The 72,089-nt window shown below is 44.1% G+C and overlaps 1 long non-coding RNA gene across 1 annotated transcript; it reads left to right on the forward strand.

Moving 5' to 3' along the window:
* Window positions 1–14,755: 14,755 nt before the first annotated feature.
* Window positions 14,756–55,523, forward strand: LOC115093341. The gene is made up of 3 exons (XR_003857298.1): window positions 14,756–14,864; window positions 53,473–53,618; window positions 55,381–55,523. It is a non-coding gene; the product is annotated as an uncharacterized LOC115093341 (long non-coding RNA).
* Window positions 55,524–72,089: the final 16,566 nt, after the last annotated feature.

A 72,089-nucleotide genomic window follows, 5' to 3' on the forward strand; every position in this document is an offset into this window, starting at 1 on the left:
ACCACTGGAACTCCCTTTCTTCAGCATGAACTCTATTTACCACTACCTTCTGTCAAGTCACACAACCAATTTCTAATCGAATCAGCCACTTTAGGGTTGTTTATATATTGCCTATGTGGAACTGTGCCTAAGGTCTTGCTGAAATCCACGCATGATACATCTAGCATTATCTCCTGATCTAACAATCTAGTCACCTAATCAAAGAAACTGATTAACTACATCTGACATGATCTACCTCTGATAAAACCATGCTGCCTCTCAATTCTGTAATCTATTAGATTCCAGAAACTGCACTAGCCATTGGTTTAGCAATAATACCATTAATGCACTCACCACTGAGGTCAGACTATCCAGTCTGCAGTTTTCAGACTCCTTACTTCCACTTTTGTGATGAAGAGTTACTTCTGCCTGTTTCTAGTCTAGCGTTTACCAACCCTCTTTTGGAGGCACACCTAGCCAATCGGGTTTTCAGGACTGACACAATGAATACGCATGGGTCTCTAAATATGCAAATCTATCTCATGCATATTCATTATGGACATCCTGAAAACCTAACTGGTTAGGTGTGCCTCCAGGAGAGGGTTGGGAAACACTGCTCTAGTCCTTTGGAACCACACCTGACTCTAAAGAAGCATTGAAAAGATCAGACAGTGAAGCTGAATGAACTTCCCTAAGTTCCTTCAATACACTCAGATGTATCCCATCCAGCCCCATTGCTTTATCTACTTTTAGTTTTGCTAACTCTTCATGAACACATTCTCCTGGAAATTGTTCATTTCCATTCCTTTTTGTGGCAGTTTTCTGCCATCCTACTCCAAACCCTTTAGACTTATCTCTGAACAGAAATATATGTTTTTGCTTGTCAGCCTCTATAAATCCCTCCTCCTTCACCTTTCAGTCTACAATCCCATATTTGCACTTTCTCTTCTTACTAATACATCTGAAAGAAAGTCTTATCCACCTGTTTTACTGTATTAGCTATGACTTCTTCCATATACGCCTTCGCTCTCTTGACTAGTTTCCCAGATACTGTTACCTCATGTCTTCTTTTTACGATTTCTTGTAATTTATGAATGCTAATTTTTTCCATTACCTTTTCGGTCACTTCTCTAGGAAACCACGGTGTGGGTGGCTGTCTCTTGGGAGGACAGAACCCGAAGGAAGGGTGTCATTTCCCCTTCTGATAGGAATGTGGTTTTCTTATTTAATGGTTGGGATCATCACTTTCACTTTTAGGTGACTGAGTTGCCGAAATATGGGCCTATGTTGATGTTGAGAACGGTGTTTTTCATGTGCCCATGGGCTGCAGCCCGACCCAGACCTTCTGGACCGAGCCAAGGATTGATGGTGGCTCCGCATGGCTGAACAATCGTGCCCTCGGCCAGGCCGGCAAGCTCCCATGGCCAACATCCAAGGATGTTGGAAGGTGAATAGTCCTCCGACCATTCCGGGCCCTTTTGGACCTGCTGGGAGCAGCATGGAACAGCAGGCCTGGCCTGAGGTTGAGGGCAGATGGGCCTTGACACGAAGACACTGAGGTTGATGCAACGGCATCACATGGCATGAAGATACTTGGGCTGAAGACATGACACCAGGACTATGAATATGTGACACCAGGATCGATGCAGACGGCATCGCAGACGAGACACTTGGGATCGATGCGGATGGCATCGCAGATGAGACACTTGGGATCGATGCGGACGGCATCACAGATGAGACACTTGGAATCGATGCGGATGGCATCGCAGACGAGACACTTGGAATCGATGTGGATGGCATCGCAGACAAGACACTTGGGATCGATGCAGACGGCATTGCAGACGAGACACTTGGGATCCACATAGGCAACACAAGGCATGGACATTGGCACTGTCTCTCAAGGCGCCCTACTCAGGCCACCCGCGGGACTGAGTCGCGGACCACCCTGTCCCATTATGCGCCCTACACAGCCCCAAGAGGCTGGTCACGGACCACGACGGGAGCGGGACAGCACAGGAACAAACATCCGGGACATGGCGGCTCAGGAGCACAGGACAACCATCCACCAGCAGGCAAGTCCACTCAGGAGTACTGCATCTGAGGGACCCCCAGCCTACCGGACCAGAAGGCTCGAGAGCGTTGAAGACGAGGCATAGGAAGGAACATCAAGGAAGGCAGGAACACCAGGGCGTGGAAGATCAAGACACCAAGACACCTGGACGAGGACCTCAGGCACGGAGACATGACATGGCATGACGAGAAGACATCACGATGAGGAGCTCCATGAGACAAGAAGACCTTACACAGGCTCTGGCAGGCAGGAGCCTCCAGAGCGAAGACTCCACGACGATGCAAGGCCAGGAACAACAGATGGAGCAGCCCTATATAGGGCTGAAGCAGGAAACAGTCACCAAAGTGGGGCCAAGACACTTCCTGTGTCTGACCCTTTAAATCCTGAAGAGAGGCGCGCTGGCACCTAAGGTGAATGCAGGAGCTGTGCAGGACCGCGGACAGCGGCCTGCACCGACGTACAGCGTGTAGGGCGTAGGGCAGGGCCTGAGGAGCAGGCCCTGACGTCGGCAGCGGCTCCAGCCACTGCGGGGAGCCCCGGGGGCGGCTCCAGCCACCGGGCCAACCCGGGGATGTGGCCTTAGCGCCACGAAGAGGAAGATGATGTCGGCGGCGTTCCCGGGCCCTGTGGGAGAAGCAGAAAGTCCGCGGCTCCGGCCGCGGTGAAGAGGACGATGCAGAGCGGCCTCCAGGCCGCAGAAGAAACTTCAGTCCGCGGCTCCAGCCGCGTGGGAAGGCCGACGGCGGCGTCCTGCCGCATCGGCTGAAGATAACCAGCGTGGTAAGTGAGCCTGCTCGCGGGGAGACCCGCGGGCAGAGCGGTTCATGACAGTTGGGTAGTGATGTGAGGTGATGTGGCTTATTGAGAGCTGAGTACAGATGATACAACAGTTCTGATTTTTTTCATAAAACAACACACGTTAAGTATATTTAAGATTGTGAGGTGGGGTGTATAGTGATTATGCACAGTATTGAACAAATGAATGAAATTGATGGTGCTATGTCTTTCAGGCTGTTTGCAGCCCATTGCGTGGCAAGAGACAGTTTATTGACTTTTTTAGCACTGACCGCTGTGTTTGTTTATATTATAAAGTAGGAGATGTGAGTTAAGAGTAGTTTTTGCCTTCTTCGGCACTGGTTATAACAAGATTACAGGAAGCACGTCTGCTGAGTTTTTATACAATGACTATATAATCCCAGTCATAGTTCTCTGTGTACCTCATTTATTTATTTGATTTATTTTAAAATATTTTTTACCCGGCCTACCTAAATTCAGGGCAGGGTACAAAACAACATATATAATAAAGTTAATACATATATTAAAATATACAGAATCAAATCAAATCAATGTGCAGCAGACGTATTGTAGGCCTCAAGTATTGTGATGTATCAGATAAATCTCTGTGACCACCACTATATTCAAGTCAGCCTCTTCCATGTCTTCCCCTAGATCTGGTACTTTATTTCCCATCCTATATTAGCGTTAGTGCCCATACATTTTCACACGTTGCCCTTTCTCACATTTTTTTTTTTTATGTGTTTGAAGATTCACTCACCTGGGTACTTTTACTTAACTTAGGGCTTTGCCCAAGCATCTCTAAACAATCCTAATTTAAAAACCTCCTCAATAGGTTTTCCAGCCTATTTGAAAGGTGGCTCTCCCCCTTCTCTGGTCAATAATCCTTGAAACATCTTCCCATGATCCAGAAAGCCAAAAACATTCTCATCGACACCATCTCCAGAATGACATGAAATGCAGATGTTTGACCACATATTTTGTAATGAAAGTCACTAATTAGAAAGAAAAGGAATTTCTTCCACATATCCGAATCACCCCATTGTAAATGGAGTCTCTTTTTGTGACCAAACTGCTAATCACTTGCAACTCATTGGATCTCTTTCCTTAGAGCCGGCTTGTGCATTATAGTTTCATGCCTTAAGTTGAACATCACAAAATCTCCCCAAACTTTGGAAAGAAATGAAAAGACGGTAATAAAATAAGCAAGGAAAAGAAGTTTCCACTATTAGCAAAACATGCTGTCAAATAACAGATATAATTCTGCATCTCATAAATCATCAGATGAGGCAAAATAAGAAAATCCTTGTCATTCATCAGTTAATCATTACTATTAATCATGTTTTAATCAACATGGAGCAAAAATACCAACATTTCCCCCCAAAACCAGCCTTCATGTTCAAGGATTCCGAATTCATTTCAAAAATGCTAACAGCGTTCAAGCACACACTGATATATATTGCAGGAACAGAATAAACTTCACTTGTTCCAGTTAATCCTCGTCTAACTTACCCACATGCTAAGCAACCAGCTCTCCGAATGACTTTAGTAGCTTACAATTTAATAACCTCTAAACATTTGAAAAGCACTTTTTTTTTTTTTACTTTCCGAGTGAAACCTGAATTTACGTCTGATACAGATTTTGAATTGGTCTCCTGGATGACATGGAGGCGTGAGAAACCTGAATTTCCCAGTATGAAGTGATGGATTTTGGTTAACACTCTTTGCAACTGTTGGCTCCCCCATCAGGCTTCTGAATCTTTACTTTCCCCACCTTCCTAGAATCTTAGGACATGTACCCCGACGACATAGCCTCAGACTGTACTCAACATAGGCTGGAGGGGTGGGAGCCACTGCATGACTTATGAGCAAGGACTATCTTGATCTCTAGGCTCACTACAAGCAGAGGAGGATTTGTTACTTGAAAGGTATCACCTGAGGGTCAAGAATGGGTGAGCGTCAGCAGGAGAGAAAGGTTCAGAGGCCCATGGGGAGAGGGAGTAGGTGGAGGCGGAGATAAAGGAGAGTTCATAGATCAAGAGAAGGATTGGAGATTTGTATGGTGGCCAGGGATAGGACCTCTGCCAGCCTCAGATAAGTTCTCCGTGGCCAGGGATTGGACCTCTGCCAGCCTCAGATAAGTTCTCCGTTTCATAACAGTTTTCCTTTAAAGTTGGAGTTGATGTTATATACCTTCAATGGTTTGAAAAAATTTAACAAAAAAATTCAAAAAAAGCTTGTCCTGCTTTAAAGAGAAGCAGCAGTGTTTATAACGCAATTGAAAAGGGTTACCCCGTGATTAAAACCGAATGAGCAGCTACACTGACACAAGTGTATAAAAGTTAAAACGCTGTTTCAGCGGACGTGTACGTTAGCTCACTTATGAGGGTGTACCCAATTCAATAATTTGCGTTGAATATGTGTGACTTTCTATTGAGCTATTGATATTTCCGTCACATATTTCACCAGTTGTTTGTGATTGAGCCTCAAACGTTTGCCACCATAGGTACGGGCCTAGTAGTCCTGTGCATAAATCTAGGCATGCCAGTGTATGCACAGTTAAGCAATTATGCAAGCAGGAAATATGGATGTGTGGGATATGAGACAGGTATGGAGTGCAGAATGCTTAATTATGAGTCTTATTGTGATTCAAAAGTAATTATGCATTTTATCATTTATCATAGTTTTTGCACCTTTTGTTAATGTTATCAAATTGATTCTCCCATTTTTAAATGATACACCCAGAGCTAGCAATTTGCTACAGGCTTAGGAAACATAATCACATTGCAGCCTTACTGTTTTATGTTTCACTCTTAATTTTCAAATGGGGCTTCGTTTTATGATCCACATTTGGATGACTTCCAAGTGCAGAAAACTGCTGCAGCTACATACATCAATAAACACCAGTCATTAATATTTTATCATCCCATGTACACCAGAAGATTCTTTCCACTGCTGGCATAAGCACCATAATAACTTACCCTGTAAAATTTGCATAGACCTATGCTTGGCTCTGTAGTCATCTGCAAATTGGTCAGTGGTTTTGTATCTATCCAATCCAAACCTGCATAACCATGTAATTAGTCTTGTACCATATCACCTGTGTACTGCGGTTATTTGTCTCCAGTCCTGTAAACTGATTACGCATCCATGTTGCTGTCACTGCTGATTTAAAATCAACGGGGTTGTTTCTATTCCAGGATCTCAGCTCTTTTCTTTCTCTTCTCTGCAATTTCATAAATTGCCACCAGGGGCTGTCAATAGCCATTTATTCCATGTGAACAATTTATTCAGCATGCAAGTAATATGAGGGGAAAAGCACTGCAGAACAGCTTTGAAGGCTATACAGTATATATTCCTCATGTAAACTTGATTTATCGCTCATGGTTAGGGACCTTTGTTTTCTGTTTTTATTTTATTTTTCCTGGGAATTTCAATGTTATTAAAAAAAATTAGCAGTGAAAGATATGTTTTCAACTGAGTTTTCTCCTGTTTGTTATAACAACATCATTTTTCCACAGATTTTTTTTAGAACATGGAAATTCTCATGAAAAACTGAATAAAAACTGAAAATGAAGGTGCCTATTGTATATATTGTATAATTTTCAGTATGTGTGTGTGTGCATACTATAAATAGAAAGATAGATACTGTAGATTTTACAAGCAATCTCTTTCTTCTTCTGAATGGTAACTGGAGAAATGCTTTCGTTGTCATCAGACAACACGCAGATACTACCTAATCCCATGGCCCCGCACTCACAGGCACTGGTGTCCCCACCTTCTCTAGGCTTCCACGTGAGAAGCAGGGCCTGTCCGCATGGGTCTACAGGCTGTCAATCCCTGTGCGCCGTCTTGTGATAATAGCAGCACCAGAGTCAGACCAGAGCTATCTGGCTAACTTATCTGATTATAGTTAAAAATTGTCTGTTAGCCAGATAACTTCTCCTCTCCAAAATGTCCCTGAGCATGTCTTTTTTATCTGGCTAGATTTTAGTCAGAAGTGAATTTATCTGGCTAAAATCTAACCAGATAAAAGGCTCAATATTCAAAACCTTGTCATTCAGGCAGATAACGTGTGTTATCCATCTAAATGGCTTGAATATTGACCTTATGTACCTCTTTCCGATCTTGAACTATCTAATAATAATAATTTCATAATTTGGATGTATATCAATACCTTTCATCCAGAGATGATCTCAAAGGGTTTCACAACTGAATACTTCAGAAGTACATATACCAGTTTTAGTTCACCTACCAGCAATAGAAACTGGAAGAAGTCTCAGCTAGATCATAACGATTTAGCTAATTATAGGCCCATTTCTGCCCCTTTATGTTCTACTAAAATCATTGAATCTGCTGTATTACAGCAATTAAATGATTTTATCAAGGAGAATCAAATTCTGGACCAATTTCAGTTAGATTTCCAAAAGTCGTTGAGCACTGAGATTTTGCTTATGTCATATTTTGATGCCTTCAGAGGGGGCATTGACAATGGTCAGAGTTTTGTTTTGGTTTGTTTAGATATCTCCACAGCATTTGATACTTTGACCCATGCCATTTTGATATTTCGCCTTAAACAATTTAATATAAGTGGGAAGGTATTGGATTGGTTTACCTCTTCCCTGTCCAGTTGTACCTGTAGGGGGTCTGTTGCTGATGAGCGCTCGACCTTTCACCGCTTGAGATCATTGTCCCACACAGGGTTCTGCTCTTTCTGCTGCTTGTTTTAATCTGTACTTAAGTCCTCTTTGCAAGCTGCTTACTAGCCTAACTGTGGGATCCCAGCATTACGCGAATAATATTCAGTTTTTCGTTCCAGTAGAAGGCAGTTGGGCTACAACTTTTGAAAATGTTTCTATTTGACTTTTTTCCATTCAGAGATGGCTATTTCATAATAGGTTGGCTTTGAATGCTCAGAAAACTGAAGTCGGGGTAGTTCAGAGATTTATGAAATGCCCTATACCTGATTTCTATGGTTTTGAAGCCAGGTCAAGAGCTTAGGGGTTTTAGTTGACTCTAATGTATCGATTCAGTCACAGATTAGAGCTGTGGTGAGATCAGGTTATTTTAAACTTTGCTTAGTTAGACTTTGATGTCTTTTTTGAAACCATTTGTTTTTAGGCCTTCTGTTCAGGAATTATTGTTACCCATGCTGGATTATTGCAATATATTATTTATTAGACTGTCTAAGACCTTGCTACAAGCACTCCAAATTTTACAAAACCCTGCAGCATGACTGATTTCTAGTGTAGGAAGAAGACACCATATTTCTCCAGTGATAAAGGACCTGCACTGATTACCAATTGAAGAGAGAATCAGATATGTTAGCATTTCTCGTTCATAAGCTGTTAATAATTGATTCTCTTCCATGGGCTAATAAATTGCTACTCATTTATATTCCAACAACAACTTTAAAATCATCACGAATGGGACTGTTGGATATTCCATGGATACGTGTTGTAAAACTGGCCGAGTCCTGAGAGAGGATATTCTCTTTTGCAGGTCCTATCTTGTGGAGCTCTTTTCCTAGAGAGCTCCGACTGAATGTTCCATTGCTACTTGTGTTCACACTAGAAGGATTTCAGAGATCAAATTTCACATTAATCACATAGGAACTGATCCCACCTAAGGAGGTAGGTTCACTGTTGGACTAGCAATCACAGATGCCTTGTCTCCTCAGGCAAATAGCACACTACAGCAAGCATGGAGTTGTAAGTTTGAAGGGATTCCCTGAGGTGATGGCCTGATGATGTTGATGAAGAAGATGGCTCCTGGCCTTCTCATGTAGGCTGCACTTGTTGGGTGGTTATTCCTCTCCTGGTCTCACAAAAGCCTATTATATATGTGCCATGACCATCAAAAAGGCCATGGACATTCCCCAAGCAATTTTATCACTAGAAACAGTGGAGTTTGTGGTTAAAGCAACAAACAAAAACAGCAGTTGTCTAGTGAGGCAGAGGATCGAATATTGACTGACAGTGAGGAACTTTAAGATTACTATTTCCTCCGTGGAGTGAACAATGCTGTTTTAGAAGAAGAACGTGACAGTGGGAAACTTTTCGCTTTATCTAATCATTCTGAACATACAAGGAAATCTCATTACATCCATCAGTTCAATCTAAAATAGGAGTTATAAAACCAATTGTACTCTAAGGGCAATACTTATAACTTTTCAGTGTTTGACTGTATCCAATGAGAACATTTGTTACAAAATAAAAAAAATGATAAATATTTATGCAATCTACATATACTTGATGACTTCTACCACAGTGGTATAATGAAAATCAATGAACTATCACTAGAAAACTGTTCCCCCCCATCAGCTGTTTATGCCAATGGAAATAGGGTCATGAAAAACGCTAGTTTAGAAAAGTTTAATTAATATAAATGAATAAAATATCTGAAGCTGCAAGCTTGAAGTTGCTTTTCTAAGCTTTCTCCAGGGTTTTGGTTGTGCGTTAAGCAGTGTGAAGGTGTTAATGGGGAATGTATCACCTCATAGTCACAGCCACAGTGTGATGCTCACCCACTGCTGAAATGAGATATAAAGAGTATGCTTCCTCTCACAGTGTGAAAATCTGGGGGTTAAATATAACACAGAACCTGCCAGCATGAGACAGCTGAGCTGAATTCTGAATTTAGTGCTAGAGTCCTAACCTGGCAAACTGGGGCCCTGAGTTCCAGTGTTCCCTGTAATTTCTCTTCCTGAATGAGTATACAGTATGCATAACCATCCTCTAACCAGCATTTCACTGTGCTTCTGTCTTTTTGTTTAATATAGACAACACTGAGACCATAAACCAAAGCTGGAATCAGATTGAATGTCTGCTGGTAATAGTTATTGTTTAATGAGAAGTTCTGAGTAAAGTGCTCTCACCTCCAGACTAGAGTTCCTTACTCAGTATACTAGTAAAATAGGCCTAGCTTCATTATTAAAAGCAAGCATAGACATACAAAATCAGATTACATTTAACCCAAACTAAACCTTCCTCCCCACCCCTTGCTTTCCCAGCACCACCTCCAAAACCCCCATGGGGAATTTACTTGATTTGAATAATTCTAGCTGCAGCTGACTCTGACCCGATATTAGGGGTGTGCAGAGGAAAAAGTTGTATTTTGCTTTTGTAGGCAAGCCTCCTGGCTCTTCCTGACCATCTACCATCTTGTTTCCTCGGTCCTATTTTGCTTTTGTAGGGCACCTCCATTCAGTTCATTAGTTTCAAATGAAAAAAACATTGTTAATTGTTTTATTTGTTCATTTGCTTACAATTAAAGGGGTAGATTTTATAACATGCGTGTGTGGCCTACATGTGCGTGTGCTACCCGGTGCGCACACATGTACGCCTGATTTTATAACATGTGCACGCAGGCGCGCACATGTTATAAAATCCGGAGTCAGCGCGCGCAAGGGGGTGCACAATTGTGCAACTTGCGTGCGCCGGAGCCGCTCCGAGCCGCGCTGCCTTCTCCTGTTCCCTCCCAGGCCACTCCGAAATCGGAGCAGCCTCGGAAGGAACTTCCTTAACCCCCCCCCACCACCACCACCTTCCCTTCCCCAACCTCCCCCACCCTTTCCCCCTACCTTTGATGATTTCTTTTTTTTATTTCAAAACTTACTTCAACCCTGGGCCGGCGCGCGATCCCCAGCCCAGCGGCCATGCAGAGGCCTCTGGCCATGCCCCTGCCCCGCCCCCAGACCGCCCCCGGACCACCCCTTATGTAAAGCCCAGGGACTTACACGCGTCCCGGAGCTTTTCGCGCACCGCAGGGCCTTTCGAAATTAGGCCCGGCGCACGCAACCTTTGGAAAATCCGGCCCAAAGTCTATTAGGGAAGCACGGAAGCCTAATTTGGAATCCAGTTTTCTCATCAATTCTAATAAAAGTGGTAGGTAGACAACATCAGAGGTGTGAAGGCATGCTAACAATTCAAGACTGTGTCAGTGTGGCATGAATAGCCTAAGGCATTGGACAGGGGCACAGGGGTACCAGCAGTGGTAGGAGTTCTGCAAGGCATCGTCAGAGGAGCAAAGTAGCAGCAAGATGGGGAAGAACAACCCAAGGCTTAAAAAGAGGTCACCAACAACAGTAGAATGAACCCTAAAGGCAACACGAGAGACAAAGTGTGGGGGGGGGGGGGAGGGGGAGAGAGAGAGAACGTGATGGGTGATGACTTCACCACCTAGGGTGGCTGGATACCCTCGCACCGAGACTGACGGCGGTAAGATTGAGAATGCAACCCATGGAGACAGTACTGCAGCAGCCTGGGATTAGCACAGAAAGGAAAACTGCCCCTGGGGCTTGCTAGGTTGCCTCCCATACTGTAGCAGCTTGTGTCTGTGAGATTCAAGGTAAATAACAAAGCAGCGGAGGAGGGTGTTGAGTACCTCCAGAGTTGTTCCACCCCCCTCCCCCCACCCCGGCAAGCAGGAATCTGCTGTTTTATTGCAAGAAACAAGAGATGATAGTCCCCTGAAAGAACCGGGAAAAAAATATCTCTGCTAGATGCCATGCCAAGTGGGAACTTCTGTACAGATCAGAGTGATGCTGTGTGTTACTGAAGGAAGGACTGGACTCCTTGATCCAATGTCAGCCTGGCGTTTTCAAGACGCCATCTTATGGGATAGTGGCTGCAGCTTGCACTTAAAGACTGTCAGACTAGCTATGACTTGAACCCCTGAAGGATTTACCAGTTTCTGAATTGTTCCAGTGGTCAGTGAGGTAATCCATTCCAGCCTGAATCCAGTCTTGAAGAGGACTTCCTTGTTTAAATGTTGTCTCTTGTTGTCTGTAGGTATGTGTGTGCTTTGCTCCGGGTGCACTGTTTGGTGCCTGATGTTCTAATCCAGAGGTGTGATGGGTTGAGATGACTCTCTGGAGCATTTCCAGATCACCTTTGATGGAGGGTGGTGAGGTTACAGTGAAGCTCATGAGTGTGGATGCCATCTGATGGAACTGCTCAGTGCTCACACTGTAAAGACATTTTCTGGCCTTCCTTTGGAGGAGGGATAGAAGGCAGGAGGACTTGTGAAGTTGTGGCATAAAGAGTGTTTTTGGAGTAACTGACTGATATGCAAATCTCAATATTTTAAAAAAGTAAATCAAAGCAATGAACATAATAAAATTACAAATTTAAATAAAATCACAAAAGTAAAGGGCCAGATTTTCTAACCTATGCGCGGGCATAGATTTGTGCACGCAACCCGGCGCGCACAAATCTACACCTGATTTTATAACATGTGCGTGCAGCCGCGCGCATGTTATAAAATCCGGCGCACGCAAGGGGGTGTACACTTGTGCACCTTGCATGCGCCGAGCCCTAGGGGAGCCCCGACGGCTTTCCCCGTTCCCTCCGAGGCTGCTCCAAGGGAACTTTCCTTTCACCCCACTCCACCTTCCCCTCCCTTCCCCTATCTAACCTGCCCCCAGCCCTACCTAAATCCCGACCCCCCCCCCCCCCCCCCACCTTTATAATTTAAGTTACGCCTGCCTCTGGGCAGGCGTAGGTTGCACGCGCCGGCTGAGTGCTGGCGCGCGATTCCCCGGCCTAGCAGGCCTTCGGAGGCCTCTGGCCACGCCCCTGCCCTGCACCGGACCGCCCATGCCCCCCCCCCCCTTTTTTCAAGCCCCGGAACATACGCGCGTCCCGGGGCTTGCGTGCGCAGGAGCAGGTTTTCGGGGTTACGAGCGTAATATACATGCGTAACCCTTTGAAAATTTGCCCCAAAATGTTTTCAACAAAGTTCAGAGGAACTATTTTACATCACAAATAAAGCTCTCTCTGAATCTTTTTGAGCTGTTTTGATATAGTCGATAACCAGTGATGGGAAAGAGGTTAATTCAAGGGGTGGATGTTATCACACCTCAGGCATTTGTTAATTATTTGAGGAGTAAAACAAGTATTTTATAGCAGAGTACTCTACTACAGCTCAATTTTTGTCCAGGAGGAGATTCCCAAACTACAAAGTGCTAGGATATTTCTGATATTGCATCAAAAATGGAAATGGAAAAATTGCTTTGCCATATCAAGACACCCAAATGCCCTATAGATCCATGCCCTATGTGGGTTTTGGGTTCTTTATATGAAGATTTCTTGGAGATTCTTACTAGAATGGTCAGTCTCTCTCTGTCAGAGGGGAAGTACCTGACATTTTAAAAGGTGCTGATGTCTGTCCAATAAAAAAGAAATGGAAAGTCTACCCTGAAGATCCACAAATATATAGGCCAATCTCGAACATAACCTCTTTAACAGGCCGATACCCCTTATTCAGTAAGGGGTAATAGCGCGTCAAAAATGCACATCCAACCCCCCCAAGACTAATAGCGCCCGCAACATGCAAATGTATGTTGATGGTCCTATTAGTCATTCCCGCGAGATACAGTAAGTAAAATGTGCAGCCAAGCCGCACATTTTACTTTAAGAAATTAGCGCCTACCCAAAGGCAGGCGTTAATTTCTGCCAGCGCCAGGGAAGTGCACAGAAAAGCAGTAAAAACTGCTTTTCTGTGCACCCTCCAACTTAATATCATGGCGATATTAAGTCGGAGGCCCCCAAAGTTAAAAAAAAGTTAAAAATAATAAAAAAAAATTTTAAAATGGGCCCGCAGCTCGCAGGTTGAAAAACCGGATGCTCAATTTTGCTGGCGTCCGGTTTCCGAACCCATGGCTGTCAGCGGGTTTGAGAACCGACGCCGGCAAAATTGAGCGTCGGCTGTCAAACTCACTGACAGCTGCCGCTTCTGTCAAAATAGAGGCACTAGGCACGCGCTAGTGTCCCTAGCGCCTCTTTTTACCGCGAGCCCTAATTTAAATAAATTAACTTTCTGAATTGCGTGCACAGGAGAATGGCCCGTGGGCGCACCGGGAGAGCAACTGAAGGATTATTTGCAGGACCACAATATTTTACACCCTAATCAAAACCTTATGGTTGTTTTACAAATTATAATACTGAATTAGTCCTAGTTTCAGTTAGATTCCTCGTTGAAGGTAATAGATACTGGGAAGGCAGCCATTGCTATATATCTTTTGATTTAGTACATCATGATATTCTGCTGTCATGATTCAGATTGTCAGGGGCTGTTTTACAATGGCTTCTCTCCTTTCTGTCTCAGAGGAATCAGCAGGTCAGGGTGGGACTGCAGTGCTCAGACTGGTTTATAATGAATGGAGGTGAGCCACAAGGATCTGTGCTGTCCCCTACTTTGTTTAATGTCTATTTGCAGCCTTTCTGTAAATTGCTGGACTGTTCTAACATCTTTGTAAATGTCTTTGCTGATGACATTCAGCTATATTTTGAAGTTGCATCTGATTGGCAAATCACATTTACTTTGATCTCTTCTTGTTTATTAGCTGTTAGTAACTGGCTGCAGGATAATGCTTTAATTCTCAATTTAATTAATATTGAGGCCCTTTGGTTCTTGTGGAAATCCCATCCAAAAGGTTTGCCTAGTTTCCTGTTTGGGGGCCTTAATATTGAGTTCTCTGACCAGGTTTGGAATTTGGGGTTTTATTTTGACCCATTACTGACCTACAGAAGACAATTAAATCCTGTATTATCCTCAGGATACTTTAAATTGAAACAGCTTAGTGTGACAGGGTCACTATGCCAGCCTGGGGAGAAAGGTTAAATCCCCCAGGAACTAAAAACCCCAGGGAAGAAATGTAAGAGGGAAGGAAAAAGCAGGAGACAGTGAACTAGGGAGTCACACAGGTTTCCTCCCCAGTACTAAAGAGGACACAGGTGTGGAAGGAAGCAGGTAGAGCCCCGGAAACCAATCCCTGGCCACTGGGGAGGGGAAGGAAGATGGTGGAGCCTCTGGGAACCAATCTCTGGCCACTAGGGGAGGAGCCTCCACTCTATAAAACTGAGCCTCACAATGAGCAGTCTCAGTCTCCTTCAGTGGACTGAAGAGGTTGGATCTTGGACTGTGATACCTGTCTCCGGAAGGATTCTGTACCCAGGAAGCTACTCACGCAGGGGAGACTGAAAGCAGAAGGACCTCAACCTTGGTGCCGGGAAAGGTGAGCCTGGGAATCCAGAGATTGCCATTGGTTTGGAAGTGTTTTTGTTAATGAACTATTTTTAAGTCTGCCAAATGGGTGGATGTATCTCTGGGAAAAGTGGTAGAGGCCAGAGATATGAGGGAGGTGGCAGAGAGGCCAGCAGGGCCAGACTTAAATTCCTTGCTGGCTTGTTTTGGGACAGTCTTATTGTTTTGCAGGGACTTGGGACATACAAAGAAGAGGACTGTGATATAAAGGCTGGAAGCCAAGCTCAGAGCTAGCTGGCTGGAGCTGGTGGATCACTGGGAGAGCTTCAGTTCCACAGCCAGCTGGTGACTGTGGGTTTCAGCCCTGCTAGGGGATCCTCCTGGACTTGGAGGAGGGATTTACAATTGACTGCAGTTGGGGTTTTGTAGGTGCACGGAAGTGTGCCTACCAAGTACTGGATCCGGGACACTTAGACACCTTAGACACTTAATTGAGCAGTCTGATTTTCATACCTTAGTCCAGGCTTTTTATTATAACAACCTTGGACTATGGAAATTCTTTATATTTTGGGATTTCTAAAACTAGGATATGAGCAATACAACTCCTGAAAAATTCTGCAGCCAGGTTAGTTCTGAATGCTCCATGGCGTGATCATATAATCCCACTGTTAAACCAGCTTCACTGGTTGTCCGTGGAACAGAGGGTTAGGTTTAAGATCTTAACCCTCAAGTTCAAATCAATTCATGGTATGGCTCCAATATTTTTGCCTGATCTTTTTAATGATTACACTCCTGAAAGAACTGTGCATTCAGCTGGTAAGAAACTTCTCGAAATCCCATCACTAAGGGATACTCATTTTCAGGACACTAAGCAAAGGGCTCTATCTACTGGAGGTATCGTGCTGTGGGACAGTCTATTTGAAGAGATATGAGAAATTTCAGATTTTAAACTGTTTCGCAAGACCATGAAAGCAGCTTTATTTAGAGAAGCATTTTTTTGAATTTGAATTTTATTTTAAATTTCTCTCTGTTGTAACCTGCTTGTTTTATGTTTCCTTTGTAATCCATCTGGCATGACATAGTTACTATAGGCGGAATAGAAGTATTTTAAATCAATAAATCAATGAATAACATAGATAATTCTTAAAACTGCAATCAGTAACATATAATAAAGAAACAACAATAAAAGTAATCATTTATTTATTTATCAGGTTTTATATACCATAATTAAAAAAATATTCCATCACAACAGTTTACAAAGTACTTAAAATTCAAAAATAATAATAATAAAAGAATACATCTTATCAATAACAGTACTTCATATAATTCAGACATATTAGGAATTAGAAATATAAAAGATTAAAAAAAACAACCCATAAAAATAATCAAAATACAATAGTAAGACAGTTAAAAACTAAATGAAATAAAAGCAAAATAAAATAAGATTAATATCAACTCAACTGTTCTGGTCTTACTGGATTTGTTCATGCTCAATGTATGCCTTATGAAATAGCCACATTTTGAGTTCCTTTTTAAACTCTTTCATATTTTGCTGAAGTCTTAGCTGTTCTGGTAACTCATTCCAGATTTTGGGTCCTGCTATTGAAATTGCACTGTTTCTCACTTGCCATAAGTGTCCTGTTTGTACCGTGGGAATAGTGAGCAGGCCCTTGTTACTCGATTGCAAATTTCTTTGTGGTGTATGTAGTCTAATGGTGGCATTAAGCCATTCTGTCGCTTCTCCATATAAAATTTTGTGAATGATGCATAGAACTTTATACTCTATGCATTGGTTTATAGGTAACCAGTGTAATTTGATTAAAATGGGCGTAATGTGATCATGTTTTCTTGTGTTTGAGAGGACCCTTGCTGCCGCATTCTGAAAAACTTGCAGGGGGTGAACAGTAGTTTGAGGAAGCCCTAAGAGTAAGGCATTGCAATAATCGATATTAGAAAATAATAAGGATTGGAGAACTGTTCTGAAATTATATTCTTCTAGCAGAGGTTTTAATCGCCTTAGTGTGTGCAATTTGTCATATCCGTCTTTCAGTTTGTTAGCAATATGATTATTCAATGTTAACTCAGAGTCAATGATCACTCCTAAATCTCGAGCGCTAATATTTATTTGTAGCTTAGTTATATTATCTTCCAGAATTATATTTAAGGGTTCAATGTGTCTAGCTCTCCTGTCTAGTAATATAATCTCTGTTTTTTCCACGTTTAACATTAATTTCATGTTAGTTACTAGTTTCTTGATCAGAGATAAATACATCGCTGTATGAGTGTAGCTTCGATTGATGAGTTTATCGGGATTAGGATTTGTATGTCATCAGTGTATATATATTGGGTTAGCCGCAAGACCACTTAAGAAATGACATATTGGGATCATATAGACATTAAATAATATAGCTGATAAAGATGATCCTTGAGGTACCCCGGTATTTAATTCAATTGTTTCAGACATCATATTTTTAATTTTAACTTGAAAATGATGATTTTCTAAGTAAGAGAAAAACCATTTTATTGTATTATTAGATAGACCTATGTCCGTTAATCTATTTAAAAGAATGGAGTGATCCACCATGTCAAAAGCTACTGACAAGTCTAACAGAATAGGTAGGAAGCTTTGGCCATTGTCAAAGCCTCTAAGTATAGTATCAGTTAGAGCAAGCAAAAGGGTTTCTGTACTACAGTGCTTTCTGAAACCATATTGCATGGGGAACAAAATATTATTCATTTCTAAATGTTTTGTTAATTGAATTTGGACTACTTTCTCAATCATTTTGGCAAGAAAAGATAGATTGGAGATTGGACGATAGTTGATTGGAAGGTTTGGATTAAGCAATATATATAATAAAACTGAGTAAATATAAAATAACATAAAAATTACAATAAAACAAGTCCTAATCAGAAAAACAGAGATAAACTATTCAAAGGCCTTAAAAAAGAGGAAAGTCTTCAATCCCTAAAGAAAGACAAACCCTTAGGGCTTTCCCCCACTCCCCCCATATTGTGCGGGAATCCTAGGAGATCATGGGGACTTGCGTGTTACGTGACTTTCCCCATGGGCACCCGTGCCCAAAAGCTGACCAGGATTGGGGCTACAACCAGGGACGGTAACTTTCAAACTGGTGCACAGGCGCACATGTGCGTGCGTTCGTCAATCCGCACCCAAGAATGAATCTGTTTTATAACTTGCGCTCAGATATGTGCACATGTTATAAAATATCCTGGCCACATGCACATGTACACCAAATTTTAAGTGAGCATGAATAAGTGCGCACAAATTGGGGGATTTAAAAGAGGCATGCACCAACACCATTTCCAGTTTTACCAGTTTGTCCCCAGTTCATCCAGGTAAGAGAGAAGTCTTCCAGATCTCCCTTGTTTAATGGCCTTCACTCCCCCCAGTTATCCCTGACCCTTAAAACCCTACAGATCTGCCTATTTATCTTTATTTTAGGACTTGCATGGCATCCATAGCGGAAGTAAAGCAGGAGGCGTCAGCGCACACTGGATTGCGCAAGTATTTGCTGTGGCACCTCCCACAGGGCGGAGCCCTGCGGAGACTTGCAGCGATAGGCTAGATCCGAGCAGAGGTGTACACAGAGAAAGTTAGTCTTTATTATACTGCAAAGTAGATGGTAACCCAAGGAACGGGCAATGATCCTAGCCAGAAGAGGAGATGTCTAATGGCAATGTTCCGTCTGAAGGCTGCAGAGTAGAAAAGGCAGTTACACAGTCTCACCAGGTCCCAAGAGGGAGATCGGTCCAGTAGTGGTCCGCGAAGTGGGGTAGGCCGAGAACTCAGGCCTAGATGGAAAGGCCAATGAGAGTATATCTGGTAGTGGTCCGCGGTGCAGGGTAGGCCGAGGATGTATGTAGAGAGAGAGAGGAGACAATACAGAGACAGAACTGGAGCGGTAGTACTCACTCTGATGCTGGCAGTTATAGTAGGAGAGAATCCCCAAGGAGCGGAGGTCCGGGATGAAATAAGGCCCCCGAGGAGCGGGTACCTTAGGCATCCTTGTAGGTGGTAAGCAACTCCAGGGGGTAGACAGGAGCAAGGCAAGGCCCCCGAAGAGTGGGTACCTTAGGTGTCCTTGTTGGTAGCAGATAACCCAGGAAGGTGTAGAGGAGTGAGGCAAGGCCCCCGAGGAGCGGGTACCTAAGTCATCCTGGAATGAGAGTACACAGAGTGGAAGCATCTAGTAACGTAGAGAGATCAGCATGGAGGATTCCTTGCTAACTCGTATTAGGAATCGTGAACGGAGTTTAAATACCAGAGCTAGTGATGTCATGCGGTGGGGATGCCCCCGAGGTTCCCGCCATGACACACGTAAAGGACGGGGCTGCGCGCGTGCACGTGCCCTAGGTGACTCCGGGAGAAAGATGGCAAACGCAATCGCCCATGTCAGTCCAGGGATGCCGGAGGGGTCGGCGTGGAGAAGCCTTCTTCCAAAGAGGAACCGAGTCAGGCAGGAAAAAGGTGAGCAATAGAGGGCGCAGCCGTCTGCAACCGACGGGCACAACAGTATTTACGTGCACATCTTAGCTTCACACCCTGAAATGCTTATGCCCCACCCAGACCACACCCACAGGCCGCCCTTTTTTGAAAACGTCTGAGATGTGCGTGCTGCAGCATTTATGTGTGTATCCGGGCAGCTTTTAAATTTTGCTTGGCGTGTGCGAGCCCAACATATTCGCGCATCCCCTAATTAATGCATGTGCCGGGCTTTTAAAATTCACCTTAACAAAGTGGAAGAATTGTGAGGAAGTTGGTGAAAGAGAGGTGGAAGGACCAGTATCCTTGTGTGCCCATCTGGTTGATGGAAATTGTCAAAAGAAACAGATGACTGGGTGAAGGAAGAGGCAGTGGCTGTAGTACAGAAGGATCAAAAGGTTAGAGGAATGTCTCCTACAAATGTGCTGCTAGAAGCTGTGGAGAATGAGGACCTATGGCAGAAGCTTAAGGATGGGCACCGTATAAGGGGATCTATTGAGGACTGCTTCAAAGGACCTACTTTGGGGTTCTGTTAAATAAACCCAAACTTGGCTCTTGAGCTTAACCATTGAAAGGTAATTTTCATGTCCTCCCACCAAGAGCTCAAGTGCATGCATCTCATTCAAAACCATCTTGGCTGTTAAAACATACTTTAAAACAACAGCAATATTCTTCACAGCTGAAGTATTGTAAATATGATATTATATTATGCTTCTCTGGATTATTAGTAGGTTGTGAAACCTTTTATTGGAGAACATAAGATCAGTCCCAAAGATTTAACATCTTAACAATGCATGTAGTACCATGTCTGTAGATTATTTTTATGATCATCCAGTAAATGATATCACAAAGAATCTAGTTTCCTCAATACAGTTACTAGAATGCAGCACTATAGGAATGTGCAAATCCAATAATTTCATTTCAGTCTGGTTTTTTTTTTCATTTTGGATGATTTATTTGCCCATTTCTCAAACTTAAAAAAAGCATTAAAAATCCAAAAGACTCGGGGGCGCTGTTCACCACGAGACAAGATGGCCGCCTGATTCGTTAGCTCCTACCTCCCCCGGGAACAAAACACTCAAAATTACGGTCTCGGGCTGCCCAAACGAGAGCCAAAGTTACTGATACTGCTTGGGAAACAGGACTGATGACTTCTAAGAAAAGAAGCGATTTACAAAAATTTTCGTTTACCCGTTCGGTGCAGGAACTGAAAAACGCAGGCCCTGATCCCACAGGGTGCCTGGAGGAGGCAGAGACCGATATGGACGTGGAAGCCCCGATACTTTCGCCGCAGGCGAATATAGCCTCCACGCCTTCTATAGCTGATCTACCAACTAAATCCACCATGCGTGAGTGGTTCATCGAGCTGCGCGCCGAAAACAAAGCTCACAAAGAGGAATTACTCGCGTCTTTTTCGGAGCTCCGAGATGACCTCATGGCGCTAGGGCACCGTGTAGATGAATTAGATCTGCACGTCGATGAACAAGAGTCTACTCTAAAAGAACTGTCTCTTCACGATATGGAAACTAGAGCTGAGCTGACTACTTTAGAGGACAAAATTGAGGACCTGGAGAACAGGTCCAGGCGTTATAACATTCGCCTCCGCGGCATCTCAGAAACAGCGGCCTTTGCGGACTGCATGGCTACCATCAGGAACTTCTGCACGTTTCTGATGCTGCAATCGAGCACCGAATCGCGAAGTACCACGGAGGAGATATTGGAGTCTCTAACAATAGAGAGAGCTCACAGAGCACTGGGTCCTCGTCGGGGAGAAAAGGCTAGAGACATTATTCTCAACTTTAACAGCTTCACCCAAAAAGAGCTGATCTTGACCACAGCTCGCAAACAACAGCTGTGGACCTGGGAAGACCAGGAGGTCGCGGTTTTTCAAGATTTAGCGGCAAGCACTCTCAAAAAGAGGTATGATCTTAGACCGGCCACAGAAGCGCTTCGCCAGGCCGACATTCGGTACAGGTGGAATTTTCCTTTTGCACTGACGTTTCAACGTGGCGGCAAAACATATTGGGTGAGGAACATGGCGGACGCTGCGGCCATTTTTCTGGAAGCGGGCATAAAGATCAACATTCCCAGCGAAGTTGCACCAACGGGTGCACGTCCGCCCGGCAGATTAAGTAAGTGGCAGAAAGTGGACAGAGGCAAACGCCGCTTGAATACCAGGTCAAGGGCTGTTCGGGGTTCGCTGTTGGACCAGGGCTGAGGATCTACACATATCCAGCATAACTCTCTGCTTCAACGGCAGGGGGAATGAAAAAAAGTGGATCTATATACAGACAACAACCAACATGGACTGAATTACATAGTCTGGGTAAACAGATAAGCATGGGTGTAGCTTGCTTATTGCAGCGGTTACTACCCCTAAAAAATTAAGCTAGATATTTCACTTAGATGCAGCTCCATCACTGCTCTCTACATTAATGGTGGGGGTAGAAGGGAAATAGAACCAAAAGGTTACTAAGAGCCATGAGAAACAGATAAGTATGAGAGAAAAAAAAAAGTGCAAAATTTGCTGGGCAGACTGGATGGGCCATTTGGTCTTCTTCTGCCGTCATTTCTATGTTTCTATAAGTGATCCATTAAAAGAATAAATATTTCAAAACAGCTGATGAATAGCAAAACACATTTTGTTTTTTTTAATTTCCCAAATATCAATAAAATATTTCAAAACAGCAGACACATCAAACAACACCCAATAATTAAAATTAAAGCTAAAATAAATCTGCTGCTCTCTGTCCCTGTTGTGGATTAGTCAGAGGGGGGGTATGCACAAACTTTCTCTTCTCCCTAACACACACGTTCATTCCACACAAACTCCCTTATATTCTCTCTCACATACATGCTCACTAAATCTCACACTTTCTCAGGTACATGCTCACTGGCTCACATGCTCTCTCTTTCTCACATACCTGCTCACTGTATGGCACACTCACAATCTCACTCACACACTGGCTCACTCTCACTCTCATATACATACTTGCTGGCTCAAACAAATGTTCACTGACTCATTCTTGCTCACACACATGCTCACTGGCTCACTTGTTATCTTTTATTGCTCACACACAGACCCACCAGCTTAAATAGTCCTCTTGCTCACAATATATGCTCATTGACTCACTCCTCTCTTACTCACAAACATGCTCACTGGCTAACTCGCTCTCACTCACATGCATGCTTTGAAAACCACAACAAGCCTGACTTAATTATGCAGTGCAACAATGGAAAATCAGAAACAGTATCACTCCTTACAAAACATCAATTAATAAAATCAACAGATAAACATAATTTATAACATTAAAACCATACTGATAAAAAGAATAAACATGTCAAAGCAGCCAATAAGCATCCAATAATTTAAAGTCATGTAAATTTTTTCTAATATTTCCCAAACACCAATAAAATATTTCAGAACAGCAGATATATTAAATACTACCCAAAATTTAAAATAATAGGATTTAAAAAATCTGCAGCCCTCCATTAAATAAATAAATAAATACCTAGAATCTTTGATTTGTTATGGATTTAGGGGAAGAGGCCACACAGTCTTTATCTTTTCTCTCTCCCCTTCACACAAAAAGGCTCTCTCTCACTCTCATACAAATGCAGGCTCTGTTTCTCATACACACATAGGCTCTTTCTCACTCTCTCATGCACACGTGCAGATGCTCTTTCTCACTCTCTCATGCACACATGTAGGCTGACTCTCATAAAACACACATGCAGGCTCTTTCTCATGCTCACAAGCATGCAGATGCTCTCTCTCATGCACACGGACATGCAGATGTTCTCTTTCATACACTCACCTCTCAGGCCTCCTCCTTTCTTCTGGGCCTTGGGCACGCTGCTCCTTTCTTATTGCCAGAGGGAGATGGGAAGAGACCATTCCTTCTGCACCACATGCTTCCTTCTTCTGGTCTCAAAGGCCTTTCTTCTGGCCATGGAGGGTTGGGTTCCACCGTGGCCCCACTAAGACCTTCTTCGGGCTGTGGCAGGTTGGGCTTCTCTGTGGCTCTGCCAAGACCTTCTTCAGGTCACAGTGAGTTGGGCTCCCCCATGACCCTACCAAGCACTTCTTTTGTGGTGCCACGCTCTGCAGAAGCTTGAGATGAAGACCATGTGATCAGTGCGACCGCCCTACCATGGACTGCCCAATCCCCCGATAGACCAATCTGCCCCTGTGAGTGACACCAATACTGCTTTACACAATGACCCATTTGCACCAGGATCACTTTAATGTAACAAGATCCATAGTTTGTGACTCTTTGTTAACATCTTCTATGGACCTTTCTCATTATGGAGGTGTTTTAGGCTTCAGACACTGACCCCTTTTGAATGCAGTGATACCTCTCCTTTAATTCTCAAAGCCAAGGGGTCACAGGGTCAGATTATCCCTCAGTTTGGTCTTGTTTGGCCGGGCTATTATTGAGCTTCCCCATAAGGTAATGTGCCAGCTGATGCAGGCTGCTGAACAGAAATGAACAACAATTTTCCCACCCCAAGCAAAAAGAACAAAACCTGAAATGTTGACCCTTGCAAATTATTTATGAAAAATACCATTTGTCACCTTAATTGTTTCATCCCAGATTCCTGTAATAAATGAACTGTGGAGTTTCTATTATTATTCACAAATGTTTTCTTTTATTTCCCTCAGGAATTCATCACAGTTCTCTATTTCTTCAAATTAAGGTTTTCGCTCCCTAAATGAATAGGACTCTTAACTTCTGCCTGCAGAAGCTTTGAGGCCAATAACCTAAAGCCTGCTTAAACACAAAAGCCTGAGTAGGCACAGTTAAAGCACTCTTAGTATGTGTAAACTAGGGGCTCGTGCTCTAACAGCACTTTTAATGTGTGTATTTCAGCTTTTCCGAGCAAAAACACACTAATGAGGTAATGAGATTAAAAAAACTATGTAAAACTGCTAGTTACCTATTAGAGCAAAGACAAAGGGCATGCTGGAACTGCTATGCACTTGTGAAGTATAGTTCAGCCTTTTGCAATAAAGTCTAATGTTTAAGTATGCACATAGTTTACTGCTTTGCATCATCTGCATGCCCTGTACATTACTCATTAGTAAGTGCAATAAAAACACGTTTACACACATAGACAATGACCAGCACACTTTAGTTATTGTTTTTTTAAGTAAGCATTTTTCTGTTTGGCAGTTTAAGAAGGAAGAGCTTTCTGTATCTACCCTTTCTGTATATTGGTTGCGATTTAAAATTAAGGCTTATGTTTAATAAGAGTGGCAGAGAATTATGGCATCAGTCTGAGAGTGCACCTGGATCTTCTAGCTGCTGAATTACCTGCAGTTCTTATCACTGCTGTAGCAACAGGGCATTGTATTTCTGGTCATGTGAGCTGGTTCCGTCCAATCACAACAGAGTCTCAGTTTCCAGGGCTCAATAAAATCAGATGTAAGAAAAAAAAATTAGCATAGAAAGCAATACAGTAATGCAGGTGAGATCCAACAGCTTTGCCCCATACGACATTTATTTTAACAGCAAGGCCATTGCCGTAATTCAGGGAAAGAGAAAAGAAACAAGAGCAAATGAAGGCTGGGAGAAATGGAAGCTAGCGAGAAGAAAAGGAGAGAAGGTGGAGTTAGTGATATAAGACACAGCCTAGGATTTCCCTGTGACCATCCCGTCACTGTTGTTGACCAGGACTACACTGATGTCAGGTGGAGCGAGGACTCCCTCAGCCTGTTCATCTGCACGACATAATTCATTAGTTGTACACTGGTTTATCTGTGACAGTCACACATAAAGCTCAGCCTGGAATTCTGTGCCCCATTTTAGCAGCAGCTAGGGGCGAGATAATACTATTTCATTCAGAGGACTTTAATGCACATAGTTGGGGGGGGGGGATATGCACAGCAGCGCTACCAGACATCTCACGGATTATTTAGAGGGGGTGGGGGGTGGAATGAAAGAGGTGTAATATTAAACCTCTCTTGCAACTGTTTGGCAGACCCAAGCTCAAAATTCCTGCAGGGTGTTAAGGATGTATTTTTTAACTAAAAAAAAAAAAAAAAAAGGAAGAGAATTTCCTTGCTCTAAAATTGTTCGTAAAAAAAAATAAAATAAGCAAGTAGCAAAGTAAGAAGAGAGATTCTCACACACATTCACACACGAGCAGCATTTTCAGTGAGGAACTCTCTTACAGCCAATAGCATCCAGAGATTCATTTCCCTTCTCTTCCCTTCAAAGGAATTTCTCCTGCATATATATTGATGTCATGTGACGTGGCTTGGCTGGTGAAGCACTTCATGGAATGTGGGTAACTTCATTTCAATGACGTGGAGTATATGGTAAAAGATAAGCACCTACCCCACCCCCCACCCCTAAATTAAGTTGCTGTATATTTTAAAATTGCCAGAGGAATAACCTCTGAATGTCACACAGTGCCACAATGGAATCTTTCTACTTCACATTACATTTTACTGGGAATTCTTTGCACAGAATATATGATTCCCTTTGGCGATACAGAGGAAATATGTTCACTTGTAAATAAAATAGGTGCACACCTCACATGTGATTACATTGTTTATGACTCATAGAGATATTTCCTATATGCAATTCTAAGGAATCACAGATTTTTCTTTGTACTACATCTGTTTATCTATACTGACAGATGTTAAAATGGACAGGATAGAGCATTTCAATGGCTCCTTTCCTTCATTTAGATGATGCTATCCTATGTAAATTTTAACTGTAGTATTTTTTTTTTTTTTTTTAGTATATAAAGAACATGTTGTTATTCAAATCAGCAAGCCCTTTAGGTTCCTATTTTGCAGATCTGCCAATAGCAAAACCTGCCTGGTCGTCACCACTGCAGCATTTCACCGTCACTATGGCAACCTGGATTGTCATTCCCCGGACGTCGTGAGGGAATGCTCCAAGATTACCGGTGCCCTCTGAAGAGAATGAAATGGAGTTGGGGGAGGGGGGGGGGGGCTGAGAGGAAAGAAGAGGGAGCAGAGCAGGGATACAAAGAGATGTCGACAAGAACACACAAGCGTGCATAACATATGTTGGAAAACATTCTGTCTTCAAGCTCTTGCTTTCCCAGGCTTTCCAGTGCATAGTCCCCGTCCCCCCCCCTCTCTTCCCCCTTCAAAAAAGACATCTTCGTGCCTCCTAGGAGAATTTTAGCAACAAACATCATTTTTGTGTCAATGTCTGGTACCAGTATTTTTATTCAATAAGCAGCCAAAGTCATTCTTCCCTTACTCCTTTGCTCCTCTCCAGCTTTGACCTCCTCTGGTAAACATGCACGGTCCCCCTTGCCTGGGTTTCTGAGCACTTGTGGTGAGGAAAGTTGTACACAGTTGTCTAAGGCACAGAACACTCTCAGACTGGCACGGGGAGGGAGGTGGAAATCTCAGGTCCCAGGAGGGCAAGCCGAAAACATATCTAGTTCTGTCTGGATCGAGCACAATATATCATCACATGGCAGGCACTTCTATTGTTAAGACGATGTGACAAGGAAAATTTTTCATCAGCAGTGCTGTTTTTTTCAGAATTCTGCACTCAGATCGTAACAGCCAAGTGGCTTTCATGCCACAGGAAACAGAGGCGCCAGTCCTGGTTTTAACTCCATTGCCTCTGTAGATTTGCAGCCTTATATTCCCTTAAGGAAAATAGAATTGCAAATCCTTGGATGCAATTGAGGTTGAGCCCCATCATTTATGACATGGGGGTCATCTGTTTAATGTATATTCAGCATTCTCCAAGGATTAATTATTACTCCTAAACAAAATATAACTACTATTACTAATTAAAATAATAATAATACTTATTATTATTATTATAAACCTTAACAAAATAAAATTTATCCAGTACCTGTTAGCACCATTGCCACATAGGCAGAGAAGTCAGTACATTTCACATTCTTCTTCCAAGAACTAGGAGTTTTTTCATTTCATGATGTTTTGGTTTCATTTTGTTTTGTTTTATTTGAAACAGAAACAAACAACTATCATGGGGCAAGAGTGACCCTATACAAAATGGTAGATGAAAAGTAATACCATTTCAAATAGTAGTAGCAGTGGTGCAGGAATGAAGAGGGATTACTCCTGCCCTATGAAGATTTAAATGGATTTTAAAGACTTCATGGAGTAAAGGGTCTGGGGGAGATTGGGGGCATCTGGAAATGGCATGGGAGAGTTTTTTGGTCGGGGCAAGGCAGGGACTGGACAATATTTTTTTAAGCAAAATGAAGAAAAGCAAACAAAATGTTTTTATTTTTCCTTTTATTTTAAAAATGAAATAAAACGAAATGGGAATTTCGTTACCATTTCCCTTTCTGTTTCAACAAAAGCATATCCTTACCAGGAACCACATTTAAATTGCATTTCACATGACTGCTGCTGTGCTTACATTAAGTCTTTCTCCTTACTTGAAATGAATTAACACTTTCTGCAGAGTCAGTTATAGACACCTGAAAGTCATTTTTGTCAGAGCAATCATGAACTCAAATGTAATTTTGTTTTCAGCACCCATATTCACTGCTCCCTGTTTGGAAAACCAGATCTTGTTAGCATTTTGAGTTGTTAACATTTTCCTATTGATGTGCTTTTGTTTTGTTTCTGCATGTACATAAATTTTATACATGCATAAAATTGTATTTAAGTGCATACATACAACCTTACTCATATAAAGTAATAAATAACCATGCACATATAAAGTAATGAAATAAAACAAAATGAAAAGATACAATATAACAAGGAAAAACTGAAACAAAACAAACCATACCAAATGTTTGTCTTGCATACCTGTTCACCTCTACATTTATAATTTTTTTTTAAATCCCCTCCTTTCAATAAATATAAGCCCTCAAGAAAGTTTTCTCTCTTCCTCAACATACTTGCATAGGAAATACACATTGATGAATGAACTGCAAGGAATTCTGTCCCTGCCAGATTTGTGTCTGACTTTAAGACCCCCACAGTAGAGGCAACCACTGGCAAATACAGGATACAAAGGCAAAGAACAGCACCACTAACACATGGAAAACTAAAGTGCTTATCGATTGCCGTATGAATGCCATATGGAAGCCTCCTGTCCTCAAAAGGACATGCTACCTGCTACATAAATTGTGTTTCTTCTCCTTTCCACCACCAAAAGAAGATCAGAATAGTACTTAGCTTTACTGTTACCATTAGTGCCTACTCCACTGCACACTAGTAGTATTTTGTCAGTTGTGGTCAATAGCACCATAACAATGTACATGCACAGATATCCACATGTCTACAAGCATTACGGTATATCATTAGGATTGTTGTTAACACGGATGGTGTATCTAATGAGAGTGTATGGCAGTACACACTCCTCTGTTTATGGTGATGGGGAGGAGGTTGGGCAAGTACTATTGGTAATTTTTTTTGGGTGAATTTTATTGCTCATGAAAGGTGACAGCTCTGTAAATCAAAGTCCTTCATCCATCCAAAAAACAGGTATAGCAGAAGCACTGGCAGGGCAGGATTCCTTACCCTACCTGCCAATGTGCTCTACCCTGTTCTTTAAGGGGTGAGAGGCTCAGGCCCATTGTCAGGCCTTCCGGTGAACCAGGCAGTCTAGAGAGGTGGAGAGCAAGATTGGTGGCAAAAGGAAGATCCCTTGGGAATGTTTCCACTGGGTGGCCTGGGTCTTCTGATGACCTGGCTATTGCCTCTAGAGTTCAGGAGAACTCCCGCTCTATTCTAAAGCCACTGCAGTGGAGCAGCAGTGGCTGTAGATGAGACATGCTGGCACACCCCGGGTTGTTTTCCACCTTGCCTGCCCCTTTCAACCATCCTAGAAAGATTAATTCGGTCTCCAAGCTTGTGCAATTTTTGACCTCTTTGCTGAGGTGGCTGACAAGGCACAAGTTAAAGCTATACTGTAATAGTGATTTTTTATGATATGGACATCTGACTACTGGGAAATGGACTGAGATCATCAATTCATTTCACACAGCCCATCAAATGGCTTTCAGGTGCAGATGACTGTATGTCACTATGACTGGGCTAGACTTGGCCCAGTGATGTAATGGTAAAAGATTTTGTTATAAAAAAAACTTAGGCAAACGAATCTCTCAATTAGATGTTATCAACAAAAAACATAACGGTAAAGAAGAAAAATGCCAATCTAAATTCCACTTATATATGTTTAATATAGTTAATCCACCTATTTTGTTAACGATCAAAAAAATAAAATAGGAGATGAAAAAGTCAGTTCATACCAACAATTTATTCTATTGCAAGTGGCAATTTTCAATTGTAATCACAACTGTCAGAAATAAAATGCTCTAAAAATTCTTTATTTGGACTGTACTAATGCTCCTCATTTCAAAAGAATATATAAATTACTATAACTCAAAACTTATATTGACCACAAAAGTGTACTCACCAAAATTTTTTTTAAATTTGATACTAATCATGAGAAAACACGTCGGTCCAAAATACATACTTAGGAGAACACATTGCTCATGAGTGTGCTGTGCTGCTCCAAAAACATGCTTCTCCCACAAAACACCAAGATTCTGCTACTCAATGCAAATTTCTCTGGAGTCATCCAGTCCTCGCCTTTATGCGTTGTGTGTTCACAGACCCATATTATACAGCGGTACTGGAACCTTTACAATGGCAGCCCATTTTTAAACTTGGACAAAATCACAGGACCTGCCGTAGAATAGATGTTTTTCATAGTACTAATAATGTAAAGCAGATACTGAGTGTCCAAGGTCATTTACAATTGGCTATTCAATTTTATTTTTGAGATGCCTGGATGGTGACTATAATAGGGATTTATCACATGACCTACCTACAAGTTTACCTAATCTAAACTTTTGCCCGTGGTTTTTAACCCTTGTTTATGATGGTATAATTATTATAAGTAGGGATGTGCATTCGTCCAGGACGAATTAGGCAATTTCAACAAAATTGCCTAATTTTTCCTGGTTCGGGGAGCCCGAAACCCGAAGGAATTTTTCCCGATTTTCATGAAAAATTTGTTTTCAGGTTTAGTGCGCACTAACTCCCATTAGTGTGCATTTACAAAAAAATGTTAGCGTGCACTAACCCCATTAGTGCGCACTAAAACGAAATTCTGGTCTCCCCGAATTTTAAAGGCCCGAACTGCGGGAAATTTCAAAATTTCCCACGGTGGACCAAAAACAAAGCCAGAACCGATAGTACATTTTACATTTGTATTGTATATATATCACACATCATTTTAATCATAGCTCAGCCCATAGATAACCCTCAATTGTCATTTTCTCATTATTTTCAACTGAACTAATGTATTTCTGTACTTTTTTGTTTTTTGTTTGCACCTAAAATATTATTTCAGACTCACAATGCTATCTTATGCCTAAGTTCAAGTATATAGACGCACAAGTTCCTTAGATAAAATTCTTGAAAACTTGTCTTATGTATATTGTTGCGAGCGCGGCCTCCACGCTGCTGAAGAACCGAGGGTTTGGAAGCCTTCGGGTTCTGCTGCGGGCGCGAGGAGTGTGGTCGCCTCTAGAGCAGGTGTAGTGAGCCCTTGGGCCATGGCGAGACTCAGGGGGGAGCCCCAAGCCACACCGTGGGAGGTGAGCCGGTGCAAGCATGGAGGGCTAGGCGAGGCAAGGCAAGGCTGAAGCAAGGACTAGGGAGCAAAGTCTGACCCTCAACCGGACCTGCACGCCCACGGCAACCAACAACGCAATGTTGATTGATGAACGGTCCTCCGACTGTTCCAAGCCCTTTCGGACCTGCCGCTGGGTAACGGCATTGGGCGGCAGGCCGGACCGAGGACGAGAGCAGACAGAGTCCTTGGAACACAGAAGACATCATAAACGAAGACTGCAGCGAAGACATCATAGACGAGGGCTGAAGCGGAGACATCATAGACGAGGGCTGGGAAGGAAGACATTGGCACTGTCCCTCAGGGCGCCCTACTCAGCCCACCGACATGGGCGGACCCAATGGGCTGGTTGCGGACCACCTTGTCCCACTGCACACCCTACACAGCCCAGGAAAGCTGATCGTGGACCACGCTGAGAATGGGGCTAGCGCAGGGAAGAAGTGGGTTACTGCACTCCTGGCAGTCTGAAGTGGGGTACTGCACTCCTGGCAGTCTGAAGCAAGCAGGACCATCAGGAACTGGATCTGGATCAGGAACAAACATCTAGGAACATCTGGAACCAACATCAAGGCAACAGGCAGAGACACAGGACAGGGAGCCATCAAAACAAGCGAGACCACGGCGGGCCTGGATCGAGGATGAGGCACAGACGACTGTGAGACTCAATCCGAAGGCAAACAGGAACTGAAGTGAAAGTCCTTTTATACTGCTGTATGCAGGCAACTCCTTGGGAGGAGTTCACCTGGACCGCCCCTCACTGGCCCTATAACTGAGGAGGAGTGCCGTGGGCCGGCCCCTAGGGAGAAGGGTGTGGCCGAACCAGGAAGTCCAAGCAGAGCCAAGCAAGCCAAAGGCAGGCCTCAAGAACAGCAAGGCCTCCCAGGCCCTGGAGCAAATCCTGGATAATTCGCAGGCGAGGCCCTGGCTTCGGAGCGGCCTCCAAAAGAGAGAAGGTAAGATGCCACCTGTGGCGCAGCAACAGGAGGGATCGCAACATATATATAGCCAGCTTGCAATCTCGGACCCAACATGGGCCCTGTTTCTATGTTACCAAGTTATCTGCCTCAGAGGTACTTTGGCTCATTATTCCACAGAGTCTTTCCTCTTAGCATTTAGCATTAGCTATTTATGACATCTGAAGTCCCTTCCAGCTCTACAGGTATTCAAACTAAAACCAAAAATAAAAAAACAGCCAATCAGAGGTTTTCATCATAATAGAGATAGCCATCAAGCTCCTCATTCAAGCCATATGGAACAACGTTATTTAAAATGAACATGAATTTTAAAGAACAACAGTGAATATTCAATTTCAATAGCTTTTCCTGCCTCCTGCGGGCCTCAAGTCATGGGGGGCAGGGAGGAGCCCAGGGGGGAGTGTGCATTGGTTCTGCCATGGCTCTTCCCGATAGCCGTGGCAGATGAAGGAGGCTCTGTGCGGCTCAAGGCAGCATGGGGCCAGCTCAGGGAGGCAGTCAAAAAGTGGCAGGGAGCCTGGAAATCCTCCCGCTGCAAAGATCAGGCTTCTGCTGGGTCTGTGGGCCCAGCGACAACTTCATCACCCAGTGCTCTTCCAGGGGCTGGTTTACATTAGCACTACAGAAGAAGGAATAAAATAAATAAATAAACAGACAAATAAATAAAGTGGAAAGGGGGAAACCAAAAGTGAAATGAATTAAAATAAACAAAGTAGGAGGGAAAACAAGGCCCTGCAGCAGTCATCAAGTCCCCCAGCCCCTTGAGGTACTAACATGCACTGGGGCACAGAAAAGAGCTGGGACAGCAGCAAGGGACCTTGGGTAAGCCCCTGGAGACTGCCTGAGAGAAAGAGAAAACCTGAGAGGCAAGGATTGCTGTTGGGACCGGTTCTGTTCAATATCTTTGTGAGCGACATTGCGGAAGAGATAGAAGATAGTTTGTCTATTTGCGGGTGATACTAAGATCTGTAACAGAGTGGACATGCCGGAAGGAGTAGAGAGCATGAGACGTGATTTAAGGAAGATTGAACAGTGGTCAAAGATATGGCAGCTGGGATTCAATGCCAAGAAATGCAGAGTCATGCATCTGGGGTGAGGTAATCTGAAAGAACTATATGCATTGGGGGGTGAAGGGCTGATGTGCACAGAGCAGACCTTGGGGTGATAGTGTCTAGCAATCTGAAGATGGTGAAGCAATGTGACAAGGTGATAGCCAAAGCCAGAAGAATGCTAGGCTGCACAGAGAGAGAAATAACCAGAAAGAAAAAAGAGGTGATAATGCCCTTGTACAGGTCCTTGGTGAGGCCTCACCTGGAGTAGTGTGTTCAGTTCAGTTCTGAAGACCGTATCTCAAAGGGGGCAGAGACAGGATGGAGGTGGTCCAGAGAAGGGTGACCAAAATGGTGAGTGGTCTCCATCAAATGACTTATTAAGAGAGGTTGAACGATCTAAATATGTATACCCTGGAGGAGAGGAGGTGCAGGGAAGATATGATACAGACTTTCAGATATCTGAATGGTTTTAATGATGCACAATCATCAAACCTTTTCCATTTGAAAGAAATCAATAGAACTAGGGGTCATGAAATGAAACTCCAGGGAGGACAACTCAGAACCAACATCAGGAAATATTTCTTCATGGAGAGGGTGGTGGATGCCTGGAATGCCTTTCCGGAGGAAGTGGTGAAGACAAAAACAGTGAAAGAATTCAAAGAAGTATGGAATAAACACTTTGGATCCCTAAAGGCTAGAGGATAAAAAATAAAGAAAATAATGCATGGGGGTAACTTGATGGTATGGCAGTTCAGTTACTACCCTTAACCAATAAGCTTTCATACTATTGATGCAACTCCATCATTGCCCTCTGTTTCAATGGCAGGGAGAAAAGAGGAAAAGGGAATTAGATTTAGATAGCAACTAATAAGGACATTGAATTTTATGATCTGGGAAAACAAGTAAGCCTGAGGGGAACTTCCTGATATGGCTGCTACTACATGTAACCAATAGGCCTGAAACTATTGATGCGGCTCCAACATTGCTCTCTGCTTCAACAGAAGGAGGTAATGGGGAATTGGATTCAGATAGCAACCCCCATTGGCTCTGACTGATGGTCTGGGAAATTGATAAGTATGGGGGTGACTTGTATGGCACAGCGGATATTCCCATAGGCTTGCTGGGCAGACTGGATGGATTATTTGGTCCTTTTCTGCCATCATTTCTATGTTTCTTTGTTAAGTTCATGCAGCCCCTGAGGAAATCAATTTAAAATAAAAAATTGAACCAGACTGAGTGATAGATGGCCAGCACTAGCCCCCATCACATGTTCAAGGGTAGTTTGGTCTGTTAATGTATACAGAGAAAGCCACTGTAATCAGGGACTCCTGATCTTGAAAGAATCCAGTCTGGGTTTTGTTGCAGCTCCCTGTATTTTTATTGTAGCAGCAGTGATTTACCCAGTGGAGGAACACTAAAAAGTAAGGGGGGGGGGATTTTCAAAGGGTTACATGCGTATATTACGTGCGTAACCCCGAAAACCCACTCCTGCGCACGCCGAGCCTATTTTACATAGGCTCGGCGACACGCACAAGCCCCAGGACGCGCGTATGTTCCGGGGCTTGAAAAAAGGGGTGGGGTGTGGGTGAGCCGGGATGGGGCGGGGGCTTGGCCAGAGGCCTCCGAAGGCCTGCTAGGCTGGGGAATCACGTACCGGCACTCGGCCAGCGCATGCAACCTATGCCTGCCCAGAGGCAGGCGCAACTTATTTATTTATTTATTTAAGACTTTTCTATACCGTCGTTTAGAAGCTTCCGTCACAACGGTTTACAATAGGCACATAAAGATAAGGATTCTGAGACGTTACTTTACACAGGTGCCATATCGGTACGGTACATAGTTTTTAAAAATAAAATCATATAATTGTGGAGTGATAAAATGCAGTATGGAGTTTTTTCGGAATTAAAAGCAATGCTAATTTTAATAGTGTTACTTTATCTGATCGTGATGGATGATCAGACAGAGTAACATCAAATCACAATAGAGATACAAATAACAATCCAATTAAGTACCGCTACACACATATTGATTGTTATTTTCTTCTGTTGATACCTCCCACTTCGCCGGCTTCACTGTTCACCTACTCTCTTTGATAAGCTTACTTGAATAGCCAGGATTTTAGGTTTTTTCGAAAGGATTTGTTGTCACTTTGTAACCTTAACTCTAAGGGCATGGTGTTCCATAGTATCAGTGCTGCCAGAGATAGAGCTCTTTCTCTTACTTGGGTGAGTCTTGCTGTTTTTATTGATGGAATTGTGAGGAGTGCTTTGTTAGCTGATCTTAGATTTCTGTTTGGTACGAGAACAGCTAAAGTGTGGGGGGTGGGGGATTTAGGTAGGGCTGGGGGGCGGATTACATAGGGGAAGGGAGGAGAAGGTGCGGGGGGGGGGGGGGGGCGAAAGGAAAGTTCCCTCCGAGGACGCTCCGACCCCGGATTTTATAACATGCATGCGGCTGCGCACGTATGTTATAAAATTGGGCGTAGATTAGAAAATCTGGCCCGAGGTGAATAGCCCCTGAAACCTTATCTTGGGACAGTGAAGCTATTCAGAAATTTAAGAAAATGTAAATAGAGGCCGTTGGCTCCTGCGCTGAGGTATTAGGAAGGCTGAGAATGACAGTGCCAGGGGAAATAAAAGGTTTTAAAAGTGGCACTTCTTTATAGTGACATCATCAGAGCAAGGATCTGCTCTGGGGATTTGAGCAGAAGGAAGATTTTTAGAGGAGGCAGAAGCACTGATCATCAGCTCTGCTAGACTTCAAAAGTATTTGTGACAGAGCAGCCTGCATAAGAGGGGAACAGCTACAGGAATCAATAACACTGCTGTTACTGTGTCCCTGGGGAGATTTGGAAGTAAAAAAAATGAGAAAAAAATAAAAGTTTTATTCCAGAGTGACTCCTGTGCTCTGGAAGGTAAAGAAAAAAGGAACAGGGTAGTTAACAGTGTACTGTACTGGAAGACAGTCTAGTAGAACCTGTTCTAGTTAGAGGGAAGTGTTAAGATTTAAAGATTGAAAACGTGAATGCTGTTCCCTAGAAAATTAAAGGCAGAGAATTTTGGATAATCTTTTGTTTTCCATAGTAAGATATAATCAATTCCACCAAGTCACAGTACACCCGCACTAGAAAAAACATTTAGTTGCCAGAAGATATTCAGTGCCAGGGAGGATGTTTTTAATTATTGATTTCTTATAGTCAAGTAGTAGGTACCCCCTGGAGGTGGAGACCCACAGAGGAAGGCCTACAATGCCAAAGATCTCAGAGGGTGGTGGCTAAGCCGGAGACCATCACATCAGAGGTTGCACAGCAACAGACTGAACTCAAAGCAAGACCTGGCACCACACACACATCTGAGGGACACACCTTAGATCTGGCCAGACTAGTAAAAAATTACTGAGCTCAGTAGGAAAGTCACACAAAAGACAGACAACACAGAAAAAAGCAAACAGATACAGCCAATCAAGACAAAGATACTTACCATAAGAGGGCCCCTGTTTCAGCAGAGTCTGGAAGAGAAAACATAATCCACAAAGACACACTTTCTAAAAATACAAATTTGAAGTTTGGAAACAAGACTGGGACACAGCTAAATTAAATTAAAGAGAAAAAAGTAATATTTATCTGACTCTGAGTTGAATCCAGCTTAAGACCATACAAGAAAGAGAACAGAATTATTAATATTGGTTTAGTACTGCTATATGTAAAAGAAAAGTTTAAAAGCATTTACATTTCAAATAGTTGTTTAATTGCTGATATTGTAAAAGACGAATATTTATTATTGTTCATTGCAATTCCTAATCCTTTTCTTTTTAGTAAAACTAAAATTGTAACCTTGTAATTCAGGAATTGTTTTTTCCGAGGGACTTTAGATGACATTCTCATTCAGGATGGTTAACCTACATTTAAACTTGCTTCCCCTCCCTACCCTCAGGAGACTTTGCTGGGTGGGCTCTGGATCTCATTTCTGCATAAGATACTCAGTAGGGAAGACGGCATCCTTTGAGGCTCTGTTTAGAGACCTTGCAACACAGAAACATTTAATTCAGCCAAGATAGCGGAAGAAAGTGTTTCCCACAGGGAGGTGCTGTTTAGATTAGGCTAGATTTTAATATGCATTAATGATGTGCATTCATTTCAATTTAAATGGAAAATGCAAATATTAAGTTGATTTTTTGGTTAGGGTTTGGGTCAAATAAGTTGAATGGCTGTGATCTCTGAAAAATCAAAATCATTTTCTACTCATTCGGTTTGGTCTTTTTAAAGTCTATGGGGAAGGCAAAGCATGCATTCTTGTACTCCATGCTAATAAGAGCAGAACCAGTTGGGAACAGGACAAGGAAGAAGCAGGACCAATCAAGTTTCAGTATTTTTTCAACCAATCTATACCAGCTGACAACTGAATGTCATAACTTCATATTTTTTTAGATGAAAATGAAACTAAGAACACTTTGAAGAGAAACCATTTTGTTAACATTTCTGTTGGATCTCAGAGAGAATAGGCAGAGATTCTGAAGCTTCTTGCTTAAAAATGTAGAGTGAAAGAAAAGATTGGAACAAAATATAATTTACCTGAATGTAATACAGTTTGAAGTGTGTCAGAAAAGGAAGAATAACAATAAAATAAAATACAGGAGAACACAAAGTACAGGTATTGTAACTAGCAGTGGTTTGGGGTGCTACCCATTAGCAGATAAAGTCTGTAATCTCTGTGAGAGGGTTGCAACGCATATCATCAGGGAAAACCTGCCACAATAACTGAAACTGTGCCAATGGCTACAGAAAAGCTATAGACAGAAAGACTGTCTGTTTCTTGTAGCATGTGCACTGCAGTGACTTAGAAACAGCCTCCTGCTTCTCTATGTAAAATATTTAGCGTGACAATGTACCAGTTCTTCAGTGTGTGACTCTTGCACTAAGCCTAACTTATTTTCATGAGGTCAAATTTTAAAAGGCCTACACGTGCTGAATCGGGCAGTTACGCGTGTGGATGGACGCACACGTGCCGCGGGGATTTTAAAACGCCCGCAGCTACACGCGTATCTGCTCATATGCACAGAAGAAAGGGTTTATGAAAAAGGGGCAGGTCAGAGATGGGGTCTGTGCAGGGCATGGGAGGGGCATGGGCGGGCCAGGACAGCGCCATTAGGCACTGTCCCGCTGAAGCGCGCACCGTGAGCCAACCGGTCCGCACGAGTTGCTGCTGCTTTAGAGAGCAGGTAAGTTTTAAAACAAAAAAACTAGGGTTGGCAGCGGGGTTTTAGGGGTCGCGGCTAGAAGGGGATAGGGGAGGCAGGTTAGGTAGAAAAGTTAGGAAGTTAGGAGATAGCAAACTGGATGGTGTTCCACATCCAGTAAAAGAGCAGACTGAGAGGGAATGGGGAATAGGGCCAATTGGGTTGCCACGCATAGGATGTAAAATCTCCCCACTTACGCGAGCAATTCAGCACTCACGCACACATATGTGTGCCAATATAAAATCGTGCATGCATGTGCACATGGGTAGAGGATTTTATATCATGGGCGTGTCGACGTGCGCGTGTTATAAAATCACGGCGTCCATTGCCTCTCTCTTTGGAACTCATGCCCAGTGCAAGGATATTAGATGCTCTAGGAAAGCTTTAAAGCCCCCATGCCCCCAGCCCAGCCCACTACACACTCACACACACACACACACATTTAAAAATATGCATTTATAATAGCACAGACTTCTAAGGTAAAATACCACAGCAACTTGTATATTTTTACATGCGCTGCTGTGGCACCAACCAGAAAACCTTGGAAAAATATCCATATGATATTAAGCCTATTAAAACACACTGGATGTAGGTTTGACCCTCAGAAAGCCATGAGTGAACAATTACAATATTGTAAATCTCCTATACCAATCTTACCTATGAAAAAGTAATGCTGCAAATGTTTCCCCAGGTCCTAAAATATCAATACACCTCCTATTAGAAAAATAGAACAAGCCAGGCTGCTATAGATTCCTATGCAGAAACTACACGCTAGCAGAATACTTCACCTTGGTCACACATGCAGAACACAGACAGACCATCACCAAATACAGAATAAAAAAAAGACCATAACATATAAATAAAAATGTGCAGAAAAAAGTGAACTGGAAATTGCAACAAGCCAGACTTTGAATACAGTGCAACAATGTAAAAACCATATTAATAAGGAAAATAAATATTTCAGGACAGAAGAATAAAAATCCAGTAATTAAAAACTCATATAAACTGATTTTTTAATTTCCCAAATACCAGTAAAATATTTCAAAACAGCAGACACATCAAATAACACCAAGTAATTAAAACTAATAGGGTTTTTAAAAAACCATCTCACTCTCCATACTTGGGAAATTTCAGTTTCCAATCATCATAAGATTGTAGTGGATTAGTGGGTGTGGGAGGGCACACAAACTTTCTCCTCTCTCTCTTATATTCACACACACTTACTTTCTCTTATACATATTCCTGCTCACATACTCTACTTCCTCTCTCAGATGCACAGTCCCTCTCTCCCACACATGCACGCACATTCACACTGACACACGCTCTCTCTCACTCCCACACTCCCCCACACACAAACTGCCTCTCTCACATGCTCCTTCTGTCTCACACATACACAGAAACATGCATGGCATGCCATCTTTTACACGCACACACACACACACACACACACACACACACACACCCTTCCTCACACATATGGGCCTCACCTTCTTTTCTTCTACTTGCTCCACCAGCAGCACCTGGCCCATCTCTTCACTTTGGTGTCCATTGGGTTGGGATCGCAAGGTGGTCTCCACTCCACTTTGGCTGCTGGTGGGATGGGGGGGCTACCGGGCAGCCCATAGTCTCACTACCTCAGCTCTTCCTCCCCTTTCCCCTCACTATCTTGGCTCTTCCACCCACTTTCCCCCCCTGTTTCCCCCCCTCCCTCTAGATATTCCCCCTTTTCTCACACTACCTCAGTTCATCTCTGTCTCTCTAGAGATTCTTCTCCTTCTTCTCATCCCTTAATGAGTCACTATCTCAGCCTTTTACCCCTTCTCACCCTCTTTCCTCATTACCTTAACATTTCCCCCCCCCCCCACCTCCTTCTGCCTCTCTCCCTCCCCTGCTCTTTCCTTCCCTCTTCTCACCCTTTGCTATGCTTTCCCCAATTTCTTCCTTCTCCTGCCTTCTTATCCAGTGCTTCTTTCCCCTTCGCAGGGTCTTCCTTCTTTTCAAAATGGAGTGGAGGCCACAGGGCTGCCTGGCAGAATCCAACCTGCCAGCGGCCTTGGTAGAGAAAAGACTCCAGGCTGCCCGCAACATAGAGGAGTCTAAGGGAGGCTTGCCTGCTCAGATTTGGCATTGGATTGGGCAAGGGTAATCCTAACCCCTGCCTTATCCAATGTAGAAACATGTGGATCCCCTGTGTGAGCCATCAGTAGCAGCATTTCAGTGACATCATCTCCTGCTGCTGCGGGGCCAGTCTTGCTAGAGGACCAGCGAGATTTTGCAGTTCCTGTTGCGGGAGTGCTAGGGAGCGGTCCTGATTCCAGGGAGATTATTTATTTATTTATTTATTTATTTATTTATTTAAGTTTTTTTATATACCAACATTCAGGACGATAGTCCCATCATGCTGGTTCACAAGAAACAGGGGTGTAATAATAATAAAACTTTACAATTTGAACAATAGTGCAGAAAAAGCAGTTACATATAACAAGGAAATCAATAACTTGGAGTGAGAAGGAAAATGAAGATCAGATAATTATATATAAGTATAGATAGCATTGAATAAATAACATTTATTAACGTTATTACTAGCGAAACGTGTTGATTGATGGGAGATTAAATAATGTTGGAGTTAGGAAATGCCTGCGTGAACAGCCACGTCTTGAGTTTTTTCTTGAATGTTGAGATGCTGGGTTCCATTCTAAGATCTGGGGGAATGGAGTTCCATAAAGTTGGACCGGCTGTGGAGAATGCCCGATCTCTAAGCGTGATGTGTCTGGTAGTTTTGGCTGGAGGTACTTGAAGTGAACCTTTGTAAGCATCTCTTGTCGGTCTTGTAGAGTGATGTAATCGGAGGGGGATATGGAGATCGATTGGAGCTAATTGATGGATGTTTTTGAAAATGGTGAGAATGGCCTTGTAGATTATTCTGAAGTGTATGGGCAGCCAATGAAGGTCCATCAGGATAGGGGTTATGTGTTCTCTTCTCCTAGTGTTTGTGAGTATACGGGCGGAGGCATTTTGGACCATTTGCAATGGTTTGGTGTGTGATGAGGGGAGACCTAGCATGATGGTGTTACAATAGTCCAGCTTTGCGAAAATGATTGATTGTAGAATCGTTCTAAAGTCATGTGTGTGGAAGAGAGGTCATATTCTTTTCAGCACTTGGAGCTTATAAAAGCAGTCTCTGGTGGTTTTGTTGATGTTGGCTTTCAGGTTTAGGTGATTGTCAATTAGAACTCCTAGGTCTCTTACTTGTGTAGTATTTGGTACGGTAGGATGGGTGAGTGTGAGGGAGCTGTTTTCTGGTGTGATGAGTAGAAGTTCCGTTTTTGATGAATTTAGTATCAGGTTGAGACTTGTGAGAAGCTGTTTGATATTTTGGAGGCAGGTTTCCCAGTGAGACAGAGTTTTTGCGAGTGACTCTTCGATGGGGATCAAGACCTGGATATCGTCTGCATAGAGGAAGTGTTTGAGATTGAGGTCGGTGAGAAGTTTACATAAGGGTAACAGATAAATGTTGAACAAGGTAGGAGACAGGGATGAGCCCTGAGGGACTCCTACTGACGCGGGGTGAAGAGAGGATTCTTTATTATGAATCTTAACCTTATATCCTCTGTTGCTGAGGAAGGTTCTGAACCATGATAGGGCAGTGCCTGAGATACCTATGGCTGTTAGTTGGTTGATGAGAAGGGAGTGATTAACCGTATCAAATGCGGACGAAAGGTCGAGTAGTATCAGAATGAAGGCTTGTCCTTTGTCTAAGCCTAGGATGATGTGGTCAGTCATAGAGATGAGGAGGGCTTCTGTGCTTAAAGTTTTACGGAATCCGTATTGTGATGGGAATAGAAGGTTATTATCTTCAATGTAGTTTGAGAGACGTGAGTTTACCAATTTTTCCATTATCTTGGCTATGAATGGGAGGTTGGCTATCGGTCTAAAGTTGTTAGAATCGTTTGGGTCGAGATTTGGTTTTTTGAGCAGGGGTTTGAGTGAGGCAAGTTTGAGGTTGTCAGGGTAGAATCCTTGTGTAAGGTTTTTTGAGCGATTAGTGTGCCCTTGGACCACGGCGCGACTGCAGAGGGTTCCGTAGAAGTAACGAGGCAGGCAAGACATGTCCAAGCATGGGCGGACAGGCTGGCAACCGGAGCCCTAACCTCTGCCGAACCTGCACGCACCAGGAGAGACCCAGCAACACAATGCTGGTCTCTGGGGTAGCCCTATGGCCACTCGATAGCCCTTTCAGACCTGCCACTTGGGAGCCGCATATGTGACAGGAGGACAGAGATCGAGGACAGGCAATGGTACTGGAACTTGGAACAGGACTGGAACTCGGAGACTTGGACAAGGCTTGAAGACTTGAACAAGACGAGGTACTGGAACTCAGATGAGATGAGGACACTTGGAATTTGGAGCTTGGAACAGACGAGACGAGGATGCTTGGAACTTGGATGCAAGATGCTCAGACATGGATGGAAATACAGGATGCTCAGACATAGACTCAGGGAAGTCAGACAAGGATTCCGGATACTCCGATGAAGACAAAGACTCAGAAGACTCGGACAAGGATTCAGGTTACTTGGAGGTCTCAGGCAGGCACTGCCCCTCAGGGTGTCCTACACAGCCGATGAGGGCTGGTCACGGACTACCCTGTCCTACTGCGCACCCTACACAACCTAAAGAGGCTGGTCACAGACCATGTGGAGAGCAGGACATGCGCAGGACTGAAGCTCAGGATGAAGGAGGAATCCGGGCAGTGCTCAAGGAAGGATCCAACCAGAAGAGGACTCTAGCCACCGGAAACGGACACCGGATCAATACGGATTTACTCCCAGGAAGGACAGCTGGAGACGAGGTCCGGGTGAGGCAAAGCTGAACCCGGAGCTAGGAACTAGCAGTGCTTCAGGATCAGAACTGGACAAAGGACATCAGAATCAGGACTCGGAACTTGGAACATCAGGATCAGGACTCGGAACATCAGTTCAGGACTCAGAACATGAAACTCGGAACTTGGAAACATCAGGATCAGGACTTGGAACTTGGAAATATCAGGACTGGAACGTAGGGCATCGGGTATAACAGGACACCGGTACCTCTGGACACCAGGACATTAGAGCGACTGGACAACTAAGGCATCTTGACATCAAGAACTAGAGATGTGAATCGTGTCCTCGATCGTCTTAACGATCGATTTCGGCTGGGAGGGGGAGGGAATCGTATTGTTGCCGTTTGGGGGGGTAAAATATTGTGAAAAATCGTGAAAAATCGTAAAAAATCAAAAAAAAGTAAAATCGCAAAACCGGCACATTAAAACCCCCTAAAACCCACCCCCGACCCTTTAAATTAAATCCCCCACCCTCCCGAACCCCCCCCCCAAATGACTTAAATAACCTGCGGGTCCAGCGGCGGTCCGGAACGGCAGCGGTCCGGAATGGGCTCCTGCTACTGAATCTTGTTGTCTTCGGCCGGCGCCATTTTCCAAAATGGCGCCAAAAAATGGCGGCGGCCATAGACGAACACGATTGGACGGCAGGAGGTCCTTCCGGACCCCCGCTGGACTTTTGGCAAGTCTTGTGGGGGTCAGGAGGCCCCCCCCAAGCTGGCCAAAAGTTCCTGGAGGTCCAGCGGGGGTCAGGGAGCGATTTCCCGCCGCGAATCGTTTTCGTACGGAAAATGGCGCCGGCAGGAGATCGACTGCAGGAGGTCGTTCAGCGAGGCGCCGGAACCCTCGCTGAACGACCTCCTGCAGTCGATCTCCTGCCGGCGCCATTTTCCGTACGAAAATGATTCGCGGCGGGAAATCGCTCCCTGACCCCCGCTGGACCTCCAGGAACTTTTGGCCAGCTTGGGGGGGGCCTCCTGACCCCCACAAGACTTGCCAAAAGTCCAGCGGGGGTCCGGAAGGACCTCCTGCCGTCCAATCGTGTTCATCTATGGCCGCCGCCATTTTTCGGCGCCATTTTGGAAAATGGCGCCGGCCGAAGACAACAAGATTCAGTAGCAGGAGCCCATTCCGGACCGCTGCCGTTCCGGACCGCCGCTGGACCCGCAGGTTATTTAAGTCATTTGGGGGGGGGGTTCGGGAGGGTGGGGGATTTAATTTAAAGGGTCGGGGGTGGGTTTTAGGGGGTTTTAGTGTGCCGGCTCACGATTCTAACGATTTATAACGATAAATCGTTAGAATCTCTATTGTATTGTGTTCCATAACGGTTTAAGACGATATTAAAATTATCGGACGATAATTTTAATCGTCCTAAAACGATTCACATCCCTATCAAGAACCTCTGAGATGAGGACATCAGGGACATCTGGAAACGAAGAATGGAACATCAGGTACTTCTGGGCTGGGGACTTCAGGATAAGGAACATTCGGAGAATGGACATCGGAACATCTAGAGACAAGAACATCTGGACATCTGGAGACAAGGAGACAGGATCCGACGAGAGACCAGGACATAGAAGGAAGATGAAGACGAAGGTTCAGGAACCATGGATGAAGTCTAGGAATACCAACGAAGAATAGAGTGCCTTGAAGAAGCGAGGAAGAATCCAGGAGCAGTTCAGCTCCATGACTGGCTCCTTGCAAAGGCGAAGACAGACTGAAGGAAGACCCTCTTTATAAGGCTGAAATGGAAACACCTTGGAAACATCAGCAAGAGGAGCCCAGGAGGACTGCGCACTGCTGGCCCTTTAAAGAGGGAATAGAGGTGCGGCCGCACACCTAGGAGGAGGGCAGGACCTTGGAGAGTGGAGTCCATGCCACAAGGAGAAAGATGATTGACGGTGGCTCCCTGCCGCAAGAAGAGGAACTTGAGAGCGGCCTCCGGGCCTCAGAAGAGGACCTGGTCGATGGAAGCCTCCGAGCCATGGAAGACGCGTGTCAGTGGTGGCCTCCTGGCCGCGGAAGGATGGCAGACAAAGTCAGAGGCCTCCAGGCTGCATGGAAACCTGGACAGCGGCGGCTCCCCACCTCGGGTAGCTACGGTGATGGCAGCAGCCTCCAGGCTGTGAAGGACATCGGCGGCAGCTCCTGTGGCGGCAACCTCCGGGCCACAAGAAGGAAAGCTGGTGGAAGCCTAGCAATGAATAAGGCAGCGTTTGGTGGCAGCTGCCAGGCCACAAGGGGGACCCAACTCGTGCCGCGTGGAAACGGCAGTGTCAGCAGTGGCCTCCAGGCCGCATGGTGGATTGGCGGTGCAGCTCCCAGGACACATGGAAGGCCTGGTCGGCGGCGGTAGCAGTGGTGATGTCAGCAGCCTCCAGGCCGCGAGGGAACTGTGGTGGCAGTGACGGCCTCCAGGGCATGCTGCAGGTAAGGGGTACATAAGAACATAAGAAATTGCCATGCTGGGTCAGACCAAGGGTCCATCAAGCCCAGCATCCTGTTTCCAACAGAGGCCAAAACCAGGCCACAAGAACCTGGCAATTACCCAAACACTAAGAAGATCCCATGCTACTGATGCAATTAATAGCAGTGGCTACTCCCTAAGTAAAATTGATTAATAGCCATTAATGGACTTCTCCTCCAAGAACTTATCCAAACCTTTTTTGAACCCAGCTACACTAACTGCACTAACCACATCCTCTGGCAACAAATTCCAGAGCTTTATTGTGCGTTGAGTGAAAAAGAATTTTCTCCGATTAGTCTTAAATGTGCTACTTGCTAACTTCATGGAATGCCCCCTAGTCCTATTATTCGAAAGTGAAAATAACCGAGTCACATCTACTCGTTCAAGACCTCTCATGATCTTAAAGACCTCTATCATATCCCCCCTCAGCCGTCTCTTCTCCAAGCTGAACAGCCCTAATCTCTTCAGCCTATCCTCATAGGGAAGCTGAGAGGATGTTTGTGGGACTAGCTCACAAGCAGCATCGCAACAGCTCCTACTGCGAGACCGGTCCCACAACAATAGAAGATGGCTTGATCTGGTATGTGCACCAACCAATGTGCCTAGTAAATGGATAATCTCAATGGCAAGGTTAATATCATTCATAGCTGGCACCAGAGTTGGTGGAAAAGCTGGTCATCATTTAGATAAACTTCCCTCTTGTGGTTTTTCTTGAATTTCCATGAAAGTGGCACAGCTGCACCGAACAAATACCCAAACCTTTTGACCTCAGTGCCTTGCTGTATTGTTGGCAGGTGCTGCTCTTGATTCTACTGCCCAGCTTGCTCTTCATGCCCTGCCTCTCTTCTGGTCCAGTGCCTTGATGTGTTATTGGGCCACTGTTGCTGTTTGGCTTGCTCCTCCTGCCCTTCCAGTTCTCCTATCCTGCCTCTCTCTTTGTTTAGTGTCTTGCTATGTTGATGCCTCTCCTCTGGCCACCTCAATCTACTTTGTGTGCCTTGAATGCTGATGCCATTTCTCTTGCTATCTAACCCCTCAGTCAATGTCTGGGTGTGCTGATGCCTCTCCTCTTGCTGCCTTACTCTGAACTCTGTACCTTGAGGGTTGATGCCACTATTCTTGTCACCTTATCCCTCACTCAGTGTTTTGGGATATTGATTCCACTGTGCTTTCTGCCATACTCCTCACACTATGCCTTCCTTGGGGTGTTCACGCCATTGTTATTTGGTGCCCTTTCTCTCTCTATTGGTGCCTTGGGAACTACATGCTGCCATTTATACTGTTTTGTTTGTGTGGTCTTCATACCACATTTTTTGGTGCTCTTTATCCCTCTTTTGTTTCCTTAGGCTGCTCATGATACTTGGTGCTGTTTTGTAGGGGAGTGACGGGGGGAAAATGTATTTTATTTTTTCGTTTTGTTTTTGGGGAGGTTTTTTCCCCATGAATTTCATTTTGTGTAGTTTATTTTGTTTCTTTAGTTAAAAAAAACCAAAACAAAATAAACATTGACACCCCCCCCCCCCAAATGGAAAAAAAAATGAAATGGGGCCTCCCTTGACTCCCACCAGGAAAAATATCCAAGCCGTGGCCTTGCACGGGGCCTAGGCTGAGATCACAGCAATCTACCATGGCTTAAATCTATGTACTGCCAAGGATTTGGTCTGGGCCTAGGTGCCAGGGACCAGCTGGTCCCAAAGGTTTGGCCAAGCATAGGCCTAGGCTGTGGTAGGATGCTGTGACCTCAGCCTATGCATTACACAAACACCAGGTTTGGAGGACTCAGCCCAGAACTAGGCCTGAAGCAAGGACCAGCCTGGAGGCCGGATCTCGATGCCTGGGCCTCAGCCTAGGCCAGGGCCCAGTCCCAGGCCTGATGCTTCAGCCCAGCCCAGAGGCCAGGTCCCAATGCCAGAGTCTTAGCCTGAACCCAGGCCCGATGCCATGGCCCAGACCAGAGGCCATTACTGATGCCGGGGCCTTGAGCCCAAGCTTTGGAGCTCCTCTGTGGCATCTTCTTCCTTTGACCCTTCTTTGTCAACTGACACTGTCCACTGGGGTCATTGCAGCAGAGCTTATTACCTCCAAGTGGAGGGCTCCATTTTGATGTACAGCAGCTAATTCAACTGATGTATATCAAAATGACTAAATGACTCCAGCAGACAGCATCAGTTGTAAATGATCCAAAACGAAATAGGAAATTTCATCTCATTTCCTATTGTGTTTTTCCAGAATTGCCTATCCCTACTGTTTTGTCCCTCTCTCAGTGCCTTGGAGTGTTCCTGCCACTCTTGATACTGCATTACATTTCTCATGGTGCTAGGGTTGCCAACTGGCACCAGATTTGCTTAACAGGGTTGATCCAATCCTGGGCTTATTCCATTGCATGCAGGATGCAATAGGGAAATCAGAACTAAAAGTCCCTGCATGCAATAGGATAATTCCAAGACTGGATTGACCCCTTTTTTGGGCAAATCTGGAGCCAGTTGGGAAACCCTACACGGTGCCTTGAGGTGTTCATGCTGCGTAGCCACTCTCATGATGCCTTAAGATTTTTATGCCACTGTATGTGATGCTTTGCCCCTCTTTTGATGCCTTTGGGTGTTCGTGCTACCGTTGTTGGTGCACTCGGCTCTTTTCATGGTGCCTTAGAGTATTCTCACCACTGTATGTGTGATGCTTTGCCCCTCTCACAGTGACTGGGGCTGTTCATGTCACTCTTGGTGCCACTTTTCTCCGCTCTTGCTGCCTTGGCATGCTGTTCCCTCTGCTATTGATGCCTGCCTGAAAAGTTTAATCAAACTTAGAAATCCTCAATGTTAGAATCCAAAATAAGATGCATTAATCTCCCCATACACTTTAATGGAAATGAATGAAACGACGCGATGAACGAAACAAGTGAACTTGGGCATCAAAATAATAATAAAAAAAAAAAAAAGGCAACCCAACTGAAATAACAAACCATACTGGTAGATTTGACAGGTCATCTCTACTACGTTAAATAGTTAAATTGTATATACATATTATATTATATTTATTATTACTATGTTAAATTGACATCCGGTTTTATTGTTCCTTATGTTCTACAGTTCTATGTAAAGCCCCCATCCGCTGTTGGGCAGTTCATCGTTTTATGTAAACCGGAGTGATTTGTAATTCCCACAAGAACTTCGGTATATAAAAATTAAATATAAATAAATAAATACCAAAAAATGTTTTCCATGCACATTCTTACAGGCCGACACATTAAAGCCACGCAGAAAATGGGCACTCGGTGTTGAGCGCCCGCTTTCCTAATGCGCGCCCAGCCACCTCTCCTGGGCACGCGATAGAATATTTAATGGAGGGGTCGCACTGCCAAGGAGGTGCTAGGGATAAATGTGTGCCCCTAGCACCTCCTTGGCAGTGGGCTTCCAGGAGAGATTTTACGAGCATCCATTTTCCTAAGCTGTGCATAGCCACGCTCGAGCATCCCCTTTTCCTAACCTGACTGCCGGCACACTTTAAAAAAAAAAAAAATGTTTAAACCTTTTGTTCCTCTGACTTAATTTCGCTATGAGATTAAGTCAGATGATGTATAGAAACACAGTATTTTATGCTTTTCTGTACAATTCTTTGGGCAGGTATTAATATCTGAACATAAAAATGTGCGGGTCGGGTGCACATATTTTGTGGGGGGATCTGGGGAGAATAGCTAAGAGCCTCATCAACATGCATTTGAAGGTGATAAGCGCTATTAGTTTCAAGGGAGGTTGGATGCATGTCCAAAATCTGAGTCCAACTGTGGGTTAAACAGTGCACTGTATTGTATTGGCCTGTTAATGAGCAGTGCTGGAGGTTTATGTATGGGCAGATATTAATCTACAGTGTTGAGGATTATTTGTGAGAGTAGGGGAAATTTCAGCGTGCAATGCTGGAGTACATTTGTGGGAGTGGGGAAGATTTTAATGTGCAGTGCTGAGGTATAGGTATGAGTGCAGAGAAATTTTAATGCACGCTGCAGGGGGTTTATTAGTGAGAGTGGGGGAGATTTTTGTGTGCATTGCTTTGTGTTTATTTGGAAGGATGGACAAAATTAATGTGCAAATGCTGAAGTCTGTATGTGTGAGTGTGGATGAAATTAATACATGGTACCAGTGAGATTGCTACATAGCACAAGACATGAGCAACCTTTGTGTATAGTACTGAGGTTAATAAATGATGCTAAGCCACACAATAAATACCAGAGTAAAAAAAAAAATGCTCACAAGAAAGATGAATAAAGTCTTGTGTTTAAATTGTTTATATCTGAAAATATTCCTTACTGGCAGATTGGTTTTACTGTCAGAAAGAGACCTAGATAGAGAGCTACATAGGATAAAAAATCCTTATGGTGTCCCTGGAGTAATTACTGATCCATTTGAGGTTTGGATACATCGATAGAGTAAAACAGAGCCAAGGTAGTGAAAATTTTGCTGATGTGCTGATGCTTGAAAACAGTAATGCCCAGATTCTGCTTAATCTGCATTTCCTGCAGTAACAATTACCACACTGGTGTTTAACTCATACTCTTGGATATCTTCATTCATCCCCAGTTTTAAACCCCCAAGACTGTGCTCTGACTTTACTCACACTCACTTATAAACACCAGTGCTGTGTTGATCTCACTCACATTCAGCTTGCCCAATGCTCATACTCAAGTTATAAACCACTGTTAATTGCAATGTCCATTAATCGAAAACTGCAGCGCTGGGCAGTAACCTCACTGATCCCCAGCTGTACACCCAGTACAGTGTCCTAACCACACTCTTTCTTACCTGAACACCCTAGTAGAGTATGACCTCACACACACTCAGCTGCACACCCACTGTAGTGCCATATGAATTATGTGTAAAGGAATGGAGAACAAAACTGAGAATATCACAATGCCTTTGTATCCATTCATGGAGCAATTGCATTTTTGTGCAGTTCAAGTCACATCATTTCAAAAAAGATACAGCAGAACTAGAAAAGATACAGAGAAGCGCAACAAAAATGATAAAGGAGATCGGACAGTCCCCTTATTAAGAAAGGCTGAATAGGTTAGAGCTTGTCAGCTTGAAGAAGACACAACTGAGAGGGGACATGTGAGACATTTTTAAACTTATGAATCGGGTGGAACAGGTAAACAGGGAATGGTTATTTACCCTTTCAGATAGCACTAAAACAAAGAGACACTCCATGAAACTAACAACCAGCAGATTTAAAACAAACTGTAGAAACTATGTTTTCATTCAGTGCCCAGTCAAAGGGGCAGATTTTCAAAGGGTTACGCGCGTACCCCCCCAAAAGCCTGCCCCAAGTTCCCCCTGCTCGCGCCAAGCCTATGTTGAATAGGCTCGGCGGTGCGCACAAGCCCCGGGACGCGCGTAAGTCCCGGGGCTTTCCTGGGGGGCGTGTCGGGGTCGTGTCACTGCGGCGCGTCATTTGGGGGTGGGGCCGTGGGTGTGGTTCCGGCCCGGGGGCGTTTCAGGGGCATGGTCGAGGCCTCCGAATCTGCTCCCGGGCCGGGGAATCCCGCGGCAGGCACGAGTTCTGCCTGCCTCGGGCAGGCAGAACTCGTGCCAGCCGCGGGATTCCCGAGGCTGGCACGAGTTCTGCCTCGTGCCTGCCTCGGGCTGGGGGGGGGGTGGGTTAGGTAGGGGAAGGGAGGGGAAGGTGCGGGGTATGGAAGGAAAGTTCCCTCCGAGGCCACTCCGATTTTGGAGCGGCCTCGGAGGAAACGGAGGCAGGCTGCGCGGCTCGGCGCGCGCAGGCTGCCAATTTTGCACAGCCTTGCGCGCGCCGACCCTGGATTTTAAAGGATACGCGCGGCTAAGCGCGTATCTATTAAAATCCGGCGTACTCTTGTTTGCGCCTGGTGCGCAAACAAAAGTACGCGCGGGCGTACTTTTATCAAATCTACCCCAAACTGTGGAATCTCTTGCCAGAGGACGTGGTCAAGGCGACTAACATAGCAGGGCTTAAAAGAGGTTTGGATAAGTTCCTGGAGGAAAACTAGATAAAAAATTATCAGTCACGCAGGATAATAATGCTAATTAGGCTTATTCGTAGGAATGAGCAACAAGAAATAGATCTACTTTTGGGGATCTTTTGGGTATTTGTGACCAGAACTGGCAACTATAGGGACAGGATGGTGGGCTCAGTGGAAATTGGTCTGACCTAGCGTGGCACTTATTATGTTCTTTTTCTATTAACATTACTCACACTGTTATCCTCTCCAGTAGAGTGCAATACACTCATCCATCACAACTGTATACCCCAGTACAGTGCAGAACCACACACAACAACCTCACTCACTCAAGTCTGCATAACTTGATACAGTATAATAGCTGTATTCATGCTCAATTGTATGTAACAATATAATCTCATATCTTTGCTCACTCTCAGCTATATACCCCAGTACAGTGCAATGTCCTCATTCACACTCAACTATCCACTACAGTACAAAGCAATAATCATATTCGCAGTCCACTTACAGTGCAGTAACCACACTCACTCTCAGAAATGCCAGTGCTGTTTGGCAGCCTCACTAACAGAACAAGCCCTGGTATTCATTCACAGGTAAAGGTCACTTGCATTTATATATTAACCCCAGCCTTATCTTACAGTAAGATTTAATTAACCTTATGCAGGAGCTTCACTTTTACCATCTTGTATTCAAAACAACTCTAGCCCAGTATTCTGCCATAAACTCACGGACACTCCCTTGTAAAGTCTAATCCCTGGGTAAGGAATCCCTTCTCAGAGTGTTTCATATCCCAGTGTTATTCAGAAGCCTTATCATTGAGCCGCAGTTTGCTATTATCATGGTTTACCTACATTAGGTAAAAAAAACAAACAAACCAAGCCCTGTACAGTGTATGAATGAGGGCCAAAAAGGGGGGAAAATAGGAAGAAATTGAGAAGGAACATGAAAGGGGAGGAATAAGGAAAGAGAATAAGAAGCAGGAGTGGGAGCACAATACAAGCCAGGATCAAATGACTAAGGAGCCGATGTTATAAGGTGCGCTGAAGCTGCCATAGGTTTGTGCGCGGATGACACACATGTTTGTATGCACGGTTTCCTGCGCAAAGTCCGATATGGGGACGCAATAAGGGGTTTGTGTATAGGAAAAAGGCACCGAGCTAAGCTGCCGGCTGGGAACTGAGATAGGCGCTCAGCTGGATGCGATTCAGAACACTCGGGCACCCAGAAAGGCACCTAGCAAAGCAAGAATCTGGCCGCTTGGGCACTGAGATAATCGCTCAGCTGATCAGCTGCATGCAAATCTGGGCACTGCCATGCAATATTGTCACCCTTGAAAATATTTGCCATTTTTTTTCTGCAGTACAGAGTTATTAAAAAAATTAAAAATACGTTCCAGGATCATACTTTCACTAACAGGGAGATGTGTTTGCTCGCTCGCTTTATGCGTGGATCATTGGCGCGGCTTTTCAGCGCAGATGCGGCCACTTATTACATAGGGGCCTTATCACGCTTTGGTATGTGCATTTCTTCACGAGTGTGCGGATATCTGCGCGCAAATCATTTGCATAATTGTTTGTTTTTTTTTTTACATCCCACGGAAGCGGCAGCTTTAGCCGCACGCGGTGATCAAAACCCACCTCATAACTAGTGCCTGTTTTGCTTACTGCATCGGCCCCTAAAAGAGGGAAAAAGAAACAAAATGATTTGGAAAAAGTCATGAAAGAAACGTCAAGAAGCCACGATAAGAAGACACAGAAAAACTGAGAAAGAAAACCCAGCTTCGGCTATGGTGGGACAGAGCTAAGAGGAATGGGAGGGAGGAAGGGTCGAGAGAACGGACTGAATGACACAGATTATAACTGTATGGTTATTTTTGAATACCGGGTCACAGACAGGAACCTTTTGTTTTTCCCAGCTGCATACCTGTCACGGGGCAACAGGCGAGGCGGAACAGCTTGGGATTCTGCGAGGAGACAGAAGCGAAAGCAGCAGCTGAATTTATGGTCATTACCAAGGAAAATGGAACCATGGGAAAGAAATCTATATCCTCCTGATTTGCAGGTCAGCACCTATTTAAAAAAAAAAAAAAAAAAGATGAAGGATATTCATTTAATTGTGATTTATGCAACTTTAAATAGGGTCGTGGCAACCCAGAGTGGGTCACATCTTGCTGGCAGTCCACCAGTGAAGGACATGTCGATTGCATCCTTAAAATTCAAAACACTTTATGCTGGAGCGGCAATCATAATCCTCTGTTTTCTGAGACGTGATGTGTGGTAACTCGCATTGCGTTAATCCGCAGTTTATTAGTAAGTAGGTCCCATTGAGAGCAATAGAAGCCATGGTAAATAATGTGCATTAACATGTGTCGTGCTTCGATAAATAGACCCCCCATAGTCTTGTGTGAATCTCTCAGGCCTTCTTTTCAAACACACTTTGACATAGACACAGAATGAAGCCAGAGAGTTTGCTGAAATGGTGCCCTTTCTCTTCAGGCTGTGCTGTAGATATTTAAAGACAAAGTATTGCTACTCACCATCACCAAATGCAAACAGCAATTATCTGATATTTTCAACCACACGAACATGACAGGAGTATTACAACATGAAACCTCCTGCAGGTCTGCAAGGGTTCTATATGACAGTCCTTTTTTTTTTTTTACATTTAGCCCTAAGCATTCTGGGATTTGCAGTTCTTCAGTTCAAACTGACAAAGCCAGGCAAGATATCCCCTAGGATATGTAGGGAGCAAGGGTTTAAAGAAACAAACTGGGTCACTGTTTTTGAAGTTAATGGGTAGCTCGGATGCTAATGTAGCTATGCAGTTGGTAACTTACTTAAAATCATTAGTGTGATGGAAGCCCTAAATCAAGTCTTCATCACTAGAAATTTGCCCCTGGAGAAATTGTAAAGGCTGCCACTTAACCTCTACCTTTGGGGTTATGGTGATGTGTTATTATGAGTAAGGTTTACAGAAGGGTATATATCTTTAAGAGAGTGTTTTCAGTAAGAACCACTAAGGGGAGCTTCCCTAGGTCAATATAAGAGGTGTTCAGAGCAGGAATGTGTCTTTCTGTTCCTTTTCTTTTTCCTTGAGTTCCTGAGACTGGAAAGTGGAAATTGAAGGCAAAGTGGGGGGAGTCGCTCTCTTCTTCCTTGCAGTCAAACTGGGCAGTGCCTGGCAAAGCCATGCCCCAGGGTTGCAATACTGTACTCCTGGGCAGTGCCTCCGAGCCATCCAGGAGGAATCATGGACTGCCAAAGTCCTTGGGATCCATTTTCTTAGCAGGGAAGAAGCTATGAGTATGTGTGTACTAAGCCCCAATCCCAGCCAGATCTCACCCCTTGGAATGCCTCTCCCCTATGCATGTAAACGTATGCCACATACAGTGTGTCTGCTTGTAATTTTAGGCATGTAGCAGTCATACAATTTTCTAAAGGCCATTCCTGTGGATAACCCCTTTTGAAAATGACCATGCCTGTGTGTGAAAAGCCTGGTGACATTAGGAGTTGCTATGTGCGCAGTGATCTCTACTAATGGTAGGTGCTAGGTAGTTTGCCATCTAGTGGTTACTAAGCACAGCATCCCTTGCTGCCTTACTACAGGGACTTGTTCTGGTCAAATCACTTGTTACATCTTTTGTAACATACCAGCAGCCATACCTAGTGTTTAGAAAAAATAGCAAACCTAGTTTTGTTTCTCTATATCAAAGAATTGTGATTCATTCAATTGTTTCTATGGTCTTTTCTTTAAATAAATGTTCATCCGCCTTAACTTCTGGAGATTAGAATCTCTTCAGAAAACCATCTGTTCCATCTTGCAGGGTCACATTTTCTTTTCTCCTTGAGCAGCACCCCTACTAGTATCCCAGTTGGAAAGGAGCAAGAGGGGGTGGAGGCCCCACGAGCATCATTGGACACTGTTAATTGAGGGGCGGACGTCGACATCAGCTTCAGCCCCAGAACCCAGCAGGTGAGGCACTTCCGTGTGGCTGGTTGAGGAGTGAGGGCGGTATAAATAGAGGTGCAGACGGGCTACATTATCAATCAAACCTTAACGAAATTCCCACCAGGAGCTATTACCACAGTGACAAGACCATCAGTCATTTTCCTGCCTATTCCGCTGAGTCGCTATTACCAGACAGCTCAAGTTCCTACTGATGACCTCAGCGGGGTGCAGGCAAACATTGCAGTGGGGAACACCCACTTCCCCAATTAGTATTTCCAAGTGAAATTAACCAAATGTTAAGTGCTCGAGAAAGAAGTAGTGCTGATGAGTAAGGTAGTGCTGTTTGTCAATTATTACACACACACCATATAAAAGAAAATGTTTTTTAAAAAATCACATGCTATGTGTAGTTTTACATTTTCCAGGCTTAGAGTCACCTCTTCCAACACCTAAATTTAAAATTAAAAGCTTGTGTGCTTTTTCCTCATTGCAGTGTTCTCAGTTTCTCCTTGGCTTTTATCTTTCTATTTTATCCTGACTCCTTCTCTTGATTCTCCTATGCATATCTCTTGTCTTTTCTCCAGCTTCTTCATTTGCTTCTCTAACATCATAATGGTTTCACTGATTTCCATCAACCTCAGTTCACATCTCTCTTTTTTTTTTTCATTTCTCTCTCAGTCACCACCTCTGTCAGACCCCATTGCTTGCATTGCTTTCAGACCCCTCTGTTTCTCTCACACTCCTCCATCTCACAACCTTTCCTTCCTTGCACTTTTTCATTAACCTCCATCTCCCCCTTTCTGCCCCTCTTCCTACCTTCCCGCCTATGCTTCCCTGCTCATTTCCCCTAATCCTTTCACCCTATACCATCTCTATCATTGTTTACATTTCTCTCTCATCTCAAATGAGCTTTAGAAAAGGCAGGATATAAAAAGAAAAAAAAAAAGATTGATTGATTGATCAGTTGATTGAAGGTAGGCTCGAGCAGTAATGAGCCCTTCATTTCGCATCAAGGGACTCTTTCTTAAAAATAATCATATGTTGTAATGGAATGAGTTATATGTTATCCAGAACGATATAGAGATAGGGATAGATATGTTATTTATTTACCCATTACAAGGAATGCTATGACTGCATAGTAATTAGTGTAGCTAGTGCAGCCCTCGCCCCGTCAGTTCTTGGGCAGGGGGACGCTTGGGGGAGGGCCATGGACCATGAAGGCCAAATGCCCTCCCGCAGTTCCCACATGGAGGGGAGGGGGGTAGTTCAGTATTTTCAAGGCCCTTAGGCTTTTTCTTTGATCGCAAAATGGCTCTTTCTGCTCACCAGTACAGTCAGGCCACAAAAAAATCACTCCACACTCCCAGGCTGGTGTTCAAAAATAAAGTTTCTTTTCTGTATCTGATGGCAGGGGAAAACAAAGTTCAAAAAAATGAGGACAGACCAGAGCGCAATGCACCAGCAGTGCAACACAGATCCACTATATGGGAAAAAAATGATTCTCAGTCTCTTCTCACACTCCCTACTAACGGGCCAAAACAGTAAAGTGCGCTCCAGCGGAGCGCACTGTTAGCCCGCATTTGGCCGCAGTGCCACACATTTTCGAAGCGCTATTTTTACCCCTTATACAGTGAGGGGTAATAGCGTGTCGAAAACGCGGCCAACCCCCCCGAAACTAATAGCGCCCATCAACATGCAAATGCATGTTGCGGGCGCTATTAGTCATTCCCGCGCGATACAGAAAGCAAAATGTGCAGTGAAGCCGCACATTTTAATTTCAGCCGGCACCGGGAAATTGTATAGAAAAGAAGAAAAAACTGCTTTTCTGTACACCCTCTGACTTAATATCATAAAACAATGTCAGCTGTCAAACCCGCTGACAGCTGCCGCTCCTTTTACCACTGGCCCTTATTTGCATGCGGGCCGATACTGAATCGTGTGCCCAGGACATTGACCTGTGCGCGCGTCCCAGTATCTGTGGGGTACTGCAGATCTTTTCTCTGTTCCTCTTTCTCTGTTTCTCTCTGGAGGCTTTGGCTGAATTGGGTTTGATCAGTCTTTGGCTCCATGGACTTTCCTAGGTGTTCTGGATCTTTAAACTGAAGACTGTACAAGCCTCTGGATTGAATGAGGTGATCAATTGGTATTAACTGATCTAATCGCTGTCAGAAGGGAGAGAAGACGTGGATAGTTGTGTGAGGTATTAAAATAAATGAAGTTGAATAGGCTCTTGGTGTATTGAGAGTTTGAAAGAACTTTCGGTTCTTGAAGATTTAAAGAGCCAGTCCCGACGCCATCTTTAAAGGGAAAAGAAACGCCAGTGAAGTACCGCGGGAAAAGTTTGGTCGAGCAGTCTGAAGTTTTGGCTGGGAAGAAGAATCTTTAAAAAAGTAATAGAGACCCCCTGAGGCAGATATCGAAACTTGGATCCAGGTCGGGGTAGTAAAACTGAATACTGAGATAAGTGGCGATTTACATTCAGTTTTCATTAATTTTTGAGTTATTCCAAATGTTGGTTTTATAAACAGAGACTGCTTGATTGTGGGATCTTCAGTATAGTACAAAAGTTTTTGAATTATGGTAAAGCTCTGGAAGTGGGGATTTTTAAGTGAAGAATGAAAATGATGAATAAAATAAAATAAAATTGGACTTGTGAGTAAAAACAGGATGTTTTTGTGCATTCTGAGTACTTGAAGGTCCTACAAAATTTTCAATGAAGATAAATCAAAAAACAAGAAATAATATATAACATATTAGCGGTGGAATAAATTAATAAATAGATTACTGAGAGACATAGTGTGCTGTGCAGTTATGGAGGTAACATCAGAATTTGAATATATATTTTTATATGATAAGTTGTAAGGGGGAATATCCTAGCTCTGCATTGACTGAGTATGTGATTGAGTTTAAAACTCTATCCTTGGAACTATATTGGGACCTGGGTTGCCTCCGTGCTATATTCCTGGAAGGACTCACCATGCATCAAAGACGAGTTAGCTGCACATGAGCTCCATGAGACCTTGGACTCTCTCATTGATCTTGCTGGTCGAATAGACCGTCGCCTGTGTGAGCGAACACAGGAGACTAAGGGGCCTAAGAGGATGTCCTCGGGAGTTTTACGCTCTCGCTCAACACTGATCACCCAGACTACCCCGTACACCCAGAATCAAGGAGGAAGAACCCATGCAAATGGGCCACAGTCATCTGTCTGCTAAAGAGAGATGCCACAGGCAAAGATTAGGCCTCTGCATGTACTGCGGTCAGCCTGGACACGCTGTACCTTCTTGTCCTATCTGTCCAGGAAACTCTCAGACCTAGGATCTGCCGGAGGACTCCTCCTAGGTCTTACCCCTCCATCTCCTCCCAGTCTCCATCAACTTGGATACCCTTGAATTCCACACTTGGACTCTGATGCCGGTGGGAACTTTATACTCTGGCAACTCGTAGAGCAGCTACAAATTCCCACCGTTCAAACACCTATACCTCTGCTACTCTCATCAATTCATGGCGAGCCATTACCCGGCGAGGTCACCTGTTCCACTCAACCTATCCGCCTCCACACTGGATCTCTGCACACAGAGACCATTTCCTTCTTGGTCCTCGATAAAGCAATATACCCTGTGGTGCTTGGACTGCCATGGTTACAAATGCACACACCCCAATTCAATTGGGGCACCCTGCAATTGTCTCGTTGGAGCAGTTCCAGCCATAGAAAGTGTCTAGATGCTGTGACTCTCATGCCTTGCCTAGCTACTACCACTACTCTTCCGGGCCTACCTCTGCAGTACTCCTCTTATCGAGACATGTTCTCTAAGAAAGTGGTGGATACCTTACCACCTCATTGACTCTTTGACTGCGCCATAAACCTGCTACCTAACTCCGAACCCCCCAGAGGAAGGGTGTACCCATTTTCTCTGATGGAGACTAAGGCAATGAGTGACTACATTCAAGAGAACTTGGCAAAGGGCTTTATATGACCTTCTAAATCTCTGGCTGGTGCCGGGTTCTTTTTTGTGGGAAAGAAGGATGGATCCCTGTGCCTGTGTATAGACTACTGCGGCTTAAATGAGATCACTATGAAGGACCACTACTCATTGCCATTGATCTCTGAACTTTTTGATAGACTCCAAGGGGCCAAAATATTTACTAAGTTGGATCTCAGAGGGGCATACAATTTGATCTGAATACGCCAGGGAAGACCGCATTTAATACCCGCAACAGCCATTCTGAATATTTAGTTATGCCCTTTGGCCTTTGCAAGGCCCCGGCCGTTTTTCAAAACATGATGAATGAAATCTTCAGGGACATGCTTTACAGTTGTGTAGTTGTATACCTAGACGATATATTGATCTTCTCACAAGCCAACACCTGGATGTCGTTAAGGTTCTGCAGAGGCTAAGAGACAACCACTTATATGCCAAATGCTCCTTTCACCAGTAGGCTACGTGGTATCCAGCCAGGGGTTCCAGATGGATCCGCAAAAAACCAAGAGTATTCGGGACTAGCCCCAACCCACTGGTCTTAAGGCTCTGTGCAGATTCCTCAGGTTCACTAATTACTATAGATCATTCATTCACCATTATTCTACCTTGACCGCGCCTCTTACCGCCATGATTAGGAAAGGAGCCAATCCCTCACATTGGTCTCCAGAAGCCATAACTACCTTTCAGCAACTCAAAGAGGCGTTTCTTCAGGAGCCGTGCCTATGCCATCCAGACCCTCGACAACCCTTCATTGTCAAGATAGATGTTTCTGACGTTGGGGTTGGTGCCGTCCTTAGCCAACATACAGACAACCACACCTTACATCCCTGAACCTTTTTCTCTCGACGCTTCTCTCCTGTCGAGCGAAATTACGGAATTGGAGACAAGGAGTTATTAGCGATTAAGTTGGTATTTGAGGAATGGCACCCTTGGCACGAAGGTGCCGAACATCAAATCACGGTTTACACCGACCATAAAAACCTCGAATACTTACATCATGCACAGCATCTGAATCACAGACAGGCCTGCTGGTCACTATTTTTTAACCGCTTTGACTTCCTCTTGCGATATCGTCCCATGGATAAAAACACCCGTGCTGACACACTCTCTCGCTCCTTTTCCACGAAAGATGTTCCTGATACTCCACGCCACATCATTGACCCCACAAAATTACTTCTTTCTGCTACCCACACGGTTCCGGCTGGGAAGACGGTGGTTACTCAAGCTCTCAGGAAAAAGATTCTTAGATGGGCACATGACTCCCTGCTCACAGGTCACCCTGGACAAGCCACTATCTACCTTGCCCACCATGAAAAAGATATCCAGACCTACATACAGTCATGTCGTACATGCGCTCGACAAAAAACACTGGTCGGTCGTCCCTGGGGTCTTTTTCAGTCACTCCCCGCACCAAGCGAACTGTGGATGCATATAGCCACGGATTTTATTGTTGACTTACCCATATCCAACAGCAACAATACCATCTGGGTCACTGTGGACCACTTTTCAAAGTTTGCTCATTTCATGGCACTACCCATATTACCTTCAGCTCCAGAATTAGCAAAGCTATTCATCCATCACGTCTTCTGCCTCCATGGCCTGCCAAGACACATCCTTTCCGATCGAGGAGTCCAATTTACAGCAAAATTCTGGAGATCCCTATGCAAAAAATTTGATATCTCTCTGGATCTCACATCAGCCTACCATCCGCAGGCCAATGGGCAAACCGAGAGGATGAACCATATGCTAAAACAGTTTCTCTGGGCATATGTTAACTCCAGACAAAGTGACTGGTCCAAGTTGCTTCCCTGAGCTGAATTTGCTTTAAATTCACACCAGTCTGCTTCAACCGGATCTTCACCATTCCAGTGCCTGTGTCAGTGTCGTCTCCCGCAGCACAGGCTTCGGTGCAAGAACTTTACCAACTCTGGGAACATACCAGAAAACTTCTCCAAAAATCTGAACAAAAGGCTAAAAGGTTTTATGATGCTCATCATCTAAGCAGCTCCACAGTTGCAACCTGAAGACAGGGTGTGGCTCAGCACACGCTACATCCGCTTAAAACTGCCTTCCGCTCGATTTGCACCCAGATACATTGGACCATTTCCAGTACTTCGTCGTCTGGGCCCAGTCCCTTACAGCCTTCACCTACCCTCTTCACTTAGAATCCACAACGCCTTCCACATATCCTTGTTAAAATCACTCATCTTCTTAGAATTCTCAAAATAGTCACCTGAACCTCAACCTCTTTCAGCAGAAGAAGACATCACTTATCAGGTCGAGGATATACTGGATGTAAGAAAGCATGGAAGGCGCTGGGAGTATCTCGATTTCATGGGAAGGATATGGTCCAAAGAAGAATAGTTGGGAACCTGCAAACAACATCCTCGACAGAGTTGATCAGACAATGCCACTTGTCTCATCCTAGGAAACCAAAACCCCTGGGAGGGGCCCTAAGAAGGGGGGGGGGGGGTACTGTTACGCCCATCGGTTGCAGATGGCTGTGACCACTAATGCTCACTTCTCTACCTTCTCATTTCCTGGAAGAGTGGCAGCCTCTGCCCACCACTGCTGTCCATCTTGGCATTCCCAAGATGGCGTGGGCAATGCTGACCGCCATTTTGAATCAGGAGTTACCTAAGTTGCGCTCATGGGCCACCTTTGTACATGTCATGGCGGGATCCTCAGGGGCATCCCCTCCGGATGTCGTCATCTACCTGCTGAACTTAAGCTGGCTGGCCCTAAGCTTCTATGAGTTAGCAAGGAGTTCTCTCATTGCTGAATTCCACTCCATTCTTGGACTTTCGGTTACAGACTCTGCACTTGGCCTGAGACCCTCTGGGTACCCACTCCTCGGAGGTCCTCTCTCATCCCTGGCTATTCGCTCCTCTGAGGGCCTTCTAACCTGGACTTCTTCTATCCTGCTCTCTGGGATCTCTCCTGGAACTGTCTACTGTGAGTACCATTCTGCTACGAACTGCATCTTTACCCAACCTCCTTGTGGGATCTGCCTCAGTGTACCCCATGTCTCGGGCCACTACCGCTTCATCCGCAGTAGGAGTCGCTCTGGTATACCCTGCGCTTCAGGGCCTCTCTACACCATCGTTACAGGATTCCCTTGGGGTTCCTGAACCTCAGACTACCATCTCTTCACTGCTATATAGACATCTCTTCGGCTTACCCCACTCTACAGGCCACTGCCGAAGCTACTCGTCTGAGCTACAGCTTTACAGAGAGACTTCCTGGCGTACCCCGCTCTGTGGACCACTACCGGATCTTCTCATCGGAGGTGTCATCACGGGGGTATTCCGCTCTACTCTGAACTGTCCTTCTGCACCTCCCGCTCTTCAGGCTGTGCTTTTCGTCTTTATTAATAAAGACTCTGTTCCACAGCTGTGTCTGATCCCACTGAGACTACGCCTACCAACGGTGAGGCTCACGGGGTTCCTCCCTGTGGGCGGAGACATCTCTCACCTCGGCCCAGGGTTTACATTCTTACAAACGTATAACAGAAGTATAACATTTTGCACTCGTTGGGAAAATTTCTGTGGATGCAGAGTTTTTGTTAAAGAACTGGAGGTGCAGTGTTCATACTCAGCCCTGGATTTGTCAGTAGGCACACATTATGCATGTGCCTAGGATGGCAAACATTTATTTATTTTATTTTATTTATTGTAGTTTTTTCTTGACCGACCATCATCAGAGATATCATGCCAGTTTACAAATAATTAGGGAGAATGAAGTAGGAAAAGAGCAGTTACAAAAAACAGGGTCATAAAAACTGGGAAGTGCGAGAGCAAAATGCATGGGAAAGGAGAGCAGCAGGCATGAAGGATAAGGAGAACCTTAATATACAGTAGCAAATATAGCTATACAACAGCAGACATGGCTACAGGAGATGAGTTCCAAACTTAATTTGGGAGGTAAATTCACAGGTAGAATGGGGCAGGCTTAATAACACAACAGCAAAATTAAATATACAGCATCAAATATACAGTATCAAATATACAAATATGCAGGCTTAATAACACAACAGCAAAATGTAAGTATACAGTATCAACATATGAATTCAGCAGCAAAAAGAGTTCATGGCGAGATTAAGGGAAGGCTTGTTTAAATAGCCAAGTTTTGAGTTTAACTTTGAATTTCTGCGCGCACTGCTGAAGCCTGAGTTCGGGTGGCATAGTGTTCCAGGCACAAGGGCCAGCAATGGAGAATGCGTGTTCCTTGGTGGACTTAAGGTGAAGATGTTTCGGAGATGGGATGTGTAGGGTACCTTTGTGGGAGGATCTGGTGGGTCTGTTAGTGGCGTGGGAGTGAACCTTGTCTTTCATCCAGTGCATGTTTTGGTTGTGGAGGGTTTTGTGTAGTAATATGAGTGTCTTGTAAATTTAGGGGCAGCAGGCTGGCTAAGATTTGCTGCCTTCCAGTTTTGCTGATTCTCATTCAGCAGAGAACAGCCCTCTGCTACCCTTTAACAGCCCTTACAAAAGGTGGGGAAGTGAAAACACCAAAAGTGCCTAGGGGTGGCAAAACCCTACATCCGTCCTTGTATAGCCAGAGTTTGTCCCATCCTGTGTAGACTTCATACTTCATTCCAATATAGAATGGGCTAAATAATGCTATCAAATAATGTTCACGGCAGTTTTACAGGGTGGTTGAAAGTGGCAGTGGGATTTTTTTCTTGTACTGTCTTGTATTGCCAATTGAAGGGCAGGGGATGTGACGTGTGAAATATCACTTTGGCTTGCCACTCTCTATACTTTGCTTGCCTCCCTAATGCCCCGCCAAATATTTCTGAGTGGAGGTGCCAAATGAGCAGGAAGGTGCTGTTTAAAAACAGCAACGGTAGGCAGTGCAGATTCTGGGGGACAATGCAGAAAGGGGCTCTGCCAACATGGCAACTATGTCAAACAGCACTTTTTTCTTTGCTTATTACCATTTTTTTAAACTAGTGTGAAGCAGCCCTTTTGAGCACATTAGCCTGCAGTTTCTCCTCACCTCTTGAGGCTCATTGGGACACAAGGTGGGAGGTGGACTTGGACAATTCTGATGCTAGTTTTAATCACAGGGAGGCAGAAAAAGAAGGAAGCACCATTGTTTGATGTCATTGACCTAGGCTGCCCTGCTGGTGGGGGGGCCCTATCCGTGCTCTTCCTCAGTCTCTGCACCACCTGACTGACACTGTTTTTAAAGGCATGGTGAGATGTTGTTCCTAAAGGATCCAGGATTGGGAATGGGGAGGTAGGTTTGAAGGGGGAGTGAGGAGTTAGGAATTGGGGTCAGAGAGAGCAGAGACAGCATTTGGTGGGAGTATGTGGGTAGAGTAGGACCTTAAAGACTGAGTGAGGATTCGGGGACAGGGGTAACTGGGCAATTGAGTGGGAGTGGGTTCGCTGGCCTAAGAGATAGGTGTAAAAGAAAGGAGGCTGCACGGCAAGGAAACGTCAAGTGTGGAGTAGGAACATGATCTATAAATAACATAATAGAGTATTTTATTAGTATTTCCCAAGTCTTATCCTCCTCTTGTCCACTTTTCCCCTCGGACCCCAAGAAAATCTTCCAAGCCCTAGGACCTGGAAAGCTTATTCTTGGGTCCAAGTTATTCTCTCAGGACAGAATATGGAAGACACAAGACACAGGACATGACTCAAAGTGAGCTCATGCTGTCACTGGGGAGTGCCATGGACATGGAACACTATACACTCCTACTCCCTCTCTCTCTGTCTCCCTCTCTCTCTCTTTGTCTCCCTCTCTCTCTCCCTCTCCCTCTCTCTCCCTCCCTCTCTCTCTGATCTCACATATTCAAGGTCTGTGAAAAACTCTGATTATATATAGTAAGCGACAATTAACCACATCTACATCATCAAGATATTGAAGAGATGAGTATGGAGGTACCTCCCGATGCCAGCAAGGGAAGTATGGAGAATGACTGAACAACTGGACTAAGCTATGAGAAATGGGATTTACTTCATTGGGAAAAGACAATCCTATCCACCAAATTCCAGGAGGAAGCTTCAAAACTACCCCATTAATTGAAATGGATCAGGAAATGAGAAATATCAATTGACATGGGTAACAGAATACCTTAACTGGAAGCTGAAAGTCATACATTTATTAGAAAATGTAAAGCTGTAACATGGATTGTAAATATCAAGAACTTGTAATGTTCTATCTTACCAGTTTTCATCCTTAATCAGTAACAGTTAAGTTGGAAACTATTATTAGCTACTGGAGTGATTATCAGTGTTGTATACAAGAGACTTTAATACTGGATTTGCTATTGAACAACAGTCAGGGTCTAGGTTCAGGAAGTAATCCTCCCCTCCTCCTAACAGGGAATCTTGGACATCAGATTGTATCAACATCAGGAGAGGACTGTGTGTGTGTGGTCTTTGGGTTCCTAGGAAGAGATGCTAGCCCATGGGTTAAGATTAGGGTTTTTTTTTTCCCCCAAAATGAATTACTACTGATAGAGAATTTTGCAGTCAAACTTGAGTTTTGAAAGTTACTGAGTGGTTTGTGGGAGGTGATATACGGTATTTATTGAGCACAATTGTGTTGTAATGCAGCCTGTCTATATGCTTTTCTTGTTACACTCTTCTTATCAGTCCTTAAAAACAGATATCCATACAGTGCTTTGGATTAATGATGATGTTGATAATGTATTAATGCTGTCTAGTGAATATATGATTTGACTTTTGTGTGCATTGTTGGTACTAATTTTTTTATTTGTTTATTATAAAAAGGTTGTACATGCCTTTTTACCTATTTTTATGTTAGTAATTCATAGTTGCCTTTTGGCAGTCTCCATAGCCAACACTAAATTCTAGGGCTGATGACACTGCCATAAATGAAGAAGCAATGTGCTATAAGTAAAATCTGATTTAGTGTGCAGAAATCATGACCTACATCTAATTACCCTGGAACTAGGCACAAACATTTATAGCAGAATTTCTCAGCATCAGTCTTCAAGTCAGCCTTATGGCCAATTCCTGCCAAAATGAAATCTCTTGAGCTTTGAAAAGAGGCAGCGTCTACTGTTTAAGTTTTAGGATGACTTGCTTTATAAAAATGTTACTTGGGTCTTTGGAGTCCTTTCTTTAATATTCTTTCTACTTATAAAAAGGGTCAATGCCTATGGGCTCTTTTGAAATGAAATGCATAAAATTGCCCTATTTATTTTAGAAATTAAAATCTTGTAGAAGTATTGTACCTGAGAAAAATGTTAAGAGTTTTTAGCAGTGGCCCATTTGAAATCTGACAAACAAATGAAGACATGCGTCCACATTAAGGAGGTGATTTTCAAAGACGTGGGAGTATATGTAAAATCTACATATACACCTGAATGCACAATAAAGATATGTATTGTCAGCAACAGTTTGTTGCTGCCACATTGATTTTCATTGGTTTCAATCAATGAACGGATCCAATACAGAATAGGCATGATAACATTCAAATTGATTGATACAAATTCATGTCCCTGGCTTAATGCTCTCCTGAAGATAAACCAGCCTTCCAGGCATCTGCAATCTTCATAGAGAGATCTTTTAAATATCCTTTCAATTAAAGCAGTACGTCTTCATGTGACGCAGGAGTGTGCGTTTTCTGTTGCAGCCCCGACTCTCCGGAACTCTTTCTCCAAGGAAATATGTTTATGTGACAGTCTAAAAACAGAGTACTATTAAAAACTTTATTTAAGTTGGCATATAGGCAATAAATTGGTTAATGTCGCACTTTTAGCAATCTACTTTCAGAAGTGTGTTACATCCAGAAAGATGTTGCACCAGAATATTATCTATATAAATAAAAATGTTAAATAGTTTGGACAAAATCGCTAATCTCAGAAACCACTGAACCAATTGCTTTCAAATTTGGACACAACCTTCATTTCACATACAGGAAGGTTCTTCTGTACTTACAATACAGATATGTCACACATGTGACAGGTAAAATAGGTTTAAAGATTTTTTCCAGAAAACAGCGACATCTGCTGGACATAAGCGCCATCTGTTACACCTTACACTAATCATTTCGCCAGTCCAGGTCCACGTTTCACTTCCATTTTAACACATTCGCACACTTTTTTCGCCGGAAGATAACTATTTCCTTTACAGATAAAATACACCCACCACCCTCCTCACACCCCCCACACACATGCCAAATTGATTTACTTCCCAGGCCCTCACAACACACACAAAACCTGACAGAAGTCCGGGAGGCTCCAGCGGGGGGCCAGGACCGGTCCGGGACACATCTCCTGCACTACAGCCGTCGGCTGCCAGCAATCAACATGGTGCCGATGGTTCCCTTACTATGCCACTCGGGGACACCAATGGCGGCAATAGCCCATGTGACATAGTAAGGGCGAGGGCCCCTTGGCGCCATTTTCAGGACTAGCAGCCGGTGGCCCTTTGCCCTTACTATGTGAGAGGACCTACCGCTGCCATTGCTCCACCCCACTGACATAGGAAGGGCAAAGGGCTGTCGGAACCCGTTTCAGTGCTTGCAGCCGACGGACCAACGCCAATACATCTCTCCCGGACTGCTCCTGAATGCCCGCTCCACCGACTGACATTTTTATCAGGTCTCGGGGGGTCTGGAGGGTGGGGGGTGATAATGAATTTATTGCGAACATCTTGGGGAGGGATCACGAGGGGGGGGCAGGTTTCATTCATTCGGCAACTCGGGGGGGGGGTAGGGGGTGGGCTACTGTTTTTCGCAGGGCTGGGGGAGGGGGGCAGGAGAGTGTGGGGTGGTTAATTTAAGAGAACGTTTCTCATAGGGTTGTTTTTTGGGGGAAGGGGGAGGTTCACACACAAATACATACACTAAACTTGCACGATCTCGGGAACGCACCAAAATAGCCCTCCCCAGACCATAAAACAAATTTGGGAGTGCAAATTTGGTTAGGCACTCCCCTATTTGGCTACATAACGCGCACAGATGCCCAGGGACAGACCACATGTAGCACCAACAATTTTAATTTCCCAGGTCTTGGGGGGGGGGGGGGCAGGAGGGTGGGGGGTTATTATTTGATTTAAAGGGTTGGGATTGGGGTTTTTTTGGGGGGGGTGGTGGATTCCCACAGAAATAGAAAGACAAAAGCTTTCTGATCTGCAGGGTAGGCAGTAGGCGGGGGGAGGTGACAGTGAGGGAGGGAGAATGAGGGGGAGGTGAGTGTCTGGGGAGGGAGAATGAGGGGAGAGGTGAGTGTGAGGGGAGAGAGTTGGAGTGGGGACAGAGGAGGGAAGGGGGGGGGGGGGAGTGACCAAGGGGGAGGAGGATGAGTGACTGAGGTAAATGAGCAAGGGGAAGGGGGAGGGAGGGAAAAGAACCTGACTCTGCCACTGCATCGCGTGGCGGGGTATCGCTAGTTTTATATAAAGATTGTATTTTAAGTTTTTAGTGTTTATGATGTATGATTTTAGTTTTTCCTCTGTTTTATTATGTATGTTTCATTGTACATCACTTAGGTGTTTTTACTGTTAAGTGATTAACAAATTTTAATAAATGGAAAAGTATGCGTATGCAAAGAGGATGTTTCAAGGGTGTTCTAGGTGGAGTACATACTGTATGTCATCAAACAATGCACATATGCTTTTACACCTGCTAATTAAGGCCAGGAAAAGGGATATGTTGAGAGAGAGAGAGAGAGAGAGAGAGAGAGAGAGAGAGAGAGAGAGAGAGAGAGAGAGAGAGTGAGACTATTTATAAGAGTGCTCTAGTATTCAACTATTTATATCTCTATAGGAGGGCCAGCTAATAGCTCGAGGTGAGGTGTGGATGGTGGTTTGGCATTTAGGGGCCAGTTTTGGACTCTATCAGAGGATCATCATGCTAGGGTGAGAGAACACAGTAGAAATTTCAACTTTGTGAGACTTTCCTCACTCCACATGTCAAATGTTCACCGAGGTCTACTGTGCTGTTCGTATGTCTCACTCTGCATGTAAAACTGGCCCCTAAACCCCAAACCACCAACAACACCTCACCTCAAGCGATTAGCTGGCCCTCCTATAGAGATATAAATAGTTGAATACTATGAAGCCCCCCCCCCCCTGGTTCTCTCTCTCTCTCTCTCTCTACTCCACTCCACTCCTTCCCCAAGCCCAGAAATGGCCCAAATCAATATGCAGAATTTATCACAAATTGCATTATGACCATTTCAGGCACATCCCATGGCTCAACACCAGGGAAAAAAGCATAGTTGCCTCCAGCATTAAAACCATACTATAGCATGTGTTATGCTATTGCACAGCAAAATATAAGCCCTTATTTTAATTTATCCCACTCAAACCTCTCCCCAATCTCGCCCCTTCTAAAAATTTGCATTCACGCCATGTGGGAACACATTTATTGCATGCATTATGGCATTAACACATGCATTAACGCCTTATCACATGCATTAACACCATAAAGCATTTTGATGAATATCCCTATAAGTCACAGAAATTAAATCCGACTTACCTTTTGTTTGCAGTTTTTGGGTGGGAGGTCTGGAGCAAATGGTGGAGGTCTCAGTGACAGGTGTTTGGAAGTATGTCCATACATCAGCCAACTTTATAAAATAATTGTCTCCATGTATAAACTGAAGGTTATCATGTGCATATATTACAATTATTTAATGCATACAACATGTGTGTACATTTATAAAAAGGAAGGATAACTTTCAAACATCTCCTCATGGCCCTAAATTAGGGGTGTGAAGAGCAAAAAATGTCATCTCATTTTACGTGTTGTTTTGTTTGAGCACTTTTTTGTTTTTTTAACTTTTATTTTCTTTTTTGTTTGTTTGTTTGCTTTTGGGGGTTTCGGGGAAATGGTGCATGCTATTTGCCACCTCTAGGGGAAACGGGGTTTTGGATGGAGTCCAGAGATCTCTGGGTTGCACTGTTTGCAAATAGTGTGCAAACGAACAATAGGAAAAAAACACAGCTTTTTTAAACTCTTTATTTCAAGGTTTTTCATGGCATACATTGTAGTTTAAATGATGGACAAAGGCAATATAGGCAGAACAACTGAGTGACAATGCATTAGTGTATAGAATGTGACAGCATCAATGTAAGAGCAAACTTAGCTCAATAAGTCATTCCCTAGCTTAATCACAAATGGTAAATTGACCATTTCAGGAGAAATTACAAAACTTATGACATAGCCCCCAGATTTGTTCTTTTCCCAGCCAGAGATATTTGAGCTTCTCTAGGTCCGCAATAATGTGAATCTGAAACCTCTAGTAATCCAAACAAATCTTTTACCTTTTATTAAAAAACACAAACTTTTGTGGGGGGTTTTTCTATCATTTAGTTTAAAAAATGAAATGACATAGACAATGTCATTGACATTATCCATGTAATTTCAAATATATGAGGTAGGCACATCCCTACCTCATATATGTGCATATGAGATCCATATAGTATTTTAGACCCTACACAGACTCATCTGCACAGGTTTTAAAATATGTGCATCTCTGCCTCCAAATTATACATATACTTTACAGTACGCATAACATTTAGTGCATACTTGGAAATATTAATATGCATGTGCTTTTTCACATGCATGCACATGCACTTCCAGTTTTGCTGGGGCAAGCTCATTCCAAAACGAAAATAGCCAAATTTCACCACCAGAGACATGGACAGACTAGTCTCCCTGGTGGTGGCCAATGAGGACTTGCTATTCCCCAACTTGGTGGTCCACAAAAATGCTCAGATTATGAGGGAGGCCTGGCAGGCCCTCTGCAGAGAGTTCAATCATGGATCCTCCTCCTCTGGACATACGTGCCTCTAGGGAATTATAGGAGTAAAAAAACGTATACCCATAGCCATAGTTGTTGGAGCAGTACAGCCTTGCTAGGAGCTTCAGAGGAAGGCACCGTTGCCCATATGGCACTAGAAAAGCTCCAGGGGTGGTGGTGCAGGGCAAAAGGCAGCCAAAGTTGGGAAACACTGCTCTAACCCCTATCCTCCACTCATATATCCTTACAGCTACTTCAGTTTAGTTTAAGCTTATTTGGGTCACCATTCTATATATAGGTTCTCTGAATTCCTTGTTGTAATGGGCACAACCCAACAAAGGTATAAATCATCACTTAGGTCTTACCTCCTCCAAGTGCCAGAGATGTAAGTGCGGCCATGCCGCAAACAGTGGAGAACATCTTATCTGCTTCACCACTACAATCACACAAAGGGGAGTGAAGGAGCTGAAATTTTGTGGCCTTTCCACCAACACAAAATCTTCCAGCAGAGAAGAGGTGTCATATAGATGTGCAGGTTAGAGCTCTTTTCAACAGACGCTATCTATATCAAGTTCTAAGCATCCACCTCTATCACCCCAAAGCTGGTTATGTCAATGAATGTAATAGAGCACCAATTCAATCGTATCTCAAGGTGATGATAGCTTCCCTGGAGTTCAATGGGTGGCTGATGTGACTAGATGCTAAATCCTCATCTCTCTATATACACTGCTTCTCCTCCCAGGAAAGGGCCAGCTAGCCACCACATGAATCTCTGCTTCCAGCTAGAAATTCCAACATTGCCTTGCCAGCACTAACATTTCTGGAAGCCTCACAAGCCAATGGGGATCAGCCTGTCAGTGTAGTAGT

This window comes from Rhinatrema bivittatum, chromosome 6 (assembly GCF_901001135.1).
Source record: "Rhinatrema bivittatum chromosome 6, aRhiBiv1.1, whole genome shotgun sequence".
Lineage (NCBI taxonomy): Eukaryota > Metazoa > Chordata > Amphibia > Gymnophiona > Rhinatrematidae > Rhinatrema > Rhinatrema bivittatum.